The sequence below is a fragment of the Papaver somniferum genome, chromosome 11 (assembly GCF_003573695.1).
Source record: "Papaver somniferum cultivar HN1 chromosome 11, ASM357369v1, whole genome shotgun sequence".
Lineage (NCBI taxonomy): Eukaryota > Viridiplantae > Streptophyta > Magnoliopsida > Ranunculales > Papaveraceae > Papaver > Papaver somniferum.
The window spans coordinates 45,741,394-45,813,116 of NC_039368.1; the positions used below are offsets into that span (position 1 = coordinate 45,741,394).

At 37.1% G+C, this 71,723-nt stretch overlaps 5 protein-coding genes across 7 annotated transcripts; 2 read left to right on the top strand and 3 right to left on the bottom strand.

Annotated features, from left to right (window-relative positions):
- Nucleotides 1-5,185: 5,185 nt before the first annotated feature.
- LOC113322664 (DCN1-like protein 2) lies at nt 5,186-13,470 on the top strand. Its single transcript, XM_026570796.1, has 11 exons — nt 5,186-5,373; nt 5,707-5,768; nt 6,795-6,931; nt 7,420-7,478; nt 7,650-7,673; nt 8,823-8,905; nt 9,398-9,462; nt 9,709-9,758; nt 11,865-11,966; nt 12,066-12,125; nt 13,046-13,470. The coding sequence occupies exons 1-11, from the start codon at nt 5,371-5,373 to the stop codon at nt 13,154-13,156; spliced, it is 756 nt and encodes a 251-aa protein (XP_026426581.1). The 5' UTR covers nt 5,186-5,370; the 3' UTR covers nt 13,157-13,470.
- Nucleotides 13,471-33,009: 19,539 nt separating this feature from the next.
- LOC113323560 (glutaredoxin-like) lies at nt 33,010-34,135 on the top strand. The gene is made up of 4 exons (XM_026571882.1): nt 33,010-33,295; nt 33,392-33,480; nt 33,566-33,664; nt 33,746-34,135. The coding sequence occupies exons 1-4, from the start codon at nt 33,159-33,161 to the stop codon at nt 33,829-33,831; spliced, it is 411 nt and encodes a 136-aa protein (XP_026427667.1). The 5' UTR covers nt 33,010-33,158; the 3' UTR covers nt 33,832-34,135.
- Nucleotides 33,994-37,331, bottom strand: LOC113323559. 3 transcript variants are annotated; one of them, XM_026571879.1, is made up of 6 exons: nt 37,019-37,331; nt 36,867-36,922; nt 36,701-36,765; nt 36,027-36,608; nt 35,375-35,552; nt 33,994-34,440 (listed from the first exon to the last, which is right to left on the bottom strand). In XM_026571879.1, the coding sequence occupies exons 1-6, from the start codon at nt 37,161-37,163 to the stop codon at nt 34,249-34,251; spliced, it is 1,218 nt and encodes a 405-aa protein (XP_026427664.1). In that variant the 5' UTR covers nt 37,164-37,331; the 3' UTR covers nt 33,994-34,248. The 3 variants fall into 3 exon arrangements, with proteins under 3 accessions (XP_026427664.1, XP_026427665.1, XP_026427663.1); XM_026571880.1 differs by having other exon boundaries at nt 36,027-36,593; nt 36,701-36,771; XM_026571878.1 differs by having other exon boundaries at nt 36,701-36,771.
- A 466-nt stretch (nt 37,332-37,797) lies between these two features.
- LOC113322965 (polyadenylate-binding protein RBP47B'-like) lies at nt 37,798-41,809 on the bottom strand. Its single transcript, XM_026571173.1, has 8 exons — nt 41,485-41,809; nt 40,600-41,083; nt 39,882-39,970; nt 39,676-39,806; nt 39,439-39,535; nt 38,824-38,985; nt 38,368-38,459; nt 37,798-38,240 (listed from the first exon to the last, which is right to left on the bottom strand). Exons 1-8 carry the CDS (start codon nt 41,716-41,718, stop codon nt 38,126-38,128), a joined length of 1,404 nt encoding a protein of 467 aa, XP_026426958.1. The 5' UTR covers nt 41,719-41,809; the 3' UTR covers nt 37,798-38,125.
- A 211-nt stretch (nt 41,810-42,020) lies between these two features.
- On the bottom strand, nt 42,021-48,186 carry LOC113322964. Its single transcript, XM_026571172.1, has 9 exons — nt 47,890-48,186; nt 46,794-46,894; nt 46,326-46,686; nt 44,592-45,461; nt 44,402-44,459; nt 44,126-44,187; nt 43,927-44,033; nt 43,715-43,802; nt 42,021-42,881 (listed from the first exon to the last, which is right to left on the bottom strand). The coding sequence occupies exons 1-9, from the start codon at nt 48,013-48,015 to the stop codon at nt 42,564-42,566; spliced, it is 2,091 nt and encodes a 696-aa protein (XP_026426957.1). The 5' UTR covers nt 48,016-48,186; the 3' UTR covers nt 42,021-42,563.
- Between the last annotated feature and the right edge of the window lie 23,537 nt (nt 48,187-71,723).

Consider the following 71,723-nt stretch of genomic DNA (forward strand, 5'->3'; position numbering starts at 1 on the left):
ACTCGGGGTGAGATTCATCACCGTTTTCCGCAAGCTCCCAGCTACTAACATCTACCAAACAACGTGGTTCCCTATCCCTCCAATGTGTTGGTTCTGGAATTGGATCATACTCTACCCTCAACTTCGTCTTAGTTGAAAAGATTTGAGAACGGTCAACTTCGTACCTTTCGAGAGAGGCCATATCTGGATAAGGTAATTGTTTATATCCAAATTGTCGCATGACACGTCGGGGATCAACGATAACGTATCCCTTTTGGTGGAACAACGGTCCATTGTAAAACGCAACGTTATAATAACTCAAAATTTGGTGGTTCTCTATAACCTCCTTGTAAGGGTCGAACACAACCTCTTTGGTAGTCATCGCATCCAGTGCCAATCTCATATTTGTCAATCGACGATTGTTACCAGGCTTCGAAATATTGTTGAACTCGTATCTCTTAGCTCTAGGATCCTTGGGTTCAGAGAGGTTTTTGATCTTCAAGAAGGGGTAGACCGTGAACAATGTTGGGAAGTGTTCATAAGCCCACACCCATACCAACGCGGAATGATACATATAAGAAGCAGTAAACTTTGTTTCTAAGTTCATAATAAGGGTACATGTGAACAATATACATAAGAACATAAGTTTCAAAACAGATTACCTGGAGTAGAATGAAATTTCCGACAAATTGGTTTGTAACATCCTTGAAGGCCCTTCTCATCTCCGCCATAAAATGTCCCATTACCACGGTGCCCCAAGAATAGGTAAAGACATCTTCCAACGGATCCAAGTATTGAAGGTAGTTTGCACTAAACCTGTTGCCACTAGCGTCAGGGAATACCTTAGTGCCCAAGATGAATAATAGGCACGCAACGGCTGTATAATGAATTTGTGCAAGGTCCCATCCATCCTTCAAACTTCTTGCCTGCGTATTTTCAAAGGTCTTCTTAAGTAGCGTCAGCTTGATGGTCTTGTCCTACTATTCTTAGATACATAGAAACTTTCCACATAAGTTTTGTAGTCCCAACCCAACAGCTTGTTAGTCAGAGCATACAACTTCGACCATTCTAGGTCCGGACAGTTATCTCCTTCGGAAACTGATTTTTCGGTAACACTCAAGCCTAGAATGTTTTGAGCATCATCAGGGATCAAGGTCATCTCCCCAAACGGGAAGTGCATGGTATCAGTTTCACCATGATACCTTTCGACGAAGCAATTGACTGTTACCGAATCACACTTCACATAATTTTCAACCAAACAATATAAACCAGACTCCCTTACTAATGTTTGGACCTCTTCACATTCCGTAGACAAATCCCAATGAGACGCGGCTTGGTTTCGGCAAACGCGCACAAACTTCTTATGATCCTACGGTTAGGAGATAAAACGATTAAGAGATTTTAAATAAATACAAAACAAAATATATGCACAAGATAAAATATTCTTACATAGGTTTGATAGATAGTACGAGCCCACGTGTCCTTGTAGCCAAATAACATTCTTGGATCGTCAGCTTCACCCCAAATTCTACCACGATCAAGGTCGGGTATCATGTCATTAGTATGAGGAAGGTGCGAACCTTTTTCTCATTTAAATTCCAGCACAACTTACCAAAACTCTCATTGTGGATGTACCTCATATCGCACGTGTTATAGGCCGCCATACCAAAACCCTAGTGATATCCTTATGTGACATGAACTGTAACTTTTACTTTGACTTTGCCCTTGCCTTGTGTCGATTTTTGACTTGGCCCACCATCTTCCTCTAAAACTTGGCTCTGGGTTGCTAATTGACTTGCATTATCTTCCTCCTCACTTTCCTCTTCATCTTGCTCATCTTGCTCAATTGTTCCAGTAGGTTCACGGATTACGAGTTTTCTACGGTCACGACCACTATCCCAAACTACCCCTTTTGTATTCGCCCCAAAACGCTTGTTGCGACTTTGTTCTTTCCCTCGAGGAGGCAGAGACTGAGGAGCACCAAGACCGTCCTTCTTTCTTTTCTTAATGCCAAAATATTTAGTTTTTCCTTTGTTAGCTTACTTGACTTTATCCCTCTATCAAAAGACACACGAAATGATTATAAGACAACTCAGTTTCATTTTTAATACCGGCATAGATATACTAAATAACGACATAGAATCATCAGTACCGGCATTGATTCACGAAATATCAACCATGCCGAGACCATAAACGACATAGTAAATTAGCAAATATGTTATGCCAGTACACTATTCCGGCAGTGCAAAATAACTATCGACAATACCGGTAGTCCTAGGTAATTCCTAAGCAGTTCCTGGATACCAAAAGAGCATTGCCGGCATAAACGTAAGAATTCATATTCATGCAGTAACCAAGTACCGACATGGAATTAACCTAAAATTAGTGCCGGTACTGATAACAATTTCTAGGGATCTCCTGGATACCAAAAGAGCACTACCGGCATACTCGAATAAATGTAAACCAATGCCGTAACACACTACCGGCATAGTATTCAACCTAATTTCAATTCCGGTACAAGACATTCAGTTTCAGGTGATTTTAGCTTTGTTGACGGCCTTGTATTCATATAAAAATCAATGCTGTAACAGTATACCGACATGCCTTCACACTAAATTGAACGTTGTAACTAAGAACCGGCATTGTATTCATATAAATTCCAATGTCGGTACTCACTAAAACTCAACTGTTTGAGTTAGGTTTCGATTCTAACATAAACCCACTGCTATAAATCGATTCAAACACTTATAAACTAGTTCAAAATCACTTACGTTCTCACATAAACCATTTTTACGAGAGGTTGATTGTCCGAGTTCTCTTGTTTTTCTTCTTCTTGCTCTTGAGCAATCAAAGCAAGCATTTAGTTTAATTTTTGCTGAGCAATCGATTTTGAATTCGATTGGGAATCACTTTCGTGTAGGCACGGTTATGGATTTGGGTAGGTTAATCGATGAAGGAATTTTTGGATCGACGATTAATCGTCGATGAAGAACGATGAAGAAGATGAAGTTTTGGTTTTTCTTCAAAAGCCTAAACCAAAGAGTGTCGGAACTGATGGTGTAGAAATGGGGGATATGAATTTGGTTTTTAGATTTAAGTTTTAGGAGAAAGGGTATAATAGTCTTTTCATAATGTTTTTTAAATTAACCAAAGGGTATTTTAGTATTTTCATACCCAAAAATCACCCCTTAGCAGACACTATTGGTTGAGGGAAGTAATTTATATCCCCTAATTAGTTTTAGTATCCCCCAATCACGCGTTCCAATAAAATCACTGCAACGAAAGATCATTTCAGAATCAGTTACTCCTTACAAAGTCAAAATGGTTAGTTTTTATAGACATACATTTTTCTCAATTGAAATACTTTCAAACTCAACTCATGCAAAATTAAGCTATCTTTCTAATATGTATCATTTTAGCTCTAATCACCTCTAAACTTCATGACTTAATATTTGTATTTTATTAGATGAAGGGTCTTTCGTAGTTGAATTCAGATGATAATCATCTAGGGTTTTTGGTTGTGTTATGATAAAATGATGTTTTGTAAATTTTTATTTGATTTGTTTTTTCGATTATGATGCAATTAAAATCAGTACTACAAAACATGATTCTGATGGGTTAAACGCTATTATCCACGCCAAAAACCAAGATCTTCAACATCATGTGTCTATATCTAAGAAAGCTTGAGATATCGCAGAGACCATATTTAAAAGGGAGCACCTTAAAAAAGGAAGAAAGGTTTCAAAACCTAACTTATAATTGGTAAAACCTTCATATGGTTAACGAAGATTCATTAGAGGAATTTAATCACAAGTGATCTATACTAGTGAATGCCTCTCATGCTTTAGGCATGACTATTTCCGAAAGAAATATTGTGATAAAAACCATGAAAGGGATATTGCCTTAGATATGGCTCAATGACTCATGTCTTGCACGTATCCCAATATTGGTATCCGATCTCGCACGTGGTTATGTTTGTTATTCTCAAGTCGCACTCGAGCTGAAACCCGATACCTTATCTTGACTTGAGCTTTATCTTAGCGCTGAGCTCCAAGACCTTACAACTATCAAGTGTTCGGTAGATGCTATATTGCGTCATCTACATTATAGACGGAAATTTATTGTGTAGATGTCCACTTTAGCGAGGCCAAGTATTTAAACTCTATAAATAGAGCGTTAAACTTTTGTAAACACATGTATATGAATACAATTCTCTCCTCTTTTTGTCTATACGTTGTCATTCTCCTTCTTCTTTATTTTCCAGTTTTACATCAATATATTATATAAAAAAATATGTTAGCTTTAATTAATCTAACAACATAAATAACGATAACTATCGTTTTAACACTATCCGTGAAAGAGATAAATGATGTCTCATATTAATTTCTATTTAATTATCAGGTAATTTAACGTTTAAGATGAAATTATTTGGTCTAAGTATGACTATTCAATTGTCAACCCACCTTTCAATCCGACCGTTTTTTTTCTTTTCAGAAAGACACGATTTATTTGCAAAATTATGACATGTTTGGATGGTGAGAATTGGGAAGGAAATCCCAGTCTCAATAATCATGTTCCCCGGGGAGAAGAAATCCCATAAAAGTCACCCTTATGGATTTTCAATTTCCGCATTGTGGGAGGAATTTCTATTCCTATTTTATTTACTAAACTTGAGAACGGATTTTCGTAGCAATTGCATTCTATGGTTTTTTTCTGAATATAATTAGAGCAAGTCTAATGGTGGAATTCAAGCTATTTTAAGTTTGGAAAAACTGTGGAATGCCAAGTCTAATGACTTCCAAGTTAATTATCCGCACATTTTCCAAGACATCTTTCACGGTTTCATGGAAGATACCTGAAACCTAAACTAAAACGTCAATTCGAACTGCGCTAAACGCCATTTTGAATTGCCCTTAATCTTTTTGGTTGATTTTGTTTTTGTATCCAATTCTGACTATCCATTTTTGTGTGCCAAGATTGAACGCGTTAAGTACATTTCAGATTGGCGTTTGAGAACCAATTTTGCATCCCACCATTAGTCTTAAACTTCGGTAATCTATTCCAATCGCTGAGGTATCATCGAACTTGCACAAGGGCAGATTTCGGTAATTCCTCGCTAGGCACGAAGGTTCGAAGTGGAAAAGCAAGATGAGGGTACTATAGGAAATAACATTGAGAAAGAATAAGGAGGAGCTAAAAAAGCTGTGTATTAGCGTATTCACTTTTAAAGCTAGTGTAAGGAAACAGCAGTGGAGAGAGAGATAGAGAAAAAGAGAGAAGACCCAGAGAAATGATTCAAATTTCTTAACCCTAATAATCTTCTCTCTATAAAATCTCTGCATAAGTTTTCGAAAGATCATTTCAGAATCAGTCACTCCTCACAAAGTCAAGATGGTTAGTTTTTGTAGATATACTTCTTTTTTCTCAATTGAAACACTTTCAAACTTACCTCGTGCAAAATTAAGCTATCTCTCTATAACCTATATCATTTTATCTCTAATCACCTTTCAAGTTCATGACTTAATCTTTCTATTTTATTAGATCAAGGGTTTTTCGTATTTGAATTCAGATGATCATCTAGGGTTTTTGGTTGTGTTCTGATAAAACTGATGTTTTGTTTATTAACTTTACTCAGTCGAATTGGAGATTTTGTCAGTTCAATTATTTTACAGCATAAATGATGATCACTCAGAACTCGAATTTTAAGAGAGCTCTATTTGTTTACAGCATAAGTTGAATAGAATGCACAAGGAGAAAGTTCAACAGTTTATTGCAATAACTGGAGCGAGGTAAGCATCTCATTGGAATACTCTTGTAGTTTGGGTTTATTTCTCTGCCATGATTTAGAAGATGTAAAGAATGATCCATGGAAGTGAATTTTTGTTTGGCAACCTAAAATTTGCCTGTGATCATGTGAATATGATTCATATGTAAACATCTATTACAGTATCTCCTAATTGTGATTCGAAATTTCAAAAGTTGAAGTCAGACTGACTCAACCATTGTAGCTACCATTACATATGCAAATGGTAGTGTCCATACTTGAGACGAGGACTCTGAAGGGCCTACTACTCGGATATTCTAATTTCGAGTCGGTTTTAGAAGTTGAAGTAGACTAGTTTAACTGTTATAACTACCATTACATATATGCAAATGATAGTGTTCATACTTGAGATGCTGACACTTAAGGGCCTAATGTACTACTCAAATCTCTTTCTCCCGACAGGTTCGGTGTTAACTTTCTTTGTTACCTTATGAGTTTTCAGCATGCTCAGTTGCTCCATGTTAATACATGGCAAGTTTAACTTGATAAGTCCAGTTTGTGATTCCAGACAACACAAGTTTTGTGTAATGGTGAATCTTTTTTTTTCTTTTTCTTTTTACCCTAATCTTCAATTCTGCTCACCATATTTTGAGGCAGGTTTTTTCAATGGCTGGGACGGTCTACAAATGAATAAGTTCCTAACATAACAAATATAAAGTATGCTTTAATCGACAAGTATCATTGAACCTATTTATTATCATTTGGAAAACACTTTCGAGGCACTTATTTTTCTTTTCCTTAGCCTAGATATGTTCCAAAATGACTGTATGAGTAAAGTTGGCTATGAGGGCACGTGAGAAACAAATTTAAGTTTCTTCATTGAGCAAATAGTTCTACAATCGACGAGATTTTATTGTATCAGGGGCACAATGCTTTTTTGTTTCTTTTCTACTCCGTACTATTTCGAATTTGAGTAGATTAATGCCAGCATATATTTCATATTCCCTTGGTGTTGAGGGCTTAATAAACCATGTATTTTCTTCTTGTGCAGTGAAAAAGTTGCACTTCAGACTTTGAAAAATAGTGAGTGGCATCTAGAAGGCGCTTTTGATATATTCTACAGCCAACCACAAATTAGAACAGCTACCGATTCTAGAAATCTCGAGGAGCTTTATAATAGATATAAAGGCAAGTTATTTCATTATTGTGCATATTTTTATAGAACTACAATCCGTCTTCTGGATTGTTATGTTTTAATCATTGGTCTTCAGTGTGTTATCGGTGTCTTCAGTGTTTTAATTGTTTAGTATTTGTTTGTTCCCTGGTTGGAGGTACAAAAGTTTTAATTTGTGCACGAGAGTATTCAAAGCTAGAATCTCAAAATCGACTAGTAGATAGCTGGTTCTCCTGAGTTCCAACATGATAGTATATAAAGTAATGAGTAAAGTATGCCTGGTCATAACAAACCCAAAATGTTGGAACATGTTGCGACATGAAAAAGATATTATTTAGATAAGGGTATATATGTAAAATTTTAGTGTGAAATTACTGTGATGCACTATTTTACTACCTAAAAAGCATCACTTTCTTTTTATATTCCCTTCTCTTGTAAGCTACTTGGATTAAGCGGCTCCACCTGTAAATTTCAGACCTAATACAGTTGTTAATGAATGCAGATCCTTACGCGGATATGATCATGGCTGATGGTATCTCTCTTCTTTGCAATGACCTTCAGGTAGCTTATCTTGATCATTGGTTGCACTACTCTCGATTCTTTTCACAATCTGAACTCATAGAAGGCCCACATGTTGGGATATCTAAATCATGCTTTCCTTTTGGAATGCTACTTGGACCATCATCTTAAATATAAATTTTATACTAAATTTCCTTTCTTTTGGTTTGGCAGGTGGATCCTGCAGATATCGTTATGGTATGTATGCGAATATCTGTATTTTTTTCCTAAGTGGATTGTAATGCAGACTTCAGTAATTGTTCAGAGGTTCTTAATTCAAAGGTTTGAGTAATAGGATAAACGGAGTCTGATTAGTATTTTCCAAGCTCTAGTGTGTCTGTAACCTTCTTCCAGTAAGTGGCCGTTGATGCTTAATAAGTATCAAAAGTCTAGCAAGGTCTGCTTCTATGATTTTCCGAGGGTGAAAAATAAGATCATGATTATAGAATTTATGTATCAAACTGGATGGTTGTTTTTGATTTGCATGCACTTGCTGGATCTTGGACTTCCGTTTAGAGTGCACATATGCAGGATCAGATTCAGGTTAACATGCATGAGGTGATTCAACTATGTTTTCTTTACCAGAAGTTGGTTTAAGTTTGCAGTGCAAGTGGAAGAAAGAAAGCAAATAAAGTATCAAATGGGGAAAAACATTAAGATAAGAAAACATGGATTGATGTTGTAGGAATGAACATGCAAAGAAACCATTCCAGGATGTCGCTACGGAATTATCTTTGTTTCTTAAGTAGATAAACGGTTTTTAACTATCATTACCTCAAAATAGAAGTGCGCAAGAGCAAAACGTTTTTGCTAGAGGAAATAATGGAGCTTTGCTTGATTGTTTGAGCTTTTTGTCATTTGACGTGGAAGGATTTTGTTAACATGCTATCCGTCAAAGATAAGGGTACGGCCCCCTATTGGTTCCCAGTCTTTCTGAATTTTAGATGCCTTCCCGAGACTGTCGTACCAATTAAATTTACAAACAAAAGAACAGTCACACTGGTTCTTCTATTATAATTTAAGTTACTTTTTCAGTTTTCTTTTCCCATCTGTCTTCTCTTTTCGTCAACAATTAACCTTTTCAATTTAAATATCCTTGGCTTGAACGCTTTTTTGTTCCTAAAGACAAGCTTTCAGTGTTCGTAAAATTATTTTGCCTGATGGTCTTAATAGGTGAACGTTTAGAAAGATACTTTTAATCAAGAGTGTTAGTTTTTTGGATTGCCTTGAATTTTAAGTGTGCTAATTTGTTTTTTTTATGAAGTCTTTGAAGCAGTTCTAACTTTGTAATAAAAATGTACAGTTCGCTGATAGTTTTTGGTTGCATGAATGTTTGGTTTCTTCCAGTTGGTTGTGTCCTGGCATATGAAGGCTGCCACAATGTGTGAATTTTCGAAGCAGGAATTTGTAAGCGGGTTACAATCACTGGGGTAAGTATTTACCATAATTATTGTGACTTTTATATAGGTACTGACTGCTACTGAACCTTTCTGTATTTCTTATCCAATGCCCTTAGAAGAACGAAAAGATGAGATCCAACCTTTTAGATGTAGTGTTTCATTTTTTATATTGAACGATACCAACTAGTTTGTCTAAGGAAAACTGAAAAAGGCCGTGCTTGTTTTCTGAACAACAACCAAAGGAATTGACGTAAGTACAAAATGCAGGAAACTGCTTGTAGCATCCTTATAATCTGAAATCTTTTTAAAATATGTACATCGAAAACAAACTAATTAGGTGATATGACAAAATGGTGACAGGAGGAAACATGTTAAATGGCACCAGTCACCTGTAAACATTTTACCTTTTAAGTTTTTCCATAATGGTTGTTTTTTAACTGTTGTTTTACTTTTTTCTTGTCCTGTTGGCTTTTCTCATGTTGATTATGACTTTATATATGACTTTGTATTTCAATGGTTCAGGGTGGACTCGATGGACAAGTTTCGGGAAAGGATACAGTTCATGCGCAATGAACTGAAAGATGAACGTGAGTTTATGGCAATTCCATTCTGTGCAAAATGAATGTTAGTTAGTCTAGGATGGATTTAATATGCTGTTACAGTGTAGTTGGAAACCTGGGATACAAAATACATATTTTGTGAGCCTTTTTACAAGCTGGGTTATCCAAACGACTGGAAAAGATTGGTCGAATGATAGAAGTTTGGCTAATTGTGATATTGATGCTTTACATTTGTTGTTGCTGATTCAATCTTTTCTTCCTCTGATTGTCCAGAAAAGTTCCGTGAGATATATAACTTCGCTTTTGGCTGGGCCAAAGAAAAGGTATCAGAAGATTGTAGACATTTTTTATATTGATTTCATATATATGTTCTTCTGTTTGTATTTCTTGTCCAACTACTCTTTGAAACTGATAGTAGTAATTATTTAGTAACCAAGTTCAGTTCAATACGAACTCAGTAATTGCTGAATTGGTCGTTCCTTTTCAGCAACTACTAGCAAGTCATTTACATGTGAGAATGAAGGTTGTGTACCCTACCCTTATGTTATAAATCCAATAATATAAATTTCCTTTGGTAATTCTATAGTGTGGACTCCTAGCATTTTCTCTGGCATTGGGATTTAATGCTTGGTGTTGAAAGGTTTGTCACGTTCCAACCCTTATGTGTAGGTTAGTACATCAATAAGAAGTTAAAAGCACCTTCTCGCTCTGGCCATCTGTACCTACTCAATAATGAACTTCAAATGTTTTATAGGCTACTGGATGCACGCAAGGCTTGAAATTATTTCGAGTGCATTTCCCTTTCTTTCTTGATCAATAGGTTCTTGTTTATGCATGCTCCCAAATCTCTGTTTCTCTCTTTTCCATATTCTGATTTTATTTCCATTCAATGATGGCAAACTTCTCCAAAAAGAAAATCAACTACCAGCTTTTAAACTATGATGTTCGTTAATCATCTAAAAAACTACTGATTCAAGATCATACTGTTTTCTGTTTTGAGTTATATATAGAACACTCTACAGTCAAACCACCCATCTCTCAGATCTCAGAGAAAATATAATTTGTAAAATATACAGCGTCTAGTGCATGTTAGTGGAGGTTGACTAGTTCTGTTGGCAAATTTCAGGAGTTCCTTATTCTAGAAAGTCACTGTATTTGTCTCTTGTAACATGCTACTTCAGGGATATTAAGGTGTAGACATCAAGGGAATTAAGGTAGATTTGTCAGGTCAATTATTTGTGTATTAACTTGAGAATTCTTGCCGCCAATACCAAGCACAGTCAGGTTGTTTTTAATGTTCATATGATAAGTAAAGTTCATCTTCTTTTGCACATTTGGCTTGTTGTCATGTTTGTACGAATCAAGCCATGTTACTTGAAATCAAGATACAAAATCTCGAACGGAGATATATTTTTAGTTTCACACTGGTTTGTGATTGTGTTGACCAAATAACGAGCGTTTCTTGAATACCCGAGGAAAATGTAAATTTTCGGTTAAACTTGAAATACAATTTAAAGATGAAAGTAGCTTTAGATATTTTCAGTAGTCCCTCAAAAGACTTAGAAAGAATGGGTTACAAAGCCTTAGAAAGAGTACGGAAAAGAATGAGAGTGATCTCCATCTTTTGATTTCATCCCTTTTCTAGCAAGAATCATATTTTCGATCCATCAACAGTGAAAACAACACCGTTCTTTTCTATTAAACAGAGAATGTGTTCTAGTTTGACAAACTCTAATTTTAATAAGACCTTCATTTTTGTGCCAAATAGGAACAGCAAACTTTTGCGTATTTTCTATTATTTTATTTATTTTGGTTGTTTAGTTTAATTCTATTATTAAAAACTCCTCTTGGTTGTCCACTTTTTGATGCTTCACCAATGTTTACCTGGTTAAATGCTAATTGCCTCATGAGACCTTGAGATGATCCGGTGAATGATAGTAATATTATTGCATTTTGGCATGCTTGTATGTTACAGATGGTTTTATTCAGGGTAGGAAACTTGTGCCCTGTTTTTATATTGAACTAAGCTCTGTAATGTATCAAACTACCCTGCCTGTACACTTGAGTGCTTGAAAAGTTGAAACTAGGCTGATTAAATTTATTAGTTGCACTAACTTTATTCTTGCTATAAAAGATTTTGTCTTTGAGTAATGTATTTTCAGTTTAGTAATGTGTTTTTCAGGCTTCCATGTGAACAATGATCTCCACAAATACTATCTTCTAGGCATATTTCCCATTATTTCTATAAGTTGTTATTGTTCTCCACACGAACCAAAATATTTCCTTTTCTAAGCTTGCCAGAATATATAGATATATATTTAATTTTCTACCTTGCCTCAAGTATAGCGGTGCATGGAAAAAATTTTTAATATAGAAAGAAGTTAGCATCACCATATCTGCAGATGCTGATTTTGATCTGTTAACTGCAGGGCCAAAAATCTTTGGCATTAGATACAGCTATAGGGATGTGGCAATTACTATTTGCTGAAAAACAGTGGCCTCTGGTTGATCACTGGTGCCAATTCTTGCAGGTAACTTGATAGACATTTTCTTTATATCACTATCACCATGGTTCCTTTCTTTTTCCAGCTTTCCCAGTATCATGATCAAATTTTGGTTTCTATATATAGGCTCGTCACAACAAGGCAATATCAAGAGATACTTGGTCTCAACTGTTGGAATTTGCCAGGGTAAGATCTAAAGCATAAGTAACACTTTGCCATATTTATTTGTCCTCGTTTTCAGGTGCATGTTCATCCTAGATACAGAAATTACTCAGTTGCTATTGCAAAAGAGCTTAGGATTTTTATATCTGTGATTGAACATGTTTAATTTCAAAAGCCTAGATATAGTTGCTTTGTTAATCTTGCATTAATTATCCATCTCTTGCATATGTTTCTGCACTAAAAAAGAATGTGCCAAATCCCACATATTATGCTAGCCATATACTGGTTCTGTTTTGCCTTAACACTTTGAAATCCCCAAGTTGAAGAAAAATGGAAGTACCAAGTGTCTGGTGTCTCACCTTCTTTTAAAGAGGAAAGCGGGGTAACCGCTGATCTTCACCATGGCGAGCAACCCTTAGTGCTTGTCTGCTCTACTAGTATGTGTGAATTTGTTAAACCACAAACTTGGATACTAGAGGTCTAGAACTTTCAATATCATTTCACTTGCTTAAGGATACAGTAGAGGAATGTTGATTTGAGCAGCGTTAGGTGTTGATATTAACCATTGCCAGCAGGCTGTCTGAGTCCTTACATTTTGCAATGACAAGGGTATTTGGCAAAATACTAGTATTAGGATCTCCAAGTGTCATGTTGCTTCTTTGTGGATATACATGTGGGTCTTAACCGTGTTCTGGAAAAGAGCATTCTGCCAAAATATGGTTTTTACCAGTAGGCGAGGCTTTGTGATAGCATAGACTCTTTGTTGTCGGGTCGTTAATGTAAGAGTTTGCGTATTATGTTAACGAAACAAAGAATACAACTGTTAAAAAAAGAAAAATCTACTATTTTTTCTTTCAGAGATTTCACTTTAGCTATTTGTTGATAAACGCTAACTCAGAGGCCCATTTGTTTGTTTGTTTGTTGTTTGTCATGTGTACATTCAGAACGTTGACCCTACTTTGGCAAACTATGACGCAGAGGGTGCCTGGCCCTACTTGATCGATGAATTTGTCGAGTACTCGGTGGAGAACGCAGTCATTCAAAAAACCAGTTGAAATATTGGAGAGAAAGTATGTTGCAGATTATTAGAAGCCTGGTTTTGAGCACTAGTCATTCACTACGTACAGCGTGATTGAATTTCTGCTTCTACCTATTCAACATTATTGGGATTAAAAACTTTGTAATCATCAAAAGAATGGGGGAGAGAAAGGGACAGGAAAAATCTCATAAGCCCAGTTCTTATATCAGTAGATGGTCTTTATTCACTCCCAATTGCTTCAATGCGATGATTTGACAGATAATGAGATTGTACTAGTTTAAACTTTTGAGATAATTTTTATAGAAAACTTTGTGAGCTCTCTCTCCCAAATATTGCAAATTTTATTTGATTATGTTATATAATTATCTCAAAAATCATAGTCTAACAGGATGAAATCATAAGGTTTTTACCCCAAAACTTGGCCAAGTCTTTGTAAACCAATTCAGAAAGGGGGTCTAGGTTTTAAGGATACTCGTAAATTTAACCTAGCAATGCATGCTAAATTAGCACGGAGACTATTTAAGGAACCAGATGCTCTTGGATCAAAACCACGGGCTCTAGATATGCTCTTCTTCTTTGAGAGCCAAAGCTAAAACTAATGGGTCTTGGACCTGGAACTGCATCTAGGGTCTAGAACTCATATACAAATATAGCTTTTGGGAAGTGGGTAATGGTCAGGAAATTAACATTTGGAAGGACAAATGGATCCCAAGATTAACAGACACACTAGAAAACCTTTGTCCAGTACAATACAATCACATTAACTTAGTTTCAGACTTGATTGATCCAGATTCTTGCTCTTGGGATATGGATATCATAAACTCTATTATTCCTGAAGATATAGCTATGAAAATTAGGAAAATAAATCTTTTTAAGGATAAGAACCGTATTCTTAAGAAAGATCAATTAAGATGGACTTTAACAAAGTCAGGAGACTACACAGTAAAGTCTTTATATGACAAGCTGAATGAAAATGGTATTGATATAGTTAGTCTGGATTTGCCTGACTCTCTTTGGATTGCTATATGGAAATTAGATATATCTCAAAGATTAAACTGTTTCTATGGAAGTGTCTTCAAAATGCTTTACTTACTAACTTCAAACTGTATGGGAAGGTAAGGGATGTAGAATTACAATGTACTATGTTTGGAAATGCAACTGAAACTACCGAGCATCTCCTACTAGATTGCCCTTATGCCACAGAAGTATGGAATTTAGCCCCCAATCCGATTTCTCTTCATATAGATAGTTCCAGTACATTCTTAACACTTTGGAAGGACTGGATCACTAATCCCAGAAGTGAGATATATGTTGAACTAATGCTAACAAAGATGTGGTTCATTTGGAAAGAAAGATGCAACAGAGTCTTTGAAAACAAATTAACACCAGCTAAGTCCTTGGCTTTAGATATTCAAGGACACATTGCTTTCTGGTAAAAAAAAAGGAATATGCAGGGTACAAAAACAAAACAAAATAAGAACAATGTAACTGCAGTATGGCAGGCACCCCAAAGGAACAATCTTAAAATCAATGTTGATGCTGCTTAGATTTCTAATATTTTACCTTCCAGTTATGTTATAATCCCGAGAGATGATGCAGGTAATTCAGGAGGAGGAAAATAGGGCCAGTCAACAGCCTCATACCCACAAGAAATGGAAGCTATAGGAGTACTTCAATCTGCTACTTGGGCACAGGAGAACGATCTGAAAATTTTAGCATTGAAGGAGATTGCGAAAGCCTTTTCAACTGCATGCATGGAAAGAACTCGGACATCTCTTGGCGTTCAAAAGCATATTTAGATGAAGCAAAAAGATTGGCTCAATTATGTAATAACTTTTTAGGTTTCTATTTTGTCCCAAGACAAGGAAATAGGGTGGCCGACACTCTAGCAAAGTTCCCTAGACCCTTAAACTCTCCTATTTTGTGGGGAAGTACACTCCCAGCTTGTATTGAAAACCAGTTATTAGTAGATAAATCTAATATCAACATATCCTCCAGTGGATCGATATTAAATGGCTCTACTCTTTTTGTAACCCAAATCCTTCGGGACTCCTAATTTTTTCAATGAAATGCCTTATTTACAAAAAAATAAAATAAAATAAAAAAACAGGATGAAATCATTGCTGGACAAACTAATATCCCCGTTCCAGGTTGCTTATGTCCATGGTAGGAATATTCAGGATAATGTAGTTATCTGGTTCATGAGCTGGTTCACTCTATGAAGTAAAAGTCCAAAAAAAAATGGTATAATGGGCTTTCGATAGAATATAATGGTCATTTCTTAATATTTCAATGCAAAAAGTTTCTCTAACCACTAGTGAGATTTAATATTTCAATGCGTTAGTACCGCTTTTATTTCTATTTGTTGAATGTCTATCCATGCAAAACTTTCAACCTATTAGAGGTTTGAGACAAGGAGATCCCCTCCTTATCTCTGCATGGAAGCATTCTCAAGATACCTTATTCATGTTGAAAAAATATATTTGATACATGGGTTTAAAGTAACAAAAGATGCTTCCTCGGTCTTGCATCTTTTATTGCCTCGTTTTCAAAAAGGCAAACCATCAAGAAGCCAATAATCTTATGTCCCTCATTAGGGATTTCGGCACCATCTCCAGACAAGAAATAAACCTTCAAAAATCAACTTGGTTTTATTAGAATGTCAGCCTTGATATTTGAGTTTCTTTTATTAGATCTCTTGATGTTAAGAAATTAGCCGTAAATGACAAATATTTAGGGACACCTTTATTCATTTGCAAATCTAAAAATCAGGCTTTCTCTTATGTGGTTGATTATTTTGATAGAAAGGTACCTAATTGGAAGGGCAAACATGAACACATTTCTTTTACCAAATAACTTCATTCAAAAAATGGAGCAAAAACACCGAGATTTCTGGTTGGGGAAAAATAGTTTAAGCGGTATGTATCTCAAAAGTTGGAGCAATGTCTGCTCCCATAAATCTCAAGGAGGATTAGGTTTTAATAACCTAAAGCATTTCAATGCAACTTTACTGTCCAAAGCCACTTGGAGGCTGCTCCGATTCACATGATGCTTTATGAGTCCACATCTTAAAATGTAAGCATTTCAAGAATTGTCATCCACTTCACTATCATATGTCCAAAAACTCTTCATGAGTTTGGACAAGCATATGCACCGGCCTTGATATAATCAAAAAGCATTCTATATGAGAAGATAGAAATGGTGTCAACATTCATGCATTGAGAGATAGTTGGATCCATAAAGTGTCTGAATTTCTGTGTGTTAGTTATCCTAATCCTGACTATACCATGAGAGACTTCATAAATACTAACACTAAGCAATGGAACCAAGATATGATTGTTTTTTTTTATTCACCCCAGAAAATACTACAAAATACTAGATTCCACTCTCATGCATAAATAGGTTAGTCTAGCCTTATACCTGAGCTAATACTTTCTCGTTAAAGTCCTGCTATAATGTTATCACTAGGATAACAGGAATCAACAACAATATATTAGGAAATGATACTATTTATAAGTCCATATGGAGTCTAACCAACATCCCTAAGATACAACTTTTTCTGTGGAAATGCTATGGAAACATATTACCTTTTAAAGTTAGAATAAGTAAATACAACTCAAATCATATTTCAGTTGTAGCATGTGCTATAACAACGAACTGGAAACTGCTGAACATATCATTTTACACTGTGATTTCTTTACAAAAATATGTGTTATAGGGGAGTCATGTCCTGCAGTAATATAATTATGCAATTACTATCAAATATTGGGATAAGGGTTTTCTAGATAGCAACCTCTCAACTGATCAAAAATGTGTCATATGCACCACGACATGGTGCATTTGGAGGTAGGGGAATCGACGGGTTTTATCGGTTCTGGGTAGTATACTACCCAGGATCGGAACCGGTTATTTCATTTGGTTCAGGGTTCGGTTCCTAAATTAATGAACCTGAAATCGGACTCGTTAACAAAGTTAAATACCCACCGGTTCCTGGTAGTTAAAGGTTCCTCCAAAATCAATTTTATTACACATGTAAATACACTTCAATGCATTATAAAAAATCCTTACATGTTTACAAAATGACAACTACCTGTATAATGAGCCAAAAAAACTAGTATGTTTGTTACTATCGCAAACTTAAATACAACGGTTCTGAAATAATGAAAACTTAGCTTGTAATGTTCCCCCGCTCTTGAAGGACGCCACCATCATTCATGCCCAGAGCTTAACATGACCTTCTACATGTTCGATCTCCCACAAATGAAACCTTACTCCCCACATTATAAAGGACTCCTCATCTTGTCAACATCAACAAAATTTAAATCCCCATTAAAAGTTTGAAAATACCATCACAAACAAGATCTATCCATCATCAAACAGTGGTTCTAACTCTTATTTCCATCAATTTTAGACATAATAAATATTAGATAAAGTCTGTCCAATTAACTCATCATTGTACTTTAACAACTAACAAACCCATTAAAGAAATTATACAACAAAAAGAACAACACTACTCAAGATTAAGATCTGTGTAGTTCAAAAGTCCCAATTTTTTTTGACCTATGAAGAAATCGTAAAGAAGAGTTTATGGACTTTGCGGAAGATTGATCATCAAATGAAAATAAATTTATGACGAGACAAAAAAAGATGCAGACAAGTTCCACAGATATCACAAGAATAAATCTTTCAAGACTTATCTTGTTTTTAGGTTTGGTTTTATGTTCCCAAACTTATTTCCTATACAATTATGTCGGGTATGCAAGAACCACACGTACCCGAATATCAAAACTATTAATGGTTATGATATTAGGACTCGGAACCGGACCCGAATTGACCGGGTCTGGTTTGATTCCGGGTAAATGGGAATCCATTGGCAGCATAGGAGGGACAGATGCATGAATATATTTCAAAACATGAGTCTGAATAAAGAAGTGACTATTAGATATGCAATTAGATTAGTCAATGAGATGCAACAAGATATCGTTTCCCCACCCAATAATCTAACTGTTGATGAAATGTCAGATTATCGTAGTCAACTATAATTGATTCTTTGTCTACCAACTGTTTATTAGGTTTCTATGATGCCTGGTATGATGTAAAATATAACATTGCTGGCATTAGAATTGTGACAACTGGTTTGACAGGCCAATACATGGGATGCAAAATTCAACCAACCATAACAAGGGATGCGAAGGAAGCAGAGTTTGGAAGTGCGTGAAAATACAAGGCTACCCAAATACACCACAATATTTTTATTTATCAACATATAAGTCCTTTACCAAGTGTTATCGTCTATGGACTGATTCGAGACAATACAACAACTTCGGTACACACTTCGTGTGATCGTCTATGTATACGAGATCGAGACAATACAACAACAAGATCACTTGTGTGATTGAATATGGATTCAAGATTGAGACGATACGACAAGAAGTGACCACTTGATAATATGTTCGGTAATAACCGAAACTCTACAGGATCAATATCAAGTGTTACAGATTAACGTACAAGTGCAATTTACTTTAATTATAATAAAACAATTATAATGCGGAATAATAAAGTAAATGGCACATAAAGATTTTGTTAACGAGAAAACTGTAAATGCAGAAAAACCCCGGGACCTTGTCCAGTTTTGAATACTCTCAGAATTAAGCCGCTATACAAAATTAACTTCGTATAGATGATACCAAGTAGACTACTCCTAGTAGGGCTGGCAATGGATAAGTATCCGCCGAATATTATACATATCGATAAGGTTAAGGTTAAGAGTTATTAAATATCCGATAATATCCGACGGAATCCAAAAATTCCATATCGATAAGGTTAAGGATAAGCTATTGGATATCGGATTTTTTTCCCGATAATATCCGGTTTCTGGGAACAAATGTAAATTTTGAAAATTTAACAGGGTTTATGTTCAAAATGTTCAATGTAACTAAGACAAACCCATACAAACACTACTCCCTGTCTTTCAGTCACATCACACATGAAAAACAAACTACAAACAGTCTGCAAACTAAAGCACAACAGCCAAAAAGAAAAAAACATGTCTTCTTGTATCAGACATCAACAATGTCAACAGGCTAGTGATGATCTTCCTTGGCTGCCTGGTTGCGTATTGCATTATTGCATCAACTTTAGTCAACGATTTCCATATCTGCATTCAGTGATTCACAAATAATCACTTAGAAAGAAAAAAACAAATAGTGATGCATACTAACAATGATAGTATGATACAACCAGCAGTACCAAGAAAACTGTTCAACAATAAGAAGTTTAGCTCCTCTATACAAAATGATACACGAAGAACAATTATTTGAACCATTAAAGTGATGCATCATATCTGGACTCCCCTGTCCTTACATGCTTAGCATATAGTGATTATGTATTCAGTGGTCCATGGGATGCGAACCTGATGGTCTTGATAGAGCTCAAGTACACAAATACAAGGAGATAGGTATTTCATATGGCATATCCCCCACTAGAACTAAACAGATGACATGGGTGTGATTTTAGTCTATACAAAACGATACTCATAACAAGTGCATTGGGAAGTTTAGAGACTGAATATAATGCATCAAAGAAACTTAGTTGCAACTATATTATATCTGTAATCTTATTCACTTAATTCAACAATGAGCTCTAAAATTAAATAACTATTGCAAGCTTCGTAAAACACGAATACTATTACCTATCCAGTTCCATTTAATCTACTGTTATATATGTTCATTGAATAAAAATTAGTTAATAGCAAGAAAAAACAATTATCAAATCCAATACAATTACCAAAGAACTAAGGAAAAGAAAAGAAGATTTACCTGCATCAAAGAAGTCTGGCAGCCAATCACTTAACCATAGCAATGCTTAGACTAAATCTGGAGTTAATGAAGTTCTGTATGTTGTTAGAACTCTTCCACCATCGCTAAACATGGACTCTGATGCCACACCGGTCACTGGAACAACTAACACATCTCTTTCTATCTTTGCCAGAGTTGGGTACTTAGGGACATTCATCTTCCACCAAACCAATATATCAAAGTTTAATTCATCTTGGGCTGTCAGGGTTGGAAGAATTGGTTCTTCTAAGTACTAGTCTAACTCATACTTTTGAACATCACATTCATCATTTTCCAACATAAAATCAGCATAATCTGGGTTAGCTGTACATGAGCTTCTTACATCCATGCGAGAGACAGAGTTGCTAAAGAAAGTAGGAGTTGAAGTGTTGTTTTGTGATTCATATGCATTGAAAATTCGGGTCACGTCTGTTTTGAATTCTCATACTCATGTGCATAGTCATCGTCCCCATAAATTCTATTATATGTGTACCTTACCCATTTTGCCTTATACCTTGGATCTAAAACCACTCCAATGCTCATAATCAAATTACTTTCACTCCAATATGCATTAAACTTTTCTCTCATTTTCAACCCCATTTTTTTTGATATAGTCAAACTTACTATCTTCCCAACTTTTGATGCATTTGTTAATTTCATAAACCCTTGTGTAATACAGATTTGCAGTTGGATACTTAATCCCTGCAAACTGAGTTGAAACATCATTAAAAACCTCTAAACATTTACAAATTTTTATTCCTTGTTCCCACTCCTATGTAGATGGCAGAATATCGAATTCAGAATCAAACTCATTAAGTCTTTCAGAACCTTCTTTCAGTTTAATTGAATTCTTAAGCATCATGAAAGTGGAGTTCCACCTTTTGTTCACATCTAAACTAACTTCTCCAGACAATCTACATTGTGCTAATGTTGTTGCAAACTTCTCTTTCCTAGCTTGTGAAGACTTAACATATTTAACACAATCTCTAATACCCTCTATAAACCCAACAACTACTTTCATGCCATACAGTACAATCAAATGTAATATGTGGTTGCTACACCTCATGTGGAACATTTTTCCTCCAAGCAAAAAACAATTTTTACCATCTAGACAACTAATAAGATTTCTCATCATAACACCATTAGCTGTAGCATTATCAGCAGTCAAAGTGAAAAATTTTCCTATCTATGTTCCATTCCAAAGTGCAAGTTTTGATAAATTCTGAGAGAGAATCTCCTGCATGTGGTGATGGCACTACAATGTAAGCTAAGGTTTTGGCAGTCAAATTCCACTCACCATCTATAAAATGACATGTAACACAACAATAACCATCTTTAGTGTATTTCGCAGTCCACATATCAGCTATAAAATTACATTTGGAAGTCAAATTCTCTAATTGTAATTGCAATTCATCTTTCATTTCAGCATAACACCTCAACACATCTGCTCTACTTGTATTCCTACATAGAATTTTAGCAGCAGGGTTCAAAGACTTAACAAACTCTCTAAAGTAGAAATGCCCAACCATGTTAAGAGGGTAATCATGCTTAGCAATCATTTAGCAAGGCAATTCCTCATAACAATAGGTTCATATTTCCAATTAAGTAATTTAACTTGGTGATTACGTCCTTTTTTAAGTGCAGTGGTAATCTTCATTTGGCATGTCTTGTTTTCAGGCTTCTTTTGGTTTTTAGATGTTGAGCCAAGCGGGTAGTTCCTTGATCATTACAAGCAGGTATCAACTTTTTACAATGATGACATTCACCCATAAGGACAGCCTCTTCCTCATCCAACTTCCCTTGTATAGGCTGTAAAATAATTTTCCTAGTGAACTCATCCCATGTCGGTGACCTTGTTGTACGCAATTTCTTCAACAAAGCAATAATAAGTGGATGATTTTCATCTGTTACTTTTGCTAATCTCTTGCTCGAAGAAGGTGTTGTTGAAGCAATTGTTGAACATTCAACACTTTGATCTTGTTGTTCTGGTTGTTCAGGATTTGGTTGACTGCAGCTTGAAGTTCCAACTCTATTGGATGCTCTTTGACTTTGAGACATTCTGAAATCAAAACATATAGATAATCAGAACTAATCCAAATTACATACACTAGCAACCATAAGCAATTATTAATGCAACTTAACAATATTTTTCTAATTAACATCAACACATCCAAAATTTGATAACGGTTCGATTTCACATAGCTGTTAAGTATACAAATGAAAATAGGCTAAGAAATACACAACACAACTGGTCCAATTGGGTCTATTAGTTCAAAACATAAACCGAGCACTTAACAACATCAGAACTACACATTTAAGCGATGAAAACATAGAAATGCACAAATAGAAATCCAAACAGATGTTGATATATACATATATATTGTATACATGGTCACAAACTAGGTGTGTTGCCTTTGGGAACCTTCAAGGCTATGTTCTGTATTAGATGGTGAAGTCTCAGTGTCTAAGACTAAGATATTCATACATACTAGAGTCAATTGATTTGAATGCTACCTCCAAGTAAGAAGTAAACACAACATTTCTTTCAAAACCTAGACTACAGGGTCTGATTCAACAAAACAATTGTAGGGAGATATGAATTCAAGCATAAATACCCGTAAGAGATAGAAATTCTATCATAGAATACTTGCAACATTAAACAAAGGTTCTATCAGTTTCCAATGTATGTGTGCAATGTATCCATCATCAAAAATTATGCAAAAATCAACAGTAAATCATCAACACACAAATACTTGGACAAGTTTATGACACATCTAACAAAGGGTCTCCAGTAAATTGATTGGAATTCCTAAGTTAACAAAGGGTCTCCAGTAAATTGATTGGAATTCCTAAATTAACTGAAAAACCTTAAACCTATATACTTGAAACCTAACTTTCTATGTTCCTCTCTATATACTTAAACCGAATTCAGTTGTAATGAAAAAGCTAAAAGGAGAATAAAATTGATTCTAAAATACACAGAAACATTCAAACATCAAACATGCAATTGATTTGGGGAAGAAAAGAAAACCTAATTTAGAAAACACTAATTATTAGATTCGTTAATCGTTACTTACTTCTTATTGGAGAATCTATGACCATCAATCGATTAAATTCACGATCAAATATTCTCTCTATCGATAACTCACTCCAACTGAACTGACGCTCTCGATCTATTTATGTATTAAAGTTGTTGAGAATGACTGAATGAGAAACTGAGTATCAGGTTAATTCTCTCGACAAATAATACCTAGGGGTAGGAAATTACTAGTACACCCCTAGGCTTATCGGATGTCGGATATTAACCTAATGGAATCAGCCCAATCCGGTTCCGATAGGGTTAAGAGGTATTATCCGATTCCGATATTCGATATCCGATACGTCGGATTAAATCCTATAGGATGCCGGATTTTCGGAAACGGTATCGGATTTCGGTTATCCGTTGCAAGCCCTAACCCCTTGCTACTTAGTTTCCTCAGTATCCCTGTGCCTTCGACTTCTAAAGTCACGCACGTGAATCACCAATCCTTTAGACCGTATTCCAAACAGTAAAGGATAAATCTGTTTGGTAACCACTCTATTTAATCTTGGTAATAAGATATTATGAGTCGTTGACAAAAGCTCTTCTGTTAAATTTCATAAACTCCTTTGTCTGGTTAGTTAAATCTATCCTTTGATTTCCGAAATAATCAAACTATAAATTCTCAATCAATCAATATAGATTTCAAAGAGAAACTATAAGGTGATGCCGATCTCACGCAACTAATCAATCAAGTCTATCAAAGACAAACACTATTCTAGTTGGATCCCAGCCGATCAAGGTTTGTGCACACAATTTACAAGATACGATAACTAATAAGAAAAACTTCGTCGTCTTCCAATCTTCGTTTGTCTTCAATAATAACCTGCACAACACCACTTGAAACCTCTTGTGGTCAATGACACACAGAATAGAGTCGGTTAACAATGGATAATCACAAGATGTATTTAAATCCGAAAATGGTTCTAAAGATCGCGTCAATACTTTGATCTAGTTTCAGTGAACCTTATATCAGAAGAGAATATTCTCAAAAATAAACAAAATAGGTGCAATCAAAGTTTCAACAATCATTAGTCAATCAAATCAATAATCGAAAGCTATAATAACAATGTAATTATCTAGTTTCCACCAACGGTACTCGTAGAGCTTATTGTACCCACAGAAGTCTTTAAACGAGCGGTCGTAAGAGATTTCACCTAATTAGGATACTTGCCTCTCCGGATAGACGGCACCACCAGAAACAACAAGTATGGAGTTTTCCTGGCTCTTGGGATAGTTTGCAAGAAATGCAAACTAAGGTATTTATACACCAAGGTTATTTGGACAACAAAGAAATTCCAAAACCAAAAATATTTTCAAGATATTCTAATTAAAGTACCTAATTTCGGTTTTCCTATTTCCACATAAATGTAAAACCATATTTCTGAAAACTCTCATAGAAAACTTTTATTATTAGTGTAGCACATTAACTAATAATATTTTCTAGAGAATATGACTTAATCGTTGGTAATTAAAACATATATGATGAAAATCATAATTAAATATTTTTCACTTTTTCGGACATGGGATCACCTTAAGTATCAAGGAATATCTTTGAACAATTAATGATAAGAGCTATATACATGTTCAAATAATGTCGACATCTAGAAGTTTCAGCAAACCCTAATTCCAACCTTCACACAAAACATGAAGAGATATGTGAATATTGGAAACTCGGTTTTGCTCTCTGGGATCGGTTGTACCAACCTCACAATGTAAGTTGTGATCGGTTGTACCATGTTTCCCAAACCAGGTTGTGAGCGGTTACAACTTGCTTCCCAGAGGTAGCTTGTGATCGGTAACACCTTACTTCCTGAGTTAGCTTGTGACCGGTTACACCTTGCTTCCCAAAGGTAGCTTGTGACCGATTACAACTAACTTCCCAATGCATCTGGTGACCTGTTATACCTTGGATCCAAAAGTAACTTGTGACAGGTCACAACTTGCATTCCAATATAGCTTGTGGTCGGTTACACCTTGATTTTCAATGTAGCTCGTGACCGATTACAACTAGCTATATTATATAGGCTATGACCGATTATACCATAAATCTCAACAAGTTAAGATAGGTTCTACCATGTCATCTTATATTCGTCATTCAAAAGATATTCAATAAAGAACCTGAACAATCATGATTTCTTTTCGATTATGAAACAAGTTCATATATGTACTTCCTTTAAACAATTGTTATAAAACATTATTTCCTAGGGTGAAATCATACCTATGTAATGCACACATAATCAAGAAACTATATACAATAGATTATGTCGATGTCGTATTTACGAAGTTCAAAAGATAAGCGCTATACTTCGTAACTCAATAAATTCCTTGACACTTTGATCATAATGTCATGACCAAATCTAACCATTAGAGTATTATTTATATACATCTTCGCATGTTATTTTTTCAATATAACCCGACTTGAGAGATATGTTACGAATGGAAACAAGATTAAGTCAATATTACTAACCTCAAGAGGAAGGATGATGTAGTCGTTGTAGTTGCTACTTCTTCACTTTCTTCAGGTCTTCGGAGTAATACTTATACGTTTCAACATTCCTAGACTTTCTAGTCTAAACTAAACGAAGTTGACTCTAGTATTTAATCAAGTGACTTTAGATGATTTTTGATACTAAAATATGACAACCAAACTTGGCATACCAACGCTCGGTGGGTTCAACCGAGATATGCTTTAACTGTGCGGGAAGCAATCAACCGTGCCAAGAACATAAGTCTATCTAACATCTGCATTTTTAGCGAGGCAAAGAACATCATTTCTTATTTACTGAATAAACAAAACCAAACTAGTTGGTATATCATCTCAATATTAGATGAATGCATTTTATTGTTAAGGTCTTTTCTGTTTGTTGAAATACAAAATATTGGTAGGAACTATAATTCTACTTTCGACAAAGCAACTACGTATTGCAGACGAAACATAATGATATGAGGTTGATTGGTCAACCTTATTTAATTACTCAAATTTCTGTATAGTTTGATTACATTCAATAAATTCTCATTTCTAGTAAAATAAAATAAAATATTAGGCATCTCCCTGTGCACCGGCCAAGTCGGGTTCAACCTCTTTCGATTTATTGTTGTTGTTTGGTCGGTCGGTCCATATCCTTTGTAGGATATATTAATATATAGGTATCATCCTGGCCTACGATCTGGGTTTTTAGTTAGTCAGGTCATGGTAATATGTTTTAATTAGTCGGACCACATCAATAGAATCTGTTAAAGTTAGGAAATCTTATGGTTTAGGAAACTTAAGCCTCGCACGCTCTTATATTTGTGCATGGTGGGCAATTGCCTATGATTTTCGAATATGTTACACTTAGAAAACTGATAATTATCGGTACTTTTTTTGTTATATACTTTCCAATCAGCCTCTTCTAATTTAGTTGTGATGAATCCTATCATTTTCCAAGTTTTCATATTCATTTTTAAGTAATACCAAAATATGAAGCTTACATCACCGAACACAGTTCTTTGGCCAGAGATAATGTTAGAGTTTTGATAAAGATTGTTTCGAGATCAATATCAATCAACCCGTGCTTATACCTTCCAAAATAAATTATAAGTTATTTGTACCTTTTGGTTAGGCCTATTTCCATGCACAAGGTTAAAAAAACCTGTTTGACATACCAGGTGGCATGAAGAACGAGTTGCGCCACTATGGGAAAACCACTGAGCAACAAAGTTGCTAACGAATGAAATAGGTAATATCGCCAGCGCTCCCATGAATATCGCTCGATATAAAGTCTAGCGCCAACGACTAGTTCTTTATCGCATATAAATAGGCAATTTTCAAACTAAAAAATTGCACCAAAATTTTTACACAAATTTTTTCTCTATTTCTTTCTTTCTCAATCTAATTTATTTTTTCAATTTTTCCCAAATGACACAATTTCAAACCCAACTTGATTCGACAACGCAACTTGATTTTTCTGGAGTAGTGCTTGAATGTGTCACTAAGAAGATATGTGATAGTTTTGGATATTAACCAAGTCAAAACTGCAACTAAGTAAAGGCAAGAAAAGTTCAAGGCAATGAAAATCAAGGCAAAACAAAATTGAAGACAAAAAAGAAGATAAACAAAGGAAACTCCGTTCATGAGCGCATTGATTGGAAGTTTTGTGAAATGAAGAAGATAAACAAGTTGAAGAACATTGTGTTAAATTTTTATTTTTAAAGTCTATTTATATATATATTTTAAATATTATTATGTTATTGGATAACGATTATTACATGAAACTAGTTGGAAGCCTAACAAGCTAAGCTCCAACAACGTACTACTACATTAATTGAACAAGTTGCTGTACTAGCCTACCAGCGAGCCTCATGGATAACTTAGCCAAGGGAGCCGAAGCGGGGGGGGGGGGGGGGGGGGGATGAGATTGTGTCACAAGAGGGGCAATCTAACTCTACCTTCCATGTTAATTCCTGCAATATTATGTCATTGGGGGCTCGAAACTGGGACCTCCTGGAACGCATGAAACTTTAGGAAACGGGGATGACCAGCTGAGCTAGGTGCCCGTTTTATTATCTAGTTTCACGTCTTGTAAAATAACTATCAATAACTAATCGAAGTTTAATGAATTTGAAAATTTGACTCGTATTGTTGAAAATTAAGCTTATATTCTATTCTTAATTCAGTCTTACATTTTAATTAGAGTTACATTACCTTTTAATTTAAACTAATAAAGTAAGACGAATATTAAAACTTAATACTTAGACTTAAGTTGATAATCAAGAAATTAAAATATAAATATTGGATTATATTTAAAATCTCGAAACAACTTCCAAATTGGAAGTCTTTTCCGTTGATGCGACGATATTCCTCACAGCACCTTTGTTCAAGTTCCATCATGGTTTCACCATCCCTCATGTTTGGACCCTCTTGCTGAAGTAAAACAAGATACATACTACTTTCCTTATTCATTACATTGAAGCGATGAGACAACCCTGGAGCATCATGATTATTGGGATTCATTGTTTGTTCTTGAAAATTTTCTAAATATCCTTTCCCAAAATGTTTGGGGATGGAATGCATTTGCGAATAAAGTCTCGGTAAGGAAAACATAATTCCTGTAAATAAATTCATCTTCCTCAGTAGTAAATTTTGGTAATCGCCTCTTAATTCGACTTCGCACATTGACACGATTAGCAATTCTTTGATTTTCTGCAGCATGTTGGTTTGCTATGAACTCAGCCATGTTCGTATTATCAACCATGCTCTTTGAAGAATTGGAAGAGTGGTGAAAAGAATTGGAAATTGAGAAATTCTAGAGAGATTTAGAAATTCTTGTGTGAGTCGAAATGAGTTTGAAATTGGGTATTTATAGAGGGGAAAATTGCAGCCGTTGGAGGAACTGATGAGCGATGATCAACTCAGCGAGCGACGACACGACTATTGCTGGTGCTGGAATGACCAACGAACAATCTTATGACCATATAACAATGGACATTTTGTCGTCTATGTCTAAGTGGTTATTTGGCACTTAGGCAGATAATATTTGCCACTCCGACATACCCATAATGGATGCTAAAGCGGAAAAATCATTTGCTTCAGCTCCTTTAGCTAGGTTATCCATGAAGCTCATTGGCGCTTAGCTTGTTAGGCTTTCAAATAGTTCAATGTAATAATCGTTATCCAATAATATAATAATTTTCGTTTGTTATATTCTCCACCCCAATAATATATTTTTGCTATCAAAACTAGTGACAAAACCCCTAGGTGAACAAACTAGTGATAAGAAAAAACCGGTCATATTATTTCTACCAAATAAAAACCGTTTCAAATAAAACTGGGACAAAAACCCCAAGCCAAATAATAATGTGTAAATTTAGTTTTTGTTACTTTAGAAAAAGACAAACATGCCCCTGACCTTTTCTTCTTCTTCTTCTTCTTCTTCTTCTCTGATTTCTTTTTTCTTCTTTCTTCCGTCTCCTTCTCCCACCACCATCATCACCAGCAGCAACAATGGATCTCCACGAAGACCAACAATAATTTTATTCTCCCCCGACACACCACTACACGTCCGTATCTCACCACTACCACCACCCTCCTCCGCCTCCTTCAATTCCTTCACCACCAACACCATTTCCACCACCGTAAACATCACCACCCCCAACTCCTCTTCACGTCACATCAACCATAATCAAAACCCTAACCATAGTTTCATTTTAAAAATCAGAAGGAAACACAGGTGGATCTGGTGATGTTTTGATGATTCTGTAAGATCAGATGAAGAAATTGGTGAAATTAGGGTTGCAACTGTAATTACAATTGAAGAACAAGAAGAACATATATGGGTTGGTGACGAATTTCCTCACAGCCGACTCCTCTCTGAAGAAAAATACTCCATTCAACAGATTCATTTCAAGCCATTAACCAGGAAGAAAATTTCCACAATGAAAACTCTTTTGTATTTGAAGTGATGCTAAATTCTTCTGCTATTTCTCTCAATTTATTTCACCATCTCCCAACTAATTTCAAATCTGAGCATTTTTTTCGGGTTTTTATTACAGGGGTTGCTGCTGCTGCTTGAAGAAATTCATGATACAACAAACCCTAGTTCTCGATTCTTAATTTTGTGACTAACCTTATTGGGTAATCATCTGACTCATTCTTATTCATCATATTCACGTTTAGAAATGTAATTTTTAATATTAGGGTTAGGGTAAATTTTAAGCTCTTGATTTTGTAGGTAATAGTTTCGATTGAAGTGTTTTTATTCTTGATTAGGGCTGTGGTTTACTTATACTAGTTCCTATTGTGATGATAAAAAATACATGATGATAATGGTGTGGTGGTGGTGATGAGACAACAGAGTAGTATGTTTAAGTGATTTTGTTAATTTGTGAATTCTTCAATTCCATTTGAAATTTCATTTGAAACCTCAATTCTGTCCAAGTCTTAGATCCTTTGGTGTTAATGTAGAACTCTCAAGCTTCATTTAGTTTTCTGATTTTTAATATGACCTCTCTTGATTGTAATCGCTCATTCTTCTCAACCCAAGGTTATTGATGGGGACAAAAATTTCAGCGGAATGCATTTTTTTGGTTCAATTTTATTTTCTGGTGTAGACTTTGTTTTAGTAACTCATATTTTTGTTTGTTGTGTGTAGATGAACAGAGCTTGGGATGGTCTTGGAGAAGATCCAGAGACTTCGATTTAAGAACTCGTATTTTTGTTTTGTAGCGGGTATATGAGTAGAGATTGGGTTGTTCTTGGAGAAGCTCCAGAGGGTAGCATCAATAGTTTTCTAAGGAATAAATTCTCTAACTCCACTGTTTATTTACTCGATTTCTTATATATTGAAATATGTTAATTGAATATGGGGTTTTGGTTAATTTCTTTTTGTAGTTTGGGAGTGAAGCTATTGGCTGGACATGTCTTGGAAACGTATTCCATGGTGGATATATACATATGTATACGTTCTACAGTGACAAAATTTGGATATTTATCAGTTTTCTTTGTCAGATGAACTCTTACCATTTCTTTATTTATCCCTTGAATCTTCTGCTGCATTATAGATGTTTCATAGGAAACAAAATTAGAAATTAGTTACTGGTAGAAATCGCTTCACTTATGGGTCTTGGAAATGGTCCTATTATATGCCATACTATTATGGAAAAATCCTATAAATCTATTTTGGCTGGTAGATGAGATTGATTTGGAAACCCTTGGTTGTTTTAAGATAAACTTGTGTTGGGTTGGTTTCTCTGAGTATGACATGTTTTTTATTTTTACGTTAATATTTTTTTGATGTTGGGATCTTATTTCTGAGACCTTGCCAATGGAGAATCTCATTTCAGTTTGATACATGTATGCTCCCAAGCTGGTTATGATTGATAAACAATAGTTTTCTCCAGTACTTCTGAAAGTACTCTGTACATTTGATAGATGCATATATGACAGGAAATTTTTGATTTCAACTTAATGACAAAGGATTGTTGTTTGTCTTGTGGGCTAAATAGTTCGTTTGTTTATGTGGATTATAGATAATCAATCACAATGTTTTGCAAATGGTTTTTCATTGTCCATGGTTATTTGTTCGTATTCATGTTGATTATGTATATGTTCTTGATGCTGTTGTCTTGGTGATTGGTCTATTAGACCACCTACATGTGTATTATATTCGACTAGTCATGTAACCTAGCATATATGGTCTGACATTCTACTCATATTCTGAATGTAGTTATATACTTTCATGGACGCCATCAATCTCTAGAAACCCTTGGTTGTTTTAAGATAAACTTGTGTTGGGTTGGTTTCTCTGAGTATGACATGTTTTTTATTTTTACGTTAATATTTTTTTGATGTTGGGATCTTATTTCTGAGACCTTGCCAATGGAGAATCTCATTTCAGTTTGATACATGTATGCTCCCAAGCTGGTTATGATTGATAAACAATAGTTTTCTCCAGTACTTCTGAAAGTACTCTGTACATTTGATAGCTGCATATATGACAGGAAATTTTTGATTTCAACTTAATGACAAAGGATTGATGCTTGTCTTGTGGGCTAAATAGTTCGTTTGTTTATGTGGATTATAGATAATCAATCACAATGTTTTGCAAATGGTTTTTCACTGTCCATGGTTATTTGTTCGTATTCATGTTGATTATGTAAATGTTCTTGCTGCTGTTGTCTTGGTGATTGGTCTATTAGACCACCTCCATGTGTATTATATTCGACTAGTCATGTAACCTAGCATATATGGTCTGACATTCTACTCATATTCTGAATGTAGTTATATACTTTCATGGACGCCATCAATCTCTTGCATATGGTCTCATGAGGGTCACTGATGTCATGGTTGATGGTAAGATTGTTGTTGCAGCTGGATAAGATATACCAGGTGAAGCTGAGTAATGGGTCTTGAGACATAACTGGTGGTATTGCTGTTGAAGCGCAGAAACCAATTATGGTTTCATCTTATTTATGATGAAACCAAAATCGGTTTCATCTTATTTATGATGAAACCAAAATCGGTTTCATCGTATTTCAACAATGTATTTCTATCCATGAAGATGTATAATACCTCTTAAAAAAATTCTTGCAGGTGATTTCTCACGAAACCAAGATGAAACCAAAATCGGTTTCATCGTATTTATGATGAAACCAAAATCGGTTTCATCTTATTTATGATGAAACCAAAATCGATTTCATCGTATTAATGATGAAACCAAAATTGGTTTCATCGTATTTTTGGGAGGTGGTGGTGGTGGGCGGTCGTGGTGCTGGTTTTGGTCGGCGGTGGTCGACAGTGGTGGTGCTGGATGGTAGGGTGGCTGGTATTGGTGGTGCAATTACGTAGTATCGGTGGTGGTGGTGGTGGTCGGAGGTGGTGGCGGTGGTGGTCGACAATGGTGGTGCTGGATGGTAGGGTGGCTGGCAGTGGTGGTGCAATTGCGCAGTATCGGTGGCGGCGGCGGGCGGCGGCGGAGGTGGTGGTCGGTGGTGGCGACGGCGGTGGTCGGTGGTGGCGGCGGCGGGCGGCGGCGGGCGGTGGTGGCGGCGGCGGTGGTGGTCAGTGGCGGAGGTGGTGGTCGGAGGTGGAGGCGGTGGTCGGTGGCGGTGGTCGGTGGCGGCGGTGGCGGAAGGTAGCGTTGGCGGTGGTCGGAGGTGGTGGCGGTGGCGGCGGTGGTCGGAAGTGGTGGCGGTCGTTATCGGTGGCGGCGATGCTTATTGGTGGTTGTTTATTTCTTGTTGGGGGTGACAATATAATAAGAATTAAAGTGTGGTTGATTTTTGTTTTTGTTTGGGTGATTTAAATTAGAAGGGTAATATAGACAATTTATATTAAATGGGGTTTTTGTGAACAATTTGTTTTGTTGGAGTTTTTGTATATGGATAGTGACACCTTTGGGGTTATAACTCGCGGACCGTTTTGTTATTATAATACTCCTTCGGAGGGAGGGTCAACATCTAAAGACGTGGCAGACGTGCAGTCTTGGATCTGATCGCTCTTATGGTATCTATGCGGCAGCCTCCTGGAAGGTGAAACCCTAACTAGTTGACACCTCTCAGCTCTCATCCGTGCCTGTGTGTTGGAGAAAAAGACAGGGAGACTATTATTCCCAGGCTAGTTTATGGAAAGAGAGAGATATATGGGAGGGGTACTTAGTTCTGTGTTAGGTGGTGGAAGTAAGAAAACGCCAGAAGAATTACAAATGGTTTTAGCAAAAGCAAAAGAAATTGTTTCTTCAACTCCAGTGGTTGTCTTCAGGTTTGTAAAATTATTTCTCTGTTCAATTCGAACTTAAATTTGATTTGTGTTTTCTTTTTTTCAATTGATTTGGTAGGTTTTTCTTGTTTTTGGCAGCAAGACATACTGTGGGTTTTGCACTAGTGTTAAAAAGTTGTTGACACAGCTCGGAGCAGCTTTCAAGGTCATCGAATTGAACCAAGAGAGTGAGTTTCAAATCTCCCTTCTAATTTGACAATATTTTTATTTGGGTATTTTGCAAAATTTGAACTGGGTTTGTGAATTGTGAAGGTGATGGGGATGATATCCAAGCTGCACTGCTGGAGTGGACTGGACAAAGGACTGTTCCTAATGTATTCATCGGAGGAAAACATGTCGGCGGCTGCGACAGTATGATCTTAAACCGAACACCCAAGTTTTCCTTCCTCTTTCCATTGTTCTCTAACTTGTTATTTTGGATGGTAATAACAGGTGTTACTGGTCTGCATCAAAAAGGTAAACTGGTGGATATGCTCACTGAAGCTGGGGCTATTGGAAACAACTCTTCCCAGCTGTAATCAATAACTAATGCTGCCAGCATTAATCAGCAGAGGATGCTGTATATCAGAACAACAAGAAGTTTAATGGATGTGTGTTTTCTCTAGTGTGGTGCTTATACTTATGGTTTAGTTCTAAAGTTACTAATAAAAGAAGTTCTGAGTTTCTTTCTTTACATAAGACGGTTTCTATTTCATTTTGTTAATGAAGGAAATGAAACAAACAAACATGTTGGAATCTCTCATGGGTATAAAAGAGTAAATGTATTTTACTTATTTGATAAAGAATGGAGTACACTCGAAATGTTATTATTTCTTTCCTCTACATTTATGAAACAAAAATCAAATGTAAAAGAGAATGATGAAAAAAATAAAGAATTGTGTCCCGAAGGATTAAACATCAGGAAGTTATTTGCTTTAGCTTCCTCTCGAGTCATTTTAGCTAGACATAGTGCAAGGCTTCAAGAACCAAAATATGTCCAAGGATCTTGCTTCTTCTGAACCACCACCAGTAGTGCTCTTTGAGTGAGAGATATTTTTGCTCCAAGCTATTTCCTCCCCACGAAGCTGATCATCACTTGTTGCTAATCTGCTGCTATTCTGCCCCACTTCTTGAAGGATTCCCCTCTCCTAGTATATAAACCCACATGAAATCAGTAATGTAATTGTGCAGCAGATATTGCATTGTAGACTGTTTTGCCCACGATACAAAGATAACAGAATCAATTGTGATTCAAATATTGTTTGTCACTAAAAGCTAGTGAAAGCAGTCTGAAACACTCAACTCTCCAAACATCAAAGTTCCCCTGAACATCTATCTTATAGGAAGTGCAATTGCACCCCAGCCATCGAATCAAAAATAAAACCATGGAAATCTCCGAAGCTGCCTCTCAGTTGAGGATCAGGGCGGTCAAGTGGAGCAGCAGGCCAAGGAAAATGCTTAGCCGTTCTAATGATTATTAATGAGCCAAGCAAAGAAATCTTGTACACAGATGCACAGCAAGTTGTTAGCTAGATACCAAATTTTGGCTGGCCTGATAATAGTTTTCTAGAGAACTCTATGAACCTCATATCTAATTTCAAGTTGTGGACATGTGTTTATAGTAGCAGAAAAGGAAATGTACTCTCAGAGACAGTACTATTGTAAGTATGCTAGGGATGACAGACTATCTAAAGGATGATCAAACTACCCTCCTGGGTTCTTCAGCTTCGTTCTATTCTTTTCTATGCGGAATGGATCTTCTTTTGTAGAGCCAATAATTGAGACTTGGCTGTTGTGGCGAGTTCCAGAGTAAGTGATCTTATAGAACTTATGATTTCTAAGGTCTGGGACTCTACGCAGGTAGGGTTGTCAGGCAAGAGAATTCCACAATCTACAAGTCAGATCTCATGCAGTACAAACTGTCAGCTCCATTTTCTTCCCATATCACATTGCAATTATGTGTTAACATCTTTTGATCAGTATGATTTGAATAGTACTTGAAATACGGACATATCACCTAACATATTCATATGCAAGTAAGGTATGGTAATGAAATTGGGGAGAAAAAGGAGTGCTACTTACAGCAGGCATGGACTTGATAGTCTTAAGCGGAGTGATAGCTTTGGTGGAACGGAGAGGTCCACGAGTTGCTGAAAAGCATTGCGGTGATGGAGGATTAGTTCTCACCTGCAACGAATTCTCCCCAACTATCTTCTTCAAATCCAGGGACATTGGAATGTTCTCTGTATCTTCAAATTTTCTGTTTTACATTCATACATGAAAATCTTAAAATGTGCACTGCATCAAACTCTCAAAATGCACCACAAATAAAGACCAAAGACGAACCCTGCCGCTCTTTTGAGCCAGTGTGGGTAATTTTAAGCTCATTGTTATGGTAATTTTCGTACAATGTCTGCAATATTTGAAGTGTCCCTACCCGCATTTAGCTCCTCAGAAGCAACTCTTTTAAGTGCGAAGGCAGAGAGCAAAGCTGCTCTAGCTGCCATGACACTTGGCCAAAATCATAACTTGCAGAAAACAACTCTCCGAGAATACCATAAACTTATTACTGTTGCGTTCGGTATTAGCTAATGGAGTTGCAACCAGAAGGCTCTTTAGTGCTCAAATGCGTCAATATCTATGATCATTCAATTAGGACTAAATTGAGGGAACCAGTTTGACCTACCTGTCCTAGTAAATAAGTAAACTTAAACTCGAAAATTAGAACACTTACTTTTTTCTCCTCAGCTTCTGTTTTCCATTACTAGTTGGTGATTCCAAATTCACTTTCTGAGCAAGCAAAGGTTTGCTCTCTTTTTCATTCTCTTTCTCAGCAAACAAAGGTACTCGCTCGTCTTGTTCATCCACTTTGTCACTCAAATCTACTGAACAACCGTTGGCTAATAATTCTTGGAAAAGTGTTTTCTTTTCATTCACCAAAACCGTCTTTTCTTCATTTGATTTCTCGCATCCTTCTTTCTCGGTCGCTCTTGTCGCCAATTTCTTTAATTCACCGCACAATTCAGTTATCTGACTCAGAATTTCTTTACCAGAGAATAGATTTCTGGCTGAGAGGGTGGTTTTGAGTTGTGGGTTTCGACGTTCTTGGGATGATTCTGCAGGAGAAGAAGTTCCCAATTGTTGTTTGTTACATTTCTTCTTTTGTGCACTCGATTTGAACACTGCTTTTAATGGGTTTCTTGGAGGTGGAGTGGATAAATTGGGGTTTTGATTCTCACTATCTCCGTGAGATTCAGGTGGTCTTTGATCATTATGTAATCTTCTTTTGAGGTAAGAATCTCTGGAAAATAAAAGACTAGTAAAAGAATCAGTAGTCCATACAGAAAAAAGCTTCATTTCAATTGGAATTATGAGAAAACGGAACAAATTAATGGTTTCTTATAGTACCTGCAGTTTCTATCTCCCAGTAGTAATGGCTCAGAAATACTACTAAGTGCTCTAATAAACTTAGCCTGAGACTGAAAATCAAGAAACTAACATTAAATAAACAAAAATCTGAGACATCTCCAGTGAGATAGAACTAAAGAATTAATCTTTGATCAAGAAATCAAACCTTTGAATTAGGATAAGATCTACGAAAATCTTCTGCAGTCTTTGGATGCTTACAATCTGAGACATCAATTGATAATAAAACGAAATTGAGAAATAAACTAAGGGTTTCAGTCAATTTCTAAGATAAGAAGATTGAGTAAGAGATATTGTTACCAGGTTTACAAAACCAAGCTTCATCATCAACAGGATCATCAGGAGCCGTGAAATCAATAAATTTAGGGGCATTTATATGCTCATATAATTCATCTTCAACGTAAATAGAATTTACATTCTTCCAATCAATACTTGCTGGTTCCATTTTTCACTGTACAGAAAAGAAAATCCTAGAGAAAAGAAAGGAAATTGAATCAGAAACAAACAAAAATCTATGAATTAGAGGCTTCTCCTACTGATGTTTCTTCTGCACCCAAAAATCCCCTTGTTTAAGGTTTTGATGAGAGAGAGAGAGAGGGAGAAGAAGAAAACGATGGAGAGTCTTTTTGTAACGTTAAAGAGTTGGAGAAGAAGAAGAGAAAAACAGAAAAGTGGACGTTAGAGATTTCGATGCTTCGTGACTTTTCTGACCGTTGGAGATTCTAGTTTGTTTTTTTTATTTTCGTTGGCCAGATCGTTTAATGCACCACCTCCTCATTATTGTCGTACGATTATACGCATCTCCCTAGGCCTTTTAACGATTTTACATCCAACTCCCTTGACCGTTGACTTTGTGAACACGGCTTCTTTCTGGTTCTGACTGCTTCTTTCTGACTGTCAGCCCTCAGGTGGTTCAGATACATAAACTTGCGCACACTTGAAGTTGGATAAATGCAGCCAAGTTAGACTGCATTTATCTAACTTGGCTGAAAGATTATGATTTATGACTGCCAACATTGAAGTTGGATAAACAGCAACTCTCTTTAGATAATTTTGTTTTGAACAAGTAAAAAATCAGATAAGTAAAAAGAGACGGCAACTAGATTAAACCACACGAATTTTGTGACAAAAAAAAAATAAAAAAAAATTACGATATTTGTGCAAAGAGGCACAATTCTTTCAGCTGGAAAAACAGTTGCGCGAACTATTTTTTTGAATTTCTTCCTGGCACTGAAAAAATCAGAAGCATACAACATTCTACATATTTCTGTTCAATGATCCTATTATGTTCTACTGCCTGTTAACCAACTGAAACTGTAGCTTGGAACAGGTTCCTCCAAAGGGTGCAAAAAGATTTGTGTTTCAATTTCCACCAGCAAAAATATTGGAGAAGAAATGCTGTAAAAACTACTCAGTTGCGGAAGCAGGGAAAGATGCTAGCTGGGAGAGTGCTGAAGTTCTCAACCACAATGGTTGGCCCACCATTATGCTATTATGTACTGCAAGATAAGCTGTGTTTAACCTAGTAAAAGAAAGAAAAAGAAACTTCACAATCAATATGAATGGAACAAGTTTGATAACATGCACTTGGAAGAACAGAAAAAGCACATTTAAGGGATGAAGAAGAAAAGAAACAAGGAAAAACTAACTTGTCGACGTCAGGGATAGCTAAGGGGTCATATTCCCTTTGTTCAGCAGCTGGTGCACCACCTGCCATTGCCAGATCTTGAACACCTTCTACCTGAAGAAAAGCACATACACGAAAGATAAATTCTCTTAGAACAATTACTTCACACCTCCAACTCTTCTTTTTTTACAATAGATCCAGGCTCTAATTAAACAAACTCCGGCGAGTTACTATAATACAATGTTGTATTATTCTTTAGAGAAAAAACAAGACATGAATCTCTACTTAATTCCTTCAGAGTTCGGAGTAATTATCATTATGGCTCATGATGTTTTCTTCTAGTCATACAAAGCTAAAATTAATTGTGATGGTGCAATATCAATCTCGACTTTAAGAAAGATGTCAGCATTGCACCGTAAGTATGCCAAACTCAAGGCATTAAGCAAAAAGCAAGTGTAACACTATATAAGAATCTTGCCTTTTGAGGGTAATGTGAATACCCAGCGTATCCGCCATAAGCATACAAAGATGGATCTTGAGCAGCACCATAAGCATAAGCATCGTACCCTTGTCCATAACCATAATATGCAGCACCCCATTGACTTGGATCTACTTGCTGGCCCCAGGCACCAGGCTGGTCCTGAAAATTAGTTGGTGGAAGTATGTTAAAGGGAACACATGTGTAGAGATTTCGAGTGAGACAGAGCAATCCAGCCAGTGAACTGATGTTGAATAAATGATGCATCTACAAGTGGGGCCTAGGGATGACACAACACAGTACAACAATACCAATGTGCAACTTCTGACATGCACTCTGAAGAGAAGATTATAAAAGTCGAAAAATAGTCAAACCCCTTAGCTCCTCAAATAGCTTGTTTTGTCATGTCAACCTAACTCCCGAATTGTCACTCATAAGTTCATAACTCACACATCTCGCATTTTTTAAGGTTTTATCCTTCCTAGGGTTCATGGCAAAATCCTGCTAATCATTAAACTATTATACTGAAAAAATAATGAATAATGAAACAAGAGCTCAACAAATAAAGGCGCGTACTCCATAAACATCATTGTAAAAAAGGACAGTTACTGTTACCTGTTTGGTTCCCATGTTTCTACCCCATGAAAGGCGGACAATTTGCTGACCGATCATAGTCCCGTGCGCCCTTTGAAGTGCTTCTTCAGCAGATGCTCTACATTGGAACAAACAAAGCTAACTGTTACATCCAAATAAGTTTCATGCTTTGACTCCCAATGAACCTAACACAAAAGCTGTGTTGAATACGAAACTATGCAATTACATATAAGAAAGCAAGCTAGATTATAAATGTACCTAGTCGCGAACTGTACAAAGCCGCATCCTTTACCCGGTGGTACCTTTACTGAGATAAGCTCCCCAAATTGCAAAAAGATTTGCCTCAGTTCCTCTTCTGAGATATTTGGATCCAAACCACCAACAAATATCTGCAGATGACGAAACAAGTGAGAAAATAAAACCTACGAAAAATAGGTACACAAAAGCTGCAGCGTTTGACTTACTGTTGTGTTACTCAAATCGTTATCTGCAACTGGAAGCTGCACGCTTGGTGTGCTGTAAGCTTGCTGCAGGGGCACTGGTGTTGGATAGGCTGTCAACAAACACCATGTGGTAAAAGTTAACAAGTTTTTGAAGAATTAGGAACAAACTGTAGACGGACATCTATGGTATTGCTAACGAAGAGAATGTGAACGACTTATTGAGATTAATTTGTTTGCCAACACAAATTAGGGTGAATCTATAGAACTACAGTAACAGGGTCAACAAGGTCTAGACTTTGTACTTTTTTGCAATTAGTTCTAATAGATAAATAAAACTAACTTATCTAAAGTCTAACACAAAAATCAACAAGCTCAAAGAAACAATCAATTATTCTCAATATGATCAAAGAAAAAAACTGGTTCGAAACAATGAATAGAACTTGTAATTATAATACAAACTAAAACACGATAACCAAGTCCCCGGAATTTGAAGAAGTAGATAAACTCCAGTTGCAATAAAAGCAAGTATACCATAACTAGTTTACCACGAAAGCTGATCTCTCTCCCTTGTTTCCCTTAGCTACTCTTAATTTCTAAGCAATCCCAGCCAAGGCATGAGGAAGAAGGCAATTGGCTACGTGCATTAAAATAGATAACTGCTCACAAACCAGATATTCAGTTTGCTTCAGTTTAAACTTATTTTATTCTCTTCACATTAAAACAGGATCAGGATGATTACCTTTAGCAGCTGTATATGGCTGCTGAAAGCCAGTTGTCTTCTTTGGAGTTGCAGCACTTATACGCATTGGCCTTGTGGAGCAATACACCCCGTTCATTTCTGTCATAGCTCGATTTCTTTCCATCTCTTCAGCAAATTTAACAAATCCATAACCCTTGGAACGCCCAGTGTTGGGGTCGGTGACAACCTTTGCGCCCCTCACTGATGGATACTGAACTCGAAATGTCTCTTGCAACATATAATCAGTCACATCTGGTGCTAAATCCCCTACAAATATTGAATGCTCAGGTCCAGCTTCAGGGCGCCTCTCTCCTATCCCGAAAGAAGCCCAATTTAACCTAAATGTTTGTTCAACTCCAGGCATTTGCACACCATTTAAAGTTTGAAGAATTCGTTCTGCTGCAGCATGAGAGGCAAACTCAACAAAGCCATATCCTTCTGGTTGTCCAGTCAACTTGTTACGTATGATTTTGATTGAAAGTACCTATTCAACGAAACAATATTCATCACTTTAAATATAGCACCGGCAACAAAAATTGAAGTATAAATTTTCTCAAAATCCAACCTCTAATATCTCTAATATGGGGGACTAATCACCAAGATGATACTCAATTCCATTGCAAAAGTTCCATTCGGAAGGAAATTAAGGTTTCAGTACGGTAATCCGACAAGGGAGGAATTGAAACCCTTTCCTTCCTTCCATATCCACCCACACCACCCACACACACACACAAACAAAACATGAATAAAACAAACCCTTCAGTTCAAACAAGCAAAGAAACCCTAGAAAAATACAACTTTAGCATAAGAAAACATAATTTTCAAAACAGCAGAAACCCTAAAAGTAAACAAAACCTCAACAGAGAAAGTGAGAGAAAGAGATACCTCTCCAGAATGAGCAAAGCAGGTATTAAGGTAATTTTCATCGACCCAATACTGTAAATCACCAATCCAAAGTGTTCTAATCTCTTCAAGAGTAGTTGGTTGATGATACGGCTGAGAAGGAGCACCACCAACTCCCCACACTTGTGGTTGCTGTTGTTGAATGTGATGTTGGTGGTGTTGTGGTTGAGCACTCATCGCCGCCCATTGTTGTTGTTGCTGGAACTGGGAATCCATACTTTGTTTTTCTTTTTCTGGTTTAAGTTTCGTCAAGGTTTGTGAAGTTTATGTTTATAAACACCAACTTACAGTCACAGAGACTACAGAGATTATGGGCCTACGAGGGGACGGAACGGACATACTATATATATACCATGGTTTACGGACCGTATTTGTTTACCAGTGCCATATCGGCCCGTATCTGTGTCGTTTTTTGTTTCCAACGTTTGCATTAGATTACAATCGTATCTGTGTCGTCATTTGTTTCCGACATTTGCATTGGATTACAATCATGAAAAATGTAATTCAACAGATATAGCACTATCAAATTCACTCGATTTAAAGAAAAGATCTCTGAGCTTAGATCAGCTCAAATCACCATTTAAAGAACAGAAGAGAAAGTATGATCTACAGTAAATAAATGCATTTTCTTATATTCCTTTTTTTTTCCTTGAAGCTGCCAAATGATTCTAGTGTTTAAAAATTTCCACATTCACCACTCAACACCAAATTATCACCTAATTTTTTTTTTCCTTCTTAATTCTCTCTCAAATAAAGTCCCAAGCTCGTGTACCAAAAGAATGATAACAGTAATATCCAAGCATTTTCTTCCATCACCCACTTCTCCGTATCTTTGTACTAGAGCTAAACAAAAAATCTTCCTTGCCTTTTTCTGCAGAGAAAGGTTTTCAGCAATTCCTGCTCCACTTCTTCAAAGCAAATCTTCAATGTAAAACTGGCTACCAAGTGAAGACCGTGTATATCTTTGACACCCGACCATCCCAGCCATATTCAACAGGTAATTGGGATTCCGCACAGTAGAAGTTGGTACATCCTGGGAACAAAATGAATGCGGATTCAAGTTATGGATTCCCTGAATTTCCAACAGGTTTAGCCTCTGAACGAACATAAGTAAGACTTCTAGCAGTAGGAGATGGAACATTATTTGCAGAGAGAGGAACACCAATCCGAGGATTGGTAGAGCCCTCAGGATGTTCACGTTTCCACTGCAAGCTCCGAGCACCGGTTTTGACAGGAAGACGGGGTCTGAACGCAGCAGCGTGAGCCCTTGGAAAAGGAACTCTTGGAACTCTTGCAGCAAGAAATGGAGAGGCATGCACAACATGTGGCCTAGTCATAGCAGGACTTACTTCTAGAGAGGCTGAGCTTTTCTTCACAACCTACAAAATAAAAAAGAATGATAAATAACCCCAAACACAAGCCACGTGCACACATGCAGGAGCACAGGTGAATACGATACTATTGTCTTATTATCTCCCTACAAGTGGCCGTAATTACTTTAATAGAAAGAACAAAAACGCCAAAAAGCAGTTCCTTTTACATGATTGTGCCTCGAATCAGACAACAGCTTTACAAGAGTGGTTTGACAGTGCAAAATAATAAGGAACATTATGATTTTTTTTATGTAACTCAAACAGAGAATCCTTGTAAATTCCTTCTTAATTCTAGAGTTCCTAGATTATGGCTAATATATGCGATCCACCCTTTGCGGTATAGACACCTTTTATACTTTCCCTTAAAAAAATTAGCTTTCCGTTAGGTGGATACCAACAAACAAAGATTCACATATTGGTGCTTCTAGAGCCTCCTCTATCACTTGGGTGGAAGGAGAGAGACATAGCTCAACATTTCGCATATCTGCTAGCCAGCTGACATTTGGTGGGTGGAAAAACAACCCTAATCTTACCCTTCACCCGACAAACTGATCTAGGTCCACATATGCCAGGATGAAAATGTGAGATCAAGGACTACGGGATGCACAATTTACTACTAAACATCCAAGGATTATACTATCAGTGGATACACAATGTGGTTAATTACTGGTCTCAAATATGCACAACACCAGAGAAGAGTACTACTTGGTAACGTAATAAATTGTTTGGTGGATACACCAATGGAATTGTTTTTGTTTATGTACAGGAAACATTTGCACTAAAGCTCAACAACGCTTACTGCCTAATATGTATAACATAAACCTTTGAATAATTTATACCTTGAGAATACGTGACATAAAGGAGGTGCCATCCAGAGAGAGAGCCAGATCCGCTGCCTCTTTGCGTGTGAATTCTATGTATGCGGACCTGCTCAAAAGAAAGCATTTTCCATAAGTTTAAAGCAATTTAGTAATAAAAAAGAGCATACAAAATTAAAGAAGTATAACTTGTTAAATAGGAAGGAAATGGACGAATGGATCCCCTTCCTCACCCTTTTGAAAGCCCACTGGTGGCATCTGTCAATATAACGACTTTGAGCACCTCTCCAAACTTACTGAAATGGAGAGAAAGACTGTCCTTCGTGGCAGCAAAATGGACCTGGAAAAAAGAAAAATGAGTGAGTTATAAGAAAACAATCACTTGATTCCTTCCTTCACTAATCCAGCTAGAACATGGCACTATTTACGTACATTGTTAACAAAAATGGCCCGACTATCAGCATCCTCTGGAACACGACCAGCAGAAAATGAACCTGCATGGTCATAAGAAAGACTTCAATCCTAAGATTCTAAGCAAAAATATGTAATCAACACAAGAACATGAATCCAGAAGAATTTCGTGTTATAAAAGGTGGGATAGCCCAGGATTTACTTTTTAAAGGAAAAAAACTACTCACAGCTTCTCCTTCGACTATAAAAGAGATACTATTCGTATGAAGTTACTATTTTTATATAAAACCAACTTACCAGGAGTAGATGACAGGTTCACTTGAGACTCTTTGTGCATATTAAAACCAGGTTGTTCCTGTTCAAGAGAGGAGACCCTTTAGAAACCCATTAAAAAACAAAAAAAAAAACAAAAAAGAATGCAAATAGGGACTTGGGGGTGGAAGGTGGTTGAAGTTTCTATTGCAACTTTTTAGGAGAGATAGCTCACATTTTCATTTACCGCCATGGTGGTGTTATTCTCTTTCATGACACGAACACCAACAGTTCTTGCTGCAACTTCATTCTCCTGAATCTTAGCTTTCAGATGCTCCATTTCTGAAATATCTCGTGAAGCCTGATAATGTGGCGGTTTCCATGTATTTACATTCACAGATATATTCACAATTTTACGAGAAGCATTTGGTACTGCAGAAGATGGATTCTGAGTTTTTACCCTTCTCCTTATAACATCATCCTTCTTATTAGCTACACTGCATTGCACAGTTAGTGAGCTATCCTCTTTGTTTCCAAGAGATGTGCCAGATCTAGAAGCCTTCACAGCTCTGTGTCCAACACCATTGATGTTTCCATATTCCGCATCCGAATTATAGTCATCTGCTCTGTTGGTTTTCATGTCCAACATTGTCATATTTTCTCCACTATCTTCACTTCGAATATAACTGGGATGGTCCACTTGCTGCATGTGATCAAAATCTTCATAATGCTCATCTGCCGTCAAGGCTCTGCTGGAATCAAGTTTCTGATTAGTCATCTCCAATGCCTCCATATCATGCCCTAGTCGGTCAAACACATTAGAACCTTTAACTCCTTTAACTTTAGAAACATCTTCTGCAGCCTCAGCTGAAGCTTTCATAGCAGTTGCCATTGCACCAGACATTCTTGCAACAGATCTTATCCCCTGTGAATGTGTGTGTTCCTGAAATGTATCCCCAGATGACGTAGAAACCACTGACCAAAGACGCTTTACGGTGGGTTCCGCTTTCAAGATTGGTGACCTTATAGTTCCCACGGCGTCTCTAACAGCAAACTGAAGCAGACGGCTAGGAGCTTTCATTCTCGGATGGGAAGGTACTTCCCTCTGCAGGAAGTTCAGACATGCATTAGAAAAATAGAGAACTGTGGGAGATAGCATTGGTCTGTTATATATGTTTGACCAGCAGACACCCAGCTTGGAAGGAGCATAGGTTGGCTGACTAGAGCAGACTTGAACAACAGAAGTTGTCAATTTAAACAAACTAAACAAACTAAATTAGTTTTAAACTTGCTTCTCAAGAAGATATCGGTAGTACTATTTTCATAATAAATTATACAAAATCAGTAAAAAAATACATGAAAAAGCAAACTCATCTACTTATCTAAAGCCATACAGCCTTAGCAGTTTAACCCAATCTTTTTCAACTACATCGTCTAATTTATGTTCACCAGGAATCACTCTCCTTAAAAAAGGAACGATGCCCATCAAAAACAGATTCAAACGATACTTTATCTATCAGAATCAACCCAGCCGATATAGCAGATCAAGACCATCCACCAGTGCAAAACCCGACAAAAAGCAAACAAGTTTGAACCTAAAAGCAAGAAAGGAAACTGGGTCACGGAGAAGGCCTTTCAGTTAGGGTTCAGTGCCTATTTTTCTGGCTTTTATTTAATTTTCTTTTTTATCGTTCACAAGTAATACATAAAGCATCACAGAGCATGCAAAAACCAGTAGTTTTGGGTGGGGTGGTGTGGGAGTGGGAGGAGGGGGGTGGGGAGGTAAATAACTAGACCAAAAAGCCGAGAAAGATGGTTCAAAATCATAGAGTTCCTTTCTACCCTTCAGCCCAATTTTTTCATTATGTAAATGTTAATTTGATGTGAAAAGATTGAAATATGTAATGCCCTAGTGGCCTCTTCAAGCTGACAGCAAGACAAGGTGAAGTTACATAAAAGAAATTCTAACCTTGGACTGTCGCTCATCCTGCCTACTCCGTTTTTTCTGGACAGGAGGTTGGGGAGAATGAGATCGTTTTAGATGACTAACTTTGTGATGAGTTTTCTCCTCCACATGAAAACTCTCCACCTCAGAGCTCCGAAGACGGGGTGGTTCAGCTACATCCCTCACCAATCCTTTCCATTCTCTATTACGCCGGCTCTTAGGTTCCTTTATGGACTTGTTCGTTTCCAGATCAATATCAAAAGGATGTGCATCGTTGTTTCCAACTTCATCCCCAGATGTAACAGTTCCCTTACGATCTCCATCCAGATAATGCTCTTGTGGTTGAACATACAGATGCAAATTTGAAGATAAATGATCCCACAACCTAAAAAAACAAAAGATTCAAATCGAGGGTCAGAACTTCACAGGTATTGTTAACTTGCTCCTAACCTCAAGTTAATCTAGAAAATATCCAAGAAAGAAACGACATACCAATTTACAAAAGAATCACTGTCGCTCCCCAAAAACACATTCAGCTCATTCTTTGCCTCTTCTTTGTGTCTGCCATTTCTGAGTAACACGATAACGTATTCCTGCACATACACGTTCAAAATCTCACTACTTCACTAATCCGAAATTGGATGATTCCTTACCAAGCTTATTCTCTAGGATCTAGTAATTCCATACCGAGGCATACAATTACTTATCTCAACAATCATACGAAGTCAAAATTTAAATAAATACTCGCTAACTTTCAGAATAAATTTTTTGTTGGAGTAAATAAGCATATACAGCCTCCCGCATGTAAAAGCAGCATTACTCTCAGTGGCAGAGCATAATAAGGAAAAATAGCAAAAAACATGAAAAGGAATTATTAAAAGGTTCAAATGCTCAACATGAAAATCCAAAACAGATTAGAAAAATCAGACTACTGGATGACATGGAAAGATAAAAGTCGAACAACAGGCTCAATTAGGTCCCTAATTGATTAAAACTGTTAGATGCAAAGATTTTGTTGGAATAACATGCTAACCACAAACAAATCGCAGAAAAAACAATAATGTTATGAGGTGACAGTTCAAAAGTTTTCAAGGTAGCATCGGCTAACAGTTCAAAATTTTCAAGGTAACATCATCTAACAAAGAAGCTTACTAGCTGAGGCTACAATGATTCCTAATGCATAAACCAGTCATCATTATACTGCCCTGTTACAGCGAAAACCGAAAAACGAAAAACAATTATTATAATCAACATGGATTCCTTTAATCACACTTGTGTTTCCTTCTAGACATGAAATTAAATTTCTTAAATTCATTCACTTGAGTTACAGTTCTGCCTCTATATGATACTAATGTAAACCCCTAATTCCCGAATTACTCCGATATTAATTCTTCTCTTTATACAAGCTACATCATCTAAGAGTCCAAAGTCCAAACTTTTAATCACGTAACGAATAAACAAAAGTAATTACCAAAACTACCGATACAGAACTCCGTAGAAAAAAAATTAGGGCAAACGCAATTCACTTATTGAGAAAGGGAGGGATATATATATATATATATATAGAGAGAGAGAGAGAGAGAGAGACCACAAGAGTGTCGTCAGTGTAGTCGCCCATGAACTCCTGTAACTTTTGATTCACTCTTTCCTTCAACTTTGCTGCTCCATCAACACTGAAATTAACATTAAACGCCTGATAATCACCGCCTTCCATTGTAATTTCTTAATGGGTCAATATTGCGAATAATTTGATTTCAGAGCTCTCGGCTCTGAAAGGAAATTACAATTCAAAACCCTAACTAGTTATTCAGAATCCCTTCTCTGTAAATGTAATCTATCTGTTCTGTTTCTTTTTTTCTTTTTTTTTGACGGAAACCGGGTTTAACCATTTATATTCGGGATGCGATGTGCCGGCTTAGGGAAAACCATTTATACCCTTTATCTTAAGAAATAGCAAAGCCCAATACACCAGCAGGCAGCAGTAGCGGGCCTATCGGCCAGTAGGTACTAGGTACGAATATGGATAATGGGTGGTGCGGCTACGATGCGGTTAAATATGTGGCCCATCTTTATATGTCGACACGTAATTTATAAAGTAGAAAATAAAGTCCAAAACCGTTTTTTTTCTCTTTTTCTGAAGCTGAAAATTTTCATTGATTAAGTGTCTTGTGTTACATGTTGTGCATCCTCTTGTAATATAGGTAAAATCTCATCAGGGATAGATAAAATCCAAACACTACTTAAAAATTAGACTCTAGCTAACTTAGCTAAAATATCAACAACCTTGTTTTGTTCTTTTGTCAAATAATTGCATTGCCAGAAAGTTGTATTCTTAAGCATATTCTTTATATCTAAAATCAAATTGTAAATTATCCAATCTAAGTTGAAGTCCTCGCAGTTCACTGCATCTGCTACTAATTGTGAGTCCAATTCAAATATCACCTTATCAAGCTTCATATCATCTGCCCATTAAAGTGTTTCCCATAAACCCTTGCATTCTACCTGCTCTGAACTCAACGTCGTCTCTAAAAAGATACATTTGGAACCCCTGTGAGTACCTGCAAAATCACGAAGTATTAGTCCAATACCTCCTAATTTAGTAGAATAGCTAAAAGATCCATCAACATTAATCTTATGAGTGCCTATAATAGGAGGATTTCAGTGCAAATTTATCCTTCTTTGTTTAGCAGTATTAGAAACAGTAATAACTTTTTTTGGTTTCAGAAGTTTTATTTCTAACTTGCTTTTCATAATGATGGAATCTGGAGTGATCTTCCAACCCTTAAAGACATTGTCGCATCTTGTAGTCCAAATTCACAAAGATGTAATAACTATTTTGTACAGATGTTCTTCTTGAATTTGATGAGATTTCAGTCTGTCGAACCAGTCACAAAACCATTCAACCATCATCTTGAATATGAATACCAAGGACAACAAACCATACTGCTTTTGAGAGATTGCAGTGCAAAATACAGTGAGATGAAGTCTCTAAGGATTGTGAACAGAGAGGACAACCATAATCTCCATTTTGTATGACATATTAATAGACACATTTTTGTGTTTAATTTGATCTCAATACTATATATTGTTGGCACTCGAGTTTGTACTAATTTTGGTGTTTTATGTGTTTGTAGGCACCTTTGGAAAATTCGGCTCGAAAAGTTGGTAAAAGCCCCGAAGGACACGTGTTATTCGGACTCTCACCGTTGGATAAGGGGCACCTCAATTACTAAGGGGCACCCCAGGTCACCCCAAAAGGCATCTGCTATTCGCACCCTGATTAATGATTTTTTATGGGGTTGTAGTAATGAGGTTCAAACTCTCAGACTTGTGAAGGATAATTTTTTAGACTTAATAAAAAAGATAAATATATACAATAAAATATTAACAATGGTGAGAGGTACTGGTACTAATGATTCGGCCAATCTTCATAAAATAGGGTTCAATGAATTATTCTCGACAATAATCGCTCAAAACATAAGTTATATGGACTCTTATTTTGCCAAAGTAGATTCTCAAAAAATTGATTGTAAATGTTAAGCATGGAACATCAAATCACCTAAGCTAAGCATGACCCATCTAATCAAATAACACCCAATTTAATCAAATCATATTTCAATTAATTTTTAATGCAAAAGTGTTAAAAAGAATTAATTAAATTACCCATGTATGAATCTCGGCCTCCTCCGTCGTCCCAGTGTTGGGGTTTAACTCATCATAGTAAAAATGCTCTCAAAATAATTATTTATGGCTCAAAAATGGTTCACAGTGATGAAATAAAGAGAAAATGATGAAAATCGGGTGTTTGCAACGTTTATAATTTTTGCAAACACCGTTACCAAGAAAGATAAAAGAATACTGTTGTTGTTTGCGTAGCTGACCCACAGGGACTGGGCGTTGTCACTGTTGAAGAACGACGGTTTTCGGCTGTCTGTTCTTCGTGTTCTTCATCTTCATCAATGGCAGCAGCAGCAACAGAGAAAAATGGTGGATTCTTCCTCTGCAGCGCTCTCCTCTCTACTCCCAACTCTCGACCTCCAAGGAATCTATTTAAACCCGAAGCATGCATCGAATCTCCTCCATAACTCCACAAATCCTCGGCAGTGATATTTTCTTTCCTGTTTTAGCTTTTCACGCGTTTTCTCTTGTCCAGCACGCTCCAATTCGATTACACATGCTCCAACAGGTTGCTCGATGCATGAAACACGAGCAGAACACACACAAAATCTTCCAGAAGTCGTAGAGAAACTCTTTTGCATGTGTTTTACCTGTTTTGAGCCCGTGAATTGGCTAGCCAATTATAGCCAAATTGGAGCTAATAGAACACTCACAACATCTTTTCCATGTTAAATCACAACTTCTCACCAATTTTCAGCGATTGAATCGCACTAGAACACCTTCATTTTGCTGATTGAAAATCTGTCAGGAGTGAAAATGGTTTTCCCGCCAAAACACGAATTTGAATGTTGAAGATGATATGCCCCCTATCCTGAACTGGGGTGCGAATAGAAGATGTCTTGGGGGTGACCTGGGGGTGCCCCTTAGTAATTAGGTTACCCCTTATCCAAAAGCGAGAGTCCGAATAACACTTGTCCTCCGGGTGCCAAAATCAACTTTTCGAGCCGAATTTTCCAAAAATGTTTATTTCCTAAAAATACATAAAAACACAATATTAGTACAAAAATAGAGTTCCAACAATACAGACATTGAGGACAAAGTAGACACAAAAATGTGTCTATCAAATACCCCCAAACCTATTATTTGCTAGTCCTCGAGCAAATCTAATCTAAAGAATAAAATGACTACACTTAGCACGTGCAGTAAGCCGTTAAACCACTAGCTGGCCCTAGTGGCGGAGTGTTGTCTCCGGAGGGTTTACCAGAGGTGTACCCACAAAACCATTACTCCAGATCCTAGCTATCTATGTCGAACCTTGGAAGGCACTAAAGAATCTCCTTGGTTGGCTCACAATCACTGACTACAGGAGGAAGTACCCTGATGCGAAATTCCAATTGTTGTACACGAGTTTACACTCAAGCATACTAAAATTCATATAAAGTGACAGAGCTCTACTCAGATAGTTGCACTATGGACATCATATTCGGAGTCAAACTAATCATATGGATAGAAAAAGGAGATGGAAATAGAAAAATGTAGATGGTTTTGATGTTAACCAAATGATCGATGTTTCACATATCTGTCTGCAGGCCACTGCCAGAATGAACCTATCCTAATGGACTGAGATACCGGTCTGACTAATATCAACACAACTGGCATATACAAGGGAACCAATGGTCAATAACTTAAATCTAGATCAACAAACTGGCAAATACAAGGGAACCAACAGTTGACTACACAGAACAATAACAATTTTTTTTTAACGGCATGAATAGATCTTTTTGATCCAAGCGCATGCTTCTTGTCAGCAGATTACACGATAGTTCCCATGGGTCCTGCATTCCACGCTTGCTTAGGCGACGGAAACAGGGAGAACACACGCATATTGCTATCCAAGTGTTAATACTTATTCCGATTGGTCTAACTGGTCCGGTCTTTTTTTTTCTATTTTTTTTTTTAGTAACTCGATCACTCTAATTCATCCTAGCAGTGGTAACAACTTGAATCGTGTGCCCCACCTAATCACTTAGAGAAACATAGTTTAAAATGAAAAAAAAATATAAAAAAAATAAAATGAAAAGGACTCAACGAGATATGGTGCAACTATCATGTTATTTCTAACACCCGAGCTCTGTGCTTTTATGAATAGACTCTTTCGATGTTTCCATCTAATCAGATTGGTTCCTCAACTCCTATAACCAAGATGTGCCCATCCACTTAGATTGGTTAGTGCAAACCTTAATAGGCATAAATTTCTAGGCTCTGGAGTTTACTAATTGCAACTAAAAAGTTTCTCCCATACCCCCAAACTTAAATCTAACATTGTCCTCAATGTTCTAAAGATGAAATTAAAAGCATGAACAAGGAGAAACGGTTATTATTTGAAGCAAAAGAGTTAAAGAAGGATATTACCGTGTTGCATGAGATTGGGTTACCTCCCAAGAAGTGCTAAGTTTAAAGTCTTCAGCCAGACTTAGAAAAGGATTGGTCAACTCGAACCATAAAGTAACAGTCGAAATAACTGTGGGTCTTCAAAACCAAATAGAGCTGACCATAGGAAACTGCAGTGAACCAAGAAAATGGACAAGAATAGAATGCCCTTACCTAGTTTCCTGAAAACTATCGCTAATTGCGGTTCAGGTTCAGGTTCTATGAAAGGGTCTAAATAGAATATTTTCATTGGCTGCGTTTCTTCGTAGATGGGATCCGAATCACTAGGTCTTAGAGTCTGTAAAAACTCAAATACGAACTTAGAATCACGAAGTAATAACCTAAATAATTGCAGATCCTCTAAGTCAATCAGATATGACTTACAAAGTTGACCATAATAATGGTCATTCTTAAGAAAATGTGTCGACCCTAATATCCTAAAGTAATTAGGTTTAGTCTCAAAACTTAATATCCGACACATCTGAAAATCATATGTTCCCATAATTGGAAGAAAAGTTTTTGGTGGGAAAACAAAGTCAATCTTGGTATCATAGCCTGGGTTAACCATATCAACCAGATGATGGGTTTCTAACAACTGAGCTTCTCTATGGACATCATTAGGTTCGGGAAAACATGTATGAAGATAATCTTGTAATATGGTTGAGGCATAAATGTCAAGTCCTACACGAGGGAACTTTCTAAGAGTTAAAGCACATGGAGAATGATAATCACTCCCAAACTTAGGGTTTTCTGTGTCTCTAGAAAGACTAGTCACAACTTCCCTAATTTCTAGGTCATCAGATTCCTGGAAATGGTCAATTGATTCTTCTAAGTCAGGTTCATCCTCACTCATCTCTACGAGTTCATCTTCTTCGTCTAAGACTATTGTTTCTAAATCGCTGGACTCTAAAACATTATTCTCAGAATAAACTCGTTCCTCTAAATCATTATCGGCTTTGTAAACAGGAAATACTACATCGTCTAAAACGAGGGTATCTCTAGTCAAATCCTCGTCCTTTTGAATGGGTGAATAATTATTAAAATTATTTGGATTTGAACTAGAAATAATATTATCATTGTAAAGCTCAATTGGAGTAACCATTTCCTGATCACTATTCATACATAAGTATGATTCTCCATCAACACTATCCTCATCATAATAACATGAAAAAGATCGAACCTCATCAAAACAAGTAGTGCTACCAATTCTAACCTTGTCATCTTGATTATGAAAATAACTATCCTCATTTTTAAGGGTATTATTGGAAACACTATATTGGAAAGTAAGATTATTTCGAGCAAGTCTTTTGTTCGTCTCAGCCATCAGCTTGAGGGATTCCTCTATAGAAAGTTCACTCATTATTGTAGTTATTTCGTCTAGAATTACACTATTCATCTCAGCTAACTTACGCGTCGACTCAGCTAACTCCCTGAGGGACTCTTCTAAAGGAGGAATAGGAACAGAGGGATCATAAAAAGGACTACTTTTCAATAATTTGATTGTATCCTCTAGAGACGAAGAACTAGTACTATAATCTTCTTGCTCGTAAGACTGATGCATGTGTGGATAGTAATTGGGCTCACCAGGGTATGACCCATATCCTTCCAAAGGATGGCGTTCCCAACCACTATTCCCAACATGGTCATAAAAAGGATGATGTCCATATTCAAATTCAGATCGATAATCATTGTATTGGCTTCTATCATACCAGTTCGACATTCTTAATTGCAGGGGAATTCTACACAATCACAAACAAGGCTGACTCGACCAAACCAAACCTATAAAATCTAGCAAACAACAAGCATGATGGCTCCACTTAGATTGTTTCTAGACCAGCTTCTAATCCATCGAAAGAGAATTCGTTACGATTTAAGCAAACCCCTCTGGAATCAATCCGAGTCAAAGTAAGTTGAATTGAGGCGAGGGAAGCTCAGTGGAGCTTTGATACCCAAGGCCTCACCGCTATCACAAGGCGGCGCAGTCACGCATTCAACTCACAGAAACCATCATGAACTTCGAAGTATGCTAAAAAGAGTAACCAATATTTTTCGAAAGATTTTCCTACCAAGCTCGTTACCCTATCAGTCTCGTTCTAATCAAATTTTAAGCTTGGGTTCGCGTTAGGTTTCGTTTTCCTAAGGCGGGAAAGAAGTAAACGGTGATGAAATCCGAGTCCTTATCTTAATTTGGCCAGGCCTTGCCCTTTACTAGGAATTTAAAAACAGTCCAAATTCGTCCTCAATCAATGAATCACCTTAAGGAATACAGTAACTCTCTTACAGGAGATTCGCGAGTGTTTCGATGGACTTACCGCGCGTACCAGACGGGGGATGAACCGTTGAAGTCGACTCGGGACATGACTCCTATGTCATGTACGAACCCAAGGGGCCGAGACGGTATAGTAATCGTCGTCCTTCCCTGCACACAGTTTATATATAATTTTTTTTATATATAACCCTTCCGTAGGGTTTAAAATCAGAATAAATTGTCCAAAGTCCAGTCCAATGAAAAGAAATACAAAAAATAATAATAATTACAAAATAAAATAAAAATGGAAAGTCTCTTAAAAAAATAAAAAAAATAATTCTCTCTCTTTTTTTTTTTTTTTTTTGCTTTGTCTTTTTTCCTTCTCTTTTAGCTTTAAGCTTTGATTCCAAGGTCTTTAGTATCCAACTTCAAACCTGTAATACCAAGACACAACCAAAGAGACGTAAAAAGAACAAATGGAATAATAAAAAATAATAAAAACCTAAAAATTCTACCTAAGCACAAATCCGCGTCGGCGGCGCCAAAATGATCAATGATTTTTATGGGGTTGTAGTAATGAGGTTCAAACTCTCGGACTTGTGAAGGATAATTTTTTAGACTTAGTAAAAAGGATAAATATATACAATAAAATATTAACAATGGTGAGAGGTACTGGGACTAATGATTCGGCCAATCTTCATAAAATAGGGCTCAATGAATTATTCTCGACAATAATCGCTCAAAACATAAGTTACATGGACTCTTATTTTGCCAAAGTAGATTCTCAAAAAATTGATTGTAAATGTTAAGCATGGAACATCAAATCACCTAAGCTAAGCATGACCCATCTAATCAAATAACACCCAATTTAATCAAATCATATTTCAATTAATTTTAATGCAAAAGTCTTAAAAAGAATTAATTAAATTACCCATGTATGAAGCTCGGCCTCCTCTGTCGCCCCGGTGTTGGGGTTTAACTCATCATAGTAAAAATGCTCTCAAAATAATTATTTTTGGCTCAAAAATGGTTCACAGTGATGAAATAAAGAGAAAATGATGAAAATCGGGTGTTTGCAACGTTTATAATTGTTGCAAACACCGTTACCAAGAAAGATAAAAGAATACTGTTGTTGTTTGCGTAGCTGACTACGACCCACAGGACTGGTCGTTGTCACTGTTGAAGAACGACGGTTTTCGGCTGTCTGTTCTTCGTGTTCTTCATCTTCATCAATGGCAGCAGCAGCAACAGAGAAAAATGGTGGATTCTTCTTCTGCAGCGCTCTCCTCTCTACTCCCAACTCTCGACCTCCAAGGACTCTATTTAAACCCGAAGCATGCATCGAATCTCCTCCATATCTCCACAAATCCTCGGTAGTGAAAGAAAATATTTTTGGATATTTTCTTTCCTGTTTTAGCTTTTCACGCGTTTTCTCTTGTCCAGCACGCTCCAATTCGATTACACATGCTCCAACAGGTTGCTCGATGCATGAAACACGAGCAGAACACACACAAAATCTTCCAGAAGTCGTAGAGAAACTCTTCTGCATGTGTTTTACCTGCTTTGAGCCCGTGAATTGGCTAGCCAATTATAGCCAAATTTGAGCTAAGAGAACACTCACAACAACTTTTCCATGTTAAATCACAACTTCTCACCAATTTTCAGCGATTGAATCGCACTAGAACACCTTCATTTTGTTGATTGAAAATCTGTCAGGAGTGAAAATGGTTTTCCCGCCAAAACACGAATTTGAATGTTGAAGATGATATGCCCCTATCCTGAACTGGGGTGAGAATAGAAGATTCCTTGGGGGTGACATGGGGTGCCCCTTAGTAATTAGGTTACCCCTTATCCAAAAGCGAGAGTCCAAATAACACTTGTCCTCCGGGTGCCAAAATCAACTTTTCGAGCCGAATTTTCCAAAAATGTTTATTTCCTAAAAATACATAAAAACACAATATTAGTACAAAAATAGAGTTCCAACAATACAGACATTGAGGACAAAGTAGACACAAAAACGTGTCTATCACACCCCAGTTAGGATTAGGGGGAGGTCATCTTCTCCATTTGAATTTTGTTTTTGGCGGGAAAATGGAGAACACTTCTGCAGATTTTTGATCGAATTGTTGAACGTGTTCTAGGGAGATTCAATGGCTGATTTTTGGTAGATAGTTGTGATATGGCCTATTAAACACACTGTGGGCGTTTGGTTCGACCAGAATTGGCTAGAATCAGCTAAACAATTCACGGGTTGAAAAAAGGGCAGTTCGTGTATATCACGGGTTTCACGTGATTTGGAGAAGATTCAACGTGTTTTGTGCGTGCATGGAAGACCCTCACAGCCTGTTGGAGCGTGAAGGAGTTAAATATGGTAATTTGGAGGCTTGAAAACGCGTGAGAAGATGAAACAGGAAAGAAAATATTCCCAGAAATATTTTCTTTACTGCCGAGTTAAAGAGAATTATATGGAGTGAATGAGCGAGATTCGATGGGTCTGTTGGCTATAAATAGGTTGCTGGGGTTGAGTAGAAAGGGTGTCGAGAGTATGGGGGGATGAGGAGAGCTCAAGAGCGAGAAATCAAGAATTGATGAAACTCTATTTCTGCTCCTGCTGATGATGAAGAACACCAAGAACACGAAGAACAGACTCGCAGGGACAGTCGTTTATCAACAGTGAAACAGACCCACAGGCGTGGGTTGTAGGTGTGGGTCTTAGAACCACATCGACAATAACACTTCTCTTTTATCGTTCTTTTGTGACGCTTCTTGTGGGTCGCACATTAGCTGTTTACACCATTTTCTCTTCTTCTCTTCATTGTAAACACCATTTGAGCAATAAATAAATATTTTGAGCGTGTTTTTATCATGATGAGCTAAACCCAACATTGGGACGACGGAGGAGGGTGAATTTCATACACGGGTAAATTTATTTTATTCTTTCTTATGACTTTTGCATTAATTTAAAATTGAAATATGATTTGAATTAATTGGTTGTTATTTAATTTGATGATGTATGCTTAGCTTAGGTGTTTTGATACATCATGCTTAGGACTTACAATCGATATTTTGAGAATCTATCTTGGCAAAATCAGAGTCCATGTTAATTTTATTGAGTTTTAAATTGTCAAAGAATATATGAATGAACCCTGTGTAGTGAATTCGGCCAAATCCTTAGTCCCAGTACCTCTCGCCCATTGTTAAGATTTTTGTGTATATATTTTATTAAATCTAAAATTCCATTTCCTTCACAAGTCTGAAAAGAATCTTTTTACCACTATCACTACAACCATTCAAAAATACATCAAAATTTTGGCGCCGCCGACGCGGATTTGTGCTTAGGTACAATTTTTAGGTTTTTATTATTTTTTATTATTCCATTTGTTCTTTTTACGTCTCTTTGGTTGTGTCTTTGTATTACAGGTTTGAAGTTGGATACTAAAGACCTTGGAATCAAAGCTTAAAGCTAAAAGAGAAGGAAAATAGACAAAGCAAAAAAAATAAAGAAAAAAGAGAGAGAGAATTATTTTATTTTATTTTTTAAGAGACTTTCCATATTTTTTTTTGTAATAATAATTATTATTTTTTGTATTTCTTTTCATTGGACTGGACTTTGGACAATTTATTTTAATTTTAAACCCTACGGAAGGGTTATATAAAAAAAAATTTAAATATAAACTGTTTGCATGAAAGGACGACGATTACAATATCGTCTCGGCTCCTCGGGTTCGCACACTGACACCGGAGTCAGTTGCCCGAGTCGACTACAGCGGTTCTTCGCCCGTCTGGTACGGGAGGTAAACTTCTAAACACCCGCGAATCTCCTGTCAGTGGGTTTACTGTCTGCCTTAAGGTGATTATATGTTGAGGACTGAACCGGCTGCTTTAATTTCCTAGTAAAGGGCAAGAACTTGCCACATAAGATAAGGGTTCGGATTTCATCACCGTTCCCTTCTTGCCCGCCTTAGGTGAACGAAACCTAACGCAAACCCAAGCTTAAAATCTGATTAGAACGAGACCGATAGGGTAACGAGCTTGGTAGGAAAATCTTTCGAAAAATATTGGTTACTCTTTTAAGCATACTTCAAAGTTCTTGATGGTTTCTGTAAGTTGAATGTGTGACTGCGCCGCCTTGTGATAGCGGTGAGGCCTTGGGTATCAAAGCTCCACTGAGCTTCCCTCGCCTCGATTCAACTTACATTAGCTCGGATTGATTCCAGAGGGGTGTGCTCAAATTGTAGCGAATTCCTTTTCGAAGGAATAGAAGTTGGTCTAGAAAACAATCTAAGTGGAGCCATCATGCTTTTTGTTTTCTAGATTCTATAGGTTTGATTTGGTCGAGTCAGCCTTGTTTGTGATTGTGTAGAATTACCTTGTAATTAAGAATGTCGAACTGGTATGATAAAAGCCAATACAATGATTATCGACCTGAATTTTAATATGGACATCATCCTTTTTATGACCATGTTGGGAATAGTGGTTGGGAACGCCATCCTTTGGAAGGATATGGGTTATACCCTGGTGATCCCAATTACTATCCACAAATGCATCAGTCTTACGAGCAAGAAGATTATAGTACTAGTTCTTTGTCTCTAGAGGATACAATCAAACTATTGAAAAGTAGTCCTTTTTATGATACATCTGTTCCTATTCCTCCTTTAGAAGAGTCCCTCAGGAAGTTAGCTGAGTCGACGCGTAAGTTAGCTGAGATGAATAGTATAATTATAGACGAAAGAACTACAATAATGAGTGAACCTTATTTAGAATACCACCTCAAGCGGATAGCTGAGACGAACGAAAGAATTGCTCGAAATTACTTGAATTGCCAATATAGTGTATCCAATAATACCCTTGAGAATGAAGATAGTAATTTACATAATCAAGATAACAAGGTTAGAATTGGTAGCACTACTTGTTTTGATGAGGTTCGATCTTTTTCATGTTATTATGATGAGGATAGTGTTGATGGAGAATCATACTTATGTAGGAATAGTGATCAGGAAATGGATACTCCAATTGAGCTTTACAATGATAATATTATTTCTATTTCAAATCCAAATAATTTTAATAATTATTCACCTGTTCAAAAGGACGAGGACTTGACTAGAGATACCCTCGTTTTAGACGATGTAGTATTTCCTGTTTACAAAGCCGATAATGATTTAAAGGAACGAGTTTATTATGAGAATAATGTTTTAGAGTCTAGCGATTTAGAAACAATAGTCTTAGAGGAAGAAGGTGAACTCGTAGAGCTTTTAAATATGAGTGAGGATGTGATGAGTGCCAAATATTGTATATATTTATCCCTTTTTGTTGGCATTTTAACTCATCTTTTGTGCATTAATTCTACATTTTATCCCATATTCTGTATTTTCATTGTTTTCAAGAATAAATATTTTTATTAATTAATTTTGCATTTTTAGGTAATAAATAAAGTTCGGATGAGTCGCGGAGCAAAAAGAGCAGAAAAGTAGTGAAAAGCCGGGAGAAATCACGCAAGGAAGTCGCGAAGAATGGTGCGCACAACCTCATTTTCTACACACAAAAACGCCTCCGTTCTCAGACATCAGATCAGTTCTCAGAAGCATCCGACGGTCGCTCCTTCATAGAGCATCAAAATCTGAAGTCTTTGCCGAGCACCACAGCGCTGAAATTCCAAGCCTTCAGATTAGATGGTAGTTGAATCCAACGGTCGCTCCCTTGCTGTTCATCAACGTTTGATATCTCCGCCTTACACTACAACACCTAACCCCATCTAGAGCCGTTAACTTCGTTGTATCAAAAAATCTGACGGTCGCTACCAACCTCATCAGGAGGAACCATCCGATCCACCCACCAGCTTCGCATCCAGTGACTCAGCGTCGCAGAACATCAAACTCGATACGCCCGCCTAACACCCAAATACATAATACCCTTCTTCCCAAAACAGTCGACCTCTCCTCCCTCACTTCTCCACAGCAGAGAACCACCTCCTTCACCTGCCGCACCACCATCATCACCACCACTCCCTGACGCCACCAAACACCACCAACTCTCCACAACAACCACAACCCATCACTACTATCATCACCCCCCTTTTTCTAGCCCCCTATTTGATTGATTTTTCTTCTCACCTTTCTCTGAAACCCTAGAAGAAAAATCAATCGATTAGGCGAGTCTAGAGTAGCAATTGGCGCGTGGGAATGGAGCAGGAGAGTCAGAGGAAGAATGGGTCGACGCATGGGGAGAAATTGTGCCATAAAATTAGGTAATTTGAAAAACCTAATTTCACTGATTTTGGGGGAAAATTGGGTAGAACCCTAATTGTGTTGTGGACTATAAATAGGAACTATGTGTGGTGTAGAAAGGTATGCTTGGAATAGCCAGCATCCAGGACTTTCATGTCCTGTTAATTTTCAGTTTCAGCTCAGTTCATGTTTCAGTTCAATTTCAGTTAAATGTGTATGTTTTAATTTCTTGCTTTGTCACTGTTAAATGTGCTTATGTTATGTTCTGTTAATGTTATGTGCTTGTTAATTTCATGTTTGATTTCCAATTCATTCCTGTTACATTTGTCCTGTTAACATGTTTGTTGCTCACTGCCATGTAATGTTTGTGTAATGTTGTGTTTAATTTGCTGTCACAATTGATGGAATGCTAGGCTAGGTATCTGTGAAGCTTTGAACTAATTGTGCAATGGAAGAAATCAGTGCTCATAGCAAGCTGATTTTCTTGCCATTCCTTGTGTATGCTTAGGTTGCAGTGTTGATTGAGCTTTGGGAGAAACTAGTGCTCATAGCAAGCTAGTTCTCTTCCCATTCTTTTAGTATACCTCCTGAATGCCTTAGTCTAGCCTTGCTTCATTTCAGTTTCTTTATCACCCTGCCCTTGGCTTAGGCCTTGGTTCATCTTGCACTGTTTTATGCTTGTAGTTGCTTTGTTCTTTGTTTCTGTCACTGTTTTACTTCCATGTTTATTTGCTGATTTATTTCTGTTGCTGCTACTCCTTTTCCTGTTAACTGTTTTTCCTTCTTCTTGGCCTTGTGCTGTTGTGCACTGCTTGTGCAGCTGCTACATTGCCTTCTCTGCAACTCTGCTGCTTTCTTTCTTTCACTGCATTGCACTGCTGCTTTGCATTGTTTGCTTTCCCCTGCTGTTGCTGCTCACTTGTGCTGCTGCCTTTCTGCAGCTGTTGCTGCCACCCCACTTCTGCAGCTGTTGTCTGCTGCAGCTCCATTGCTGCTTCCTCACCAAGCCCACAGTTCACTAAGCCAAAGACCCTCAAGTCCAGCCACAGTCCACTGTTAGCTCAATCCCATTTAACCCAAAAGCCTGAACTCACTGTAAGGCCAAAGCCCATTTACACTTCAGAGACCAACTGAGCCCAAGCTCAGTTCATTTTATTGTGAACAAACCCATTAGCACTCAAAGCCCAATTTAAGCCAAAAGGCTTCATAGCCCAATAGCAATTTAGGAACCCAATTAGCTAAACACTCCAAAACACACCCGATCTCTGTGGATCGACCCGTACTTGCACGAGCTACAACCGACGACCGTGCACTTGCGGTATTACTGTAGGCCCCCGTTTTTATTGCGCTTAATTTTATACATATCTCCGGGCCCACCAAGTTTTTGGCCGGGGATAATTTTTAGGACCTCTTTTAGAAGCCTACCAAGTTTTTGGCGCCGCTGCCGGGGATTGGTGTTGTGTTTTTCGTGTGTTTTATTAGCTATTTTTGCATTTCACTGCATAGCATTTGCATCTGCATCTGCTTCACTTCATTTGTTGTTGGACCTGCTATTCTGAACCTGTTTTTCCTCTGCTGGGACGCCACCAAGGAAAAGAACCAAAACCCAACTGGGTTTTTGCAACAATATCAGAGCAGCTGGGCTGTGCTAAAAAGGTAAGCCTAATCCCATTCCATTGAGAGAACCCAACCTGTGGGCTTCCAAATTTCTTTAATTGTGGGCTTGTAATAATTAACCCAATTTTTTGGGCTTTTTATTTCTCTATTTTGGGTTTGTAATTAATTATTTTTGGGCTTGTTTGTTTAATTTGTGGGCTTGTATTTATTTTGTGTGGGCTTGTTTAAATTCTTCCATTGGACTTGTATTTTGGACTCTGGGTTTAAACCCAGCTGAGCTTATAACCGAATGTGGGCTTGCTTCCACTCAAGAGTAGACCTCGAAACCAAAGTTTTAAAACAAACGTCGGGCCTTAACCAACTGGGCCAAATTCAACTTTCAAAGTTAAAACTTAGTGTTTCGTGAGCCGCAGCCTTCCATTCCATTAGAGGACCAACAGTGGGCTTGCTCCCATTCAAAAACCAAATTTTATTTTCTTTTTCAAAAAAAAAAAAAAAAAAACCAAAATTTTCTTTTGCTCCCATTTTTAAACCAAATTTTCAAATGTCTCCCACCAAAACCAAATTTTTCCCAAAAATCCAAACCCTTTAAAAAACCAAATTTTGGGCTTTGTAACATAGTTACTTAGCTTTTGAGCCAATCATGTCTGGATTTTGGTCTGCTCCTGGGGATGGAAATAAAACTCTTAGAGAACTTGCTTATGGACAAACTTCACGTTATGAACCTTCCACGGACCATGATGTCAATAGTCATAGGAATTATTATGGACATTTTCAAAGTCCCGAGCCGCAATACATGAACCCTAATGACTATTCATACATGCATCATTCATCGCAACGTGAAAATGAACGTTTTGCTAGTGCCTCACTCACCCAATCATCACTTATGGATCAAATAGAAGCTCGAATCACAGCTTTAGAAATGCAATCACATGAGGAATCTGTCACATCTAATTTTCTTAGGCAACCTGAAATCTATGCATGTCCCGCATGTGGTAGTTTAGACCACCCTGTTGAGCATTGTCATATTTTGCATAATTTTAGGCAATCTAGAGAAAATCCAATGTATGAAATGCCCATAAATTGTGAGAATGGTAGTCATTGGGACCATAATCAATCCTTTGAGGGTTGCGATCAATATTTTGTAAACCCTAATGACCATGCACACATGTACCATTCACCACAATTTGAACATGAAGAATTTTGTACTCCCATGAATTTAGACTCCACCACAGAAGCTTTAAGACTCTGTCAGCAAGACTATGATAGATCTACAGCACGAATTCATGCACATTTAGATCAGATTTTGCTTCACCGACAAAAGGAGGAAATTCATGAGGAAATGTATGTTGTCCCTAATGAAGTGTCTAGTCCCATTCATGTAAATAATGTTGAATATGAACCCAATTTAGAGGAACATGAATCGACTAATGACACCACCACTGTTAATGAGGACCAATATGCATGCTACCATGATGATGATTATGATGATTATGATGATATGTTAGAAGAACATGAAAATATTGTGGAACCTGTTGGTTCAAAAACATATGGCTTTTCGCCCTCGACCTTCATGCATGTTGTTCTTTCTAATACTCATTGTAATTCATATGATTTTGATATTGACATGGGATTCGTACAATTATTCTGTGAAGATGAGCATGACATAGGAATAGTTGAATCTTCTGTAGACACTAATATGCATGAAAATATATTTGATGTGTCTGATTCTCTACCTAGGTCACATTGTGATATTTCTCCTGATTTGCCGATGCATGAGAATAAATTTGTTGATGATGTTGATGATTCTGAGTGTGAACTTGCTAAATTGATTGATGATTGTGAGCATGATGTGACATGTGTAGATGAGTTAGGAGATTTTGATTTGATTGATAATGATATGCCTATTCTCCTACCTAAGTCACAATCTGATGGCCTTCCACCCAACCTAGATTTGGTTTGTAACAAAAATTTTAAACCAATTTTTCTGAAAATTCCTAACCTAGGTTTGGAACTGTGTGCTTCCCAAGTCCTCTTGGACTATTTTGCTTCCAAATATAATACATTTGAGGAACCACAGTTGGAAATTGCATGTTTGCCCGTCCCTAGCACAGTTCATTTCGAGCTAGACCTTGTGCATGATGAACCCCCAAAACTGCGCGATTTTGTTTTCAAAATTATATCTTCTGTAAAATCCAGGTTTGGGGGTAGCTCATTTTGTTTCACAGTTTCACTTGCGTTTCTATCATATTATTATTGTGTGAAGCTGTTGAAATGTCTACACTTTGTCTTTTGGGTTGATCCTCAACTCTTTAGATTGTTAGTGTATGGTGAATTTTTTGTATATAATCCAGTAGATAAAATTTTAAAAACCCTTTTGTTCCTTTTGTATATATTTTGCTAATCCAATATGATCTCGGTTGAAATATGTTGGATTTTTGCCTTGAATAACGGAGTTTTAATTCTGCTTTCGCCGAAATCGGGTATTCTCTCTCCTTTTACTCTACTCAGCATGTCCCTTTCCATATGTTGCATTTTAATTCTTTCCATATTTTGAAACATTGAGGACAATGTTTAGTTTAGGTTTGGGGGTATAGAGTAGATACCATGAGAATTTGCTATAATTGAAATCGAACTCCTTCTTCTTTTTGAAAAAATTGAAAAATTCCAAAAAAAAATTAAAAAATGAAAAATCATAAAAAAAATGGAGCTCATTTACCTTGAAATGTTGACTCTTGTGCAAATATGTAATTATTAGGAGTCTTAGTCTAGATATTTAGGCACCCTGATTCTAGCACAATTCACATAGTGATAAGAAATTTGCACGCGCACGATCTACCAATACATGTATGGCCTCGATCTTCAAGGTGTTTGATAGGAAGTTACGATTGCCAATCACTTTAGAATACTGAACGAAACTTGACTAGCTTGTTCTTTGGTTGGTTGGGATAGAAGGTGGAGGTTACATTAAGAAAGACAACCATCGAATTTAACTGGGTGCATCAAAAAGGGCTACCTCTTGCAAAGTGTCATGTAATCTTTTGTTTCCTTTTGTATATGTATCAAAAGTGTTTGCTTGTTCAAAAAAAAAAAAAAAAAAAACGATGTATATATTCAGAAAAAAAATATCAGAAAAAATACAAAAAAATCAAGTATTTATCAATTCCATCATCTCTTGTTCCAAAAATAAAAAGAGAGTAGTCAATGTAAATAAGAGTCATTTTGTTGTTTCATTGTAATAAGCAAGGAGGGTGTATGCCATTGATGTACAACGCGAGTAATTGTGAAATACCTCCAACTCATTCACAATTCTCGTAAAGTCCGGACAGCTAGCTAGATTTCGACTTTGGTTCTTAGCCTGAGAAACTATCTCTTGGTGATTAGTAGTCATAACTTCAGATCTTTCTTTACACATGTGTAGATACACTTTACACTCTTATCACATGTCTTTTTTTGTTATCAGTGCTAGGATTGTGCCTTTGATAGCTAGATTGACATCTCCATTTTGTTGTGAGCTTAAACTGTTTTGCACATGTCACATTTGATGGAATATGAGCTTATATTTTGTCCTTAGGTTTTGTAGGCACACCTCTGGTAAACCTTCACGAGACTTCAACTCGTCCACTAGGGACACTTAGTGGTTTAAAAGGCTTAGTGCATACGCTAAATGCATTCGAGAGACCAGCGACAGTGGTATAGTTAGGATTTCCTTAGTTTTGTTTTACTTGAGGACAAGTAAAATTCAGGTTTGGGGGTATTTGATGAGTGCCAAATATTGTATATATTTATCCCTTTTTGTTGGCATTTAACTCATCTTTTATGCATTAATTCTACATTTTATCCCATATTCTGTATTTTCATTGTTTTCAAGAATAAATATTTTTATTAATTAATTTTGCATTTTTAGGTAATAAATAAAGTTCGGATGAGTCGCGGAGCGGAATAGAGCAGAAAAGTAGTGAAAAGCCGGGAGAAATCACGCAAGGAAACCGCGAAGAATGGTGCGCACAACCTCATTTTCTACACACAAAAACGCCTCCGTTCTCAGCCATCAGATCAGTTCTCAGAAGCATCCGACGGTCGCTCCTTCATAGAGCATCAAAATCTGAAGTCTCTGCCGAGCACCACAGCGCTGAAATTCCAAGCCTTCAGATTAGATGGTAGTTGAATCCAACGGTCGCTCCCTTGCTGTTCATCAACGTTTGATATCTCCGCCTTACACTACAACACCTAACCCCATCTAGAGCCGTTAACTTCGTTGTATCAAAAAATCTGACGGTCGCTACCAACCTCATCAGGAGGAACCATCCGATCCACCTACCAGCTTCGCATCCAGTGACTCAGCGTCGCAGAACATCAAACTCGATACGCCCGACTAACACCCAAATACATAATACCCTTCTTCCCAAAACAGTCGACCTCTCCTCCCTCACTTCTCCACAGCAGAGAACCACCTCCTTCACCTGCCGCACCACCATCATCACCACCACTCCCTGACGCCACCAAACACCACCAACTCTCCACAACAACCACAACCCATCACTACTATCATCACCCCCCTTTTTCTAGCCCCCTATTTGATTGATTTTTCTTCTCACCTTTCTCTGAAACCCTAGAAGAAAAATCAATCGATTAGGCGAGTCTAGAGTAGCAATTGGCGCGTGGGAATGGAGCAGGAGAGTCAGAGGAAGAATGGGTCGACGCATGGGGGAGAAATTGTGCCATAAAATTAGGTAATTTGAAAAACCTAATTTCACTGATTTTGGGGGAAAATTGGGTAGAACCCTAATTGTGTTGTGGACTATAAATAGGAACTATGGGTGTGGTGTAGAAAGGTATGCTTGGAATAGCCAGCATCCAGGACTTTCATGTCCTGTTAATTTTCAGTTTCAGCTCAGTTCATGTTTCAGTTCAATTTCAGTTAAATGTGTATGTTTTAATTTCTTGCTTTGTCACTGTTAAATGTGCTTATGTTATGTTCTGTTAATGTTATGTGCTTGTTTAATTTCATGTTTGATTTCCAATTCATTCCTGTTACATTTGTCCTGTTAACATGTGTTGTTGCTCACTGCCATGTAATGTTTGTGTAATGTTGTGTTTAATTTGCTGTCACAATTGATGGAATGCTAGGCTAGGTATCTGTGAAGCTTTGAACTAATTGTGCAATGGAAGAAATCAGTGCTCATAGCAAGCTGATTTTCTTGCCATTCCTTGTGTATGCTTAGGTTGCAGTGTTGATTGAGCTTTGGGAGAAACTAGTGCTCATAGCAAGCTAGTTCTCTTCCCATTCTTTTAGTATACCTCATGAATGCCTTAGTCTAGCCTTGCTTCATTTCAGTTTCTTTATCACCCCTGCCCTTGGCTTAGGCCTTGGTTCATCTTGCACTGTTTTATGCTTGTAGTTGCTTTGTTCTTTGTTTCTGTCACTGTTTTACTTCCATGTTTATTTGCTGATTTATTTCTGTTGCTGCTACTCCTTTTCCTGTTAACTGTTTTTCCTTCTTCTTGGCCTTGTGCTGTTGTGCACTGCTTGTGCAGCTGCTACATTGCCTTCTCTGCAACTCTGCTGCTTTCTTTCTTTCACTGCATTGCACTGCTGCTTTGCATTGTTTGCTTTCCCCTGCTGTTGCTGCTCACTTGTGCTGCTGCCTTTCTGCAGCTGTTGCTGCCACCCCACTTCTGCAGCTGTTGTCTGTTGCAGCTCCATTGCTGCTTCCTCACCAAGCCCACAGTTCACTAAGCCAAAGACCCTCAAGTCCAGCCACAGTCCACTGTTAGCTCAATCCCATTTAACCCAAAAGCCTGAACTCACTGTAAGGCCAAAGCCCATTTACACTTCAGAGACCAACTGAGCCCAAGCTCAGTTCATTTTATTGTGAACAAACCCATTAGCACTCAAAGCCCAATTTAAGCCAAAAGGCTTCATAGCCCAATAGCAATTTAGGAACCCAATTAGCTAAACACTCCAAAACACACCCGATCTCTGTGGATCGACCCGTACTTGCACGAGCTACAACCGACGACCGTGCACTTGCGGTATTACTGTAGGCCCCCGTTTTTATTGCGCTTAATTTTATACATATCTCCGGGCCCACCAAGTTTTTGGCCGGGGATAATTTTTAGGACCTCTTTTAGAAGCCTACCAGGATGCATCACCTGAGTATAACCTAACAGAAGCAATTGACCATTTTCAGGATTCCGATGATCTAGAAATTAGGGAAATTGTAGTTAGTCTACCTAGAGACACCCAAAACTCTAAGTTTGGGGGTGATTATCATTCTCCCTGTGATTTACCTTTAACTCTTAGAAAGTTCCCTCGTGTAGGGCTTGACATTTGTGCCTCAACCATCGTACAAGATTATCTCCATACACGTTTTCCCGAACCTAATAATGTCCAGAAAGAAGTTCAGTCATTAGAAACCCATCCTCTGGTTGATGTGGTTTTCCCAGGCTATGATACCCTTATTGACTTTGTTTTCCCACCAAATAGTTTTCTTCCAAATGTGGGAACGTTTATATTTCAAATGTGTCGAATATTTAGTTGTGAGACTAAACCTAAATGCTTTAGGAAATTAGAATCAACACATTTTCTTAAGAATGACTACTACCCTCACTGTGGTCAATTTTGTAAGTCAAACCTGATTTACTTAGAGGATCCTCAATTATTTAGGTTATTATTATGTGCTTCTAAATTTTTATTTGAGTTTTTATAGACTCTAGGACCTAATAATTCGGATCTCACTTTTGAGGAGTTGCAGCCTAAAGAAATATATTTAGACCCTTTTATAGAACCTGAACCTGAGCCACAATTAGACGTAGTTGTCTTAATCAGGAAACTAGGTAAGGGCATGCTAGTCTTGCTCATTTGCTTGATTTACTGCAGTTTCCTTTGGTCAGCTCTTTTTGGTTTTGAAGACCCACAGTTATTTCGGCTGTTACTTTTTGATTCTATGAGGTGACTAATTCCTTACGATGTATGGCTGAAGACTTTAAACTTAGCACTTCTTGGGAGGTAACCCAATCTCATGCGACACGGTAATATCTTTCCTTAACTCTTTTGCTTCAAATGGTAACAGTTTCTCCTTGTTCATATGCTTTTAATTTTATCTTTAGAACATTGAGGACAATGTTAGATTTAAGTTTGGGGCTATGGGAGAAACTTTTTAGTTGCACTTTTGAAACTTCTAGCGTCACATGGTATCCAGTTAGCTAAGTTTACATACTGTTTCTCACCGAAAAGATAGAAATTTGAATGCTAGAGATAACAACTTATTGAGACATTAGAGAAAAAGACATTGAGATCCTTGAAATTCATGAGAGAACTTGTTCCTTTTAGAGGGTAACCGTGATGGACCTAACCATACATGATGGAAAGGAAAGTAGGTCAGGGAAATGCCAGAAAGACAAAGCAACCTGACAATGTAGTGTTAGTTACTGGATTGCGACTCTCTCTCAGTAGAAACTTATCATCATCAACAAGCGGAGCGACATCAAAATCTATGAAGAAAGTTGAAGACGTTTTAGGTTTATAAGCAACAATAGAAGAGAATAATTCAAAAATCAAAGTTGAATTTATAAGAGCAAATGATATAAGTTGTTAGAATCCATGATACCAAGACATCACAAGTTGCGAAGATCCAAGTTTTGAAAGTCTTTCTCTCATGGCCATGTAAATTTTTGTCTTGTAATTTTTTGTTTTCAAAAAAAGAAAAAAAAAATGAAACATCATTACGTTCCTTTTGTTCAATAAGGCCATAGGGAAGAAGAAATTTATAAGTCAAGCAAGAAATCGAAGAGAAGAGTTAATTGTCAAGGTTCTATGAGGTTCGAGAGTTTATCATCAACAGTTGAAGACCGAAGAAGGCGTTGTTTCTACTGAGCACTGTGAGAGAGTCGAAGAAAGATGCATTTTGGTTGCTTTGTTAGTCTGCTTTCAATCTGGCACAAAATCTTTCTAGCACTGGTTTAACTCATCACACGTAATTAGTCCAGCTGTGTTGCAGATGTCCCTCTCATTTTTATCTCTCTCCTAATCTTATCCAGCTGTAAAGCAGCGGACGCATCTTACAATGTTTATCTAGCTGTGTAGCGGATATCTCTTTATCTAGCAGTGGTGTGGATGTGTCTCCCTTTTTCTTCAGTCATCTTTAGAGCTGACACCTTTAACTTCTCTGGCATTCTACTTACTTGGAGATAGGTTGAGAATATGTATGTCCTCATAGCTATTTGGATACTTGTGACCAATTAGGAGTAAAGGTTTTGTGGGTACACCTCTGGTAAACCCTCCGGAGACAACACTCCGCCGCTAGGGACACCTAGCGGTTTAACGGCCTGCTGCACGTGCTAAGTGTAGTCTTTTTATCTTTTCAAAAATAAATTTTGCTCGAGGACTAACAAATAATAAGTTTGGGGGTATTTGATAGACACATTTTTGTGTTTAATTTGATCTCAATACTAATATTGTTGGCACTCGAGTTTGTACTAATTTTGGTGTTTTATATTTTTGTAGGCACCTTTGGAAAATAAACATTTTTTGGAAAATTCAGCTCGAAAAGTTGGTAAAAGCCCCGGAGGACACGTGTTATTCGGACTCTCACCGTTGGATAAGGGGCACCTCAATTACTAAGGGGCACCCCAGGTCACCCCAAAAGGCATCTGTTATTCGCACCCCAGTACAAGATTAGGGGGAGGTCATCTTCTCCATTTGAATTTTGTTTTTGGCGGGAAAATGGAGAACACTTCTGCAGATTTTTGATCGAATTGTTGAACGTGTTCTAGGGAGATTCAATGGCTGATTTTTGGTAGATAGTTGTGATATGGCCTATTAAACACACTGTGGGCGTTTGGTTTGACCAGAATTAGCTAGAATCAGCTAAACAATTCACGGGTTGAAAACAGGGCAGTTCGTGTATATCACGGGTTTCACGTGATTTGGAGAAGATTCAACGTGTTTTGTGCGTGCATGGAAGACCCTCACAGCCTGTTGGAGCGTGAAGGAGTTAAATATGGTAATTTGGAGGCTTGAAAACACGTGAGAAGATGAAACAGGAAAGAAAATATTCCCATAAATATTTTCTTTACTGTCGAGTTAAAGAGAATTATATGGAGTGAATGAGCGAGATTCGATGGGTCTGTTGGCTATAAATAGGTTGCTGGGGTTGAGTAGAAAGGGTGTCGAGAGTCTGGGGGGCTGAGGAGAGCTCAGGAGCGAGAAATCAAGAGTTGATGAAACTCTGTTTCTGCTCCTGCTGATGATGAAGAACACCAAGAACACGAAGAACAGAC

Coding starts and splice junctions, on each gene's coding strand:
- LOC113323560 (XM_026571882.1), top strand. CDS start 33,159: ATGGAAAGAGAGAGATATATGGGAGGGGTACTTAGTTCTGTGTTAGGT. Junction 33,296..33,391: donor ACTCCAGTGGTTGTCTTCAG/GTTTGTAAAATT, acceptor TGTTTTTGGCAG/CAAGACATACTGTGGGTTTT. Junction 33,665..33,745: donor ACATGTCGGCGGCTGCGACA/GTATGATCTTAA, acceptor TGGTAATAACAG/GTGTTACTGGTCTGCATCAA.
- LOC113323559 (XM_026571878.1), bottom strand. CDS start 37,163: ATGGAACCAGCAAGTATTGATTGGAAGAATGTAAATTCTATTTACGTT. Junction 36,923..37,018: donor AGCTTGGTTTTGTAAACCTG/GTAACAATATCT, acceptor TTGATGTCTCAG/ATTGTAAGCATCCAAAGACT. Junction 36,609..36,700: donor CTGGGAGATAGAAACTGCAG/GTACTATAAGAA, acceptor TTCTTTTACTAG/TCTTTTATTTTCCAGAGATT.
- LOC113322664 (XM_026570796.1), top strand. Junction 7,674..8,822: donor ATCCTGCAGATATCGTTATG/GTATGTATGCGA, acceptor GGTTTCTTCCAG/TTGGTTGTGTCCTGGCATAT. Junction 9,463..9,708: donor CAATGAACTGAAAGATGAAC/GTGAGTTTATGG, acceptor CTGATTGTCCAG/AAAAGTTCCGTGAGATATAT.
- LOC113322965 (XM_026571173.1), bottom strand. CDS start 41,718: ATGGATTCCCAGTTCCAGCAACAACAACAATGGGCGGCGATGAGTGCT. Junction 41,084..41,484: donor GCTTTGCTCATTCTGGAGAG/GTATCTCTTTCT, acceptor TTCGTTGAATAG/GTACTTTCAATCAAAATCAT. Junction 38,986..39,438: donor GAAACATGGGAACCAAACAG/GTAACAGTAACT, acceptor ACTAATTTTCAG/GACCAGCCTGGTGCCTGGGG.
- LOC113322964 (XM_026571172.1), bottom strand. CDS start 48,015: ATGGAAGGCGGTGATTATCAGGCGTTTAATGTTAATTTCAGTGTTGAT. Junction 45,462..46,325: donor AGGATGAGCGACAGTCCAAG/GTTAGAATTTCT, acceptor AACTTCCTGCAG/AGGGAAGTACCTTCCCATCC. Junction 42,882..43,714: donor TTATGTCACGTATTCTCAAG/GTATAAATTATT, acceptor TTTATTTTGTAG/GTTGTGAAGAAAAGCTCAGC.